We start from the raw sequence: 72,089 nt of genomic DNA, 5'->3' as shown, positions 1-72,089 counted from the left end.
AAATCTCAAGTTCCAATTCTTAATAACGAATTAGAATTTACGAGTCAAAGTTATTTTGTCAAAAGTCAACTAATTTGTTCATTGAGAAATTAGAGCTTGTTTTGATGTTTCTGTTGAAATTGATGATTCACAAAGTTTTTAGGAATGATTTGAAACATATTTTATGTTGTAAAGATTGTCCAAAACGAACTCAAAATTGAAAACATTAATTTTTTTTTGAAGTGTTACGAGCTTCAGCAGTATTTTTTTTTTCAACTTTTTCTGAATTTTTCTAATCACAAGAACACTTTTTTTTTTTTCATGTTGTTTACAAGTCATAAATGAAAAAATGTTCGATTGTTGTTAAGTTTTTGCCCCCGTTTGATGTTAGACATGGTGAAGAAGATGATGAACATGGCATTAAGAAGTACTAGATAAGTAAGTTAGGTTGTAATATAAATCAGAAAAACTTGAATGGAAGAATGGTTAAGTGTGTTTGCGGGTGAGCGAGAGGTCTCAAGTTCAAATCCGGTTTGGGGCATATTTTTTAGAAAAGCTTTTTGAAGGTAGTTTTCATTTCTAAAATTATTATTATTATTGTTATTGTTATTATCATTAGTAATATAATTATTACTATTATTATTATTACTAAAATAAAGAATTTATGATCAATTATTATTATTATTGTTATTATGATTATGATTATTATTGTTATTAAAATAAGTATAAGTATTGATAATATCATTATTATTATTAAAATAACTATTAGATATATAAAACTATATTTAAAACAGATAACCTAATTATATTTTTAATAAGTATTAATTAATTATTCAAGATATATAAAATAAATATATTTAAGATATGAAATATGAATCATTAAATATAACAAGTATATAAATATTATTAATATATGAACTTGTTATATGTTTTAATATATATATGAATGATATAGGTTCGTGAATCCAAGGTCAACCCTACATTGTTCAGTTCCGTCGTATGCATATTTTTACTACAAAATATCGTATTGTGAGTTTCATTTGCTCCCTTTTTAATTGCATTTGCAAAATATATTTTTGGGCTGAGAATACATGCGCTGCTTTTATGTTTGACGAAATAGATACAAGTACTTAAAATATATTCTACGTTGAGTTGTACCACCTTGCATATCTTCCCTAATAGCTTGGTAACTGATATTTACATGTTGTAAGAACATGTAAGCGCGAATCCTATTGATAGATCTATCGGGTTTGACAACCTCAACCGGGCTAGTCGCTCTAGTATTGTAAACGGTTGCATATTACTTCGTTTTACACTTGGTACAGTGTAGGTAGATTTCATAATAAAGGGAATATGCCACATTAATTGTTAAGTATGGTTACCGAAGCGCTCAACAACTTATAGAATACTTTTATACACTTGCGAGTTTACGGATATTTATGGAAACTGAAATCTTGTGGTCTATTAAAATGATGAAAATGAATGATTATGATAAACTAATGAACTCACCAACCTTTTGGTTGACACTTGAAAGCATGTTTATTCTCAGGTATGAAAGATATCTTCCGCTGTGCATTTGCTCATATTAGAGATATTACTTGGAGTCATTCATGACATATTTGTAACGACCCGCACGTTTTCGATCGTTCAATACTTATAAGATTAATATTTACATAAATTAAACCTTACCAACATGATAAGCAATCCAAATTGTTGAGACTTATGTTTTCGAAAAGAGTTTTACACAACGTTTGACCGTCTAGTTTGACCGATGATATCACGAACTATACAATATATGATAATTATACGTTTGTGTATATATATGTATATATACATATTTAACATGATCTAAGAATGTTTTAATATCTCATTTTGTATTAATAACAATAAGTTATAAGTATATTTTGAAACTACTAACTTAAGTTTTCAAAACGATAACCATACGTAACGTTATTTGACTTAAATACTTATAACCTATAATGTTTATACATATATCGTATAAGTAATGTATTTAATCACTTTTAAAGGGCTTACATACATAAAACAATATAAGTATATTTACAAAAGATAGCTATATTTGAATCCTCGTTCCGTTTTCTCAAAGATTTCTATACGTATACCTAGGGTATATGTACCCGTATCATACGCAGCTTCTAGATGTATTTACTATTGGTATATACCAATAAAAATCTGCTCCTTAGCAGCCTTAAATGATTAAGAAACATGTGGAACCAACCATTTGTCATGTAGCATGAATTATTTAGCAAGAAAACAAAGTTAGGTATCTTTTTTTTCCTTTATAACCTAAAAACGTTTTTATGCATGCACACCATTTCTTCACCCCATTTTCTCATACTTACACTTCCATTTCTCTCTCAAAATTCTCTTAACTTCATACTTGATCATCTTCAAGCATTTTCCCCATCATTTAGCTTCAAAAACAACACTTAAACCTCATAAGAAAACCTTACAAAAACACTTCAAGAAATCCTTCCAAGAACACCAACTTACTTCCAATCTTTCATCCACTTCCATCACCCTTTTGGTTCTAGGTTCTTACTCCTCTTTTACAGCAACCTTGTCCAAGGAACTTGAGGTAGAATCTATGTTCATAACCTTATTCGATTCATATATATATAGCTATCTTATTTTGTGGTATAAAAGTTTAACAACAAGAACATAGTTTGAAAGTTTTCAAACTTGTTTGCAAACTAAATAGATCCTTCTAACTTAACTTTTAAAATACTTCAAGACCTGTAATATATCTTAAATATATGCTAATTTAACAAGGTATAACTTGGTTTTTCAAAGAACACCTTAAAAACTGAATTTACGACATCGGAGTGCAACCGGGGGCTGTTTTGGGTTGGATAATTAAAAACCATCTTAAACTTTGAATTGGAGGTTTATTTTCTGGAAAAATGATTTTTACTATAAATATGATAACACATAAAAATTTCATGATTTAACTCAAAGTATAAGTATTTTTAGAAAAATAATCATTTAAGGTTGTTTACATGATGGAAAATGATTAACTTCATAAGTTTCACTAAAGTTTGACCTATGACCTGTGATTTCGAATACAAACTAAGGTATTTACAGTTCATAGTCTTAAAGAGGGACTCGATCCAAGGAAGTGGCAAGTTGAATCAACGAAAACGGAGTTGTAACGAAGAAACTATGACCAAAACGAGATCGGATATCTAAGACTAGTTTAGCTACGAAAATAATTGGAGAAAATTAAATAAATCACATCTTTTTAAAATAACATGATATTTTATATATATGTACTCATAATTTAATTTTATATGGTTCAGGATCACCCGTAAACAATACGAGAAGATTAATCATAAGATCTCATGATTGTACGCAACATGTCATTTGACAACACCGGTACTTTATGTACGCAACACGTCATTTGACAACACCGGTACCATGGGTCAAGATTAATCTCGACCAATACATATACGATGGGGTTTTATTTATTTCGTTGGGGGTTTTATTTATTTCATTGCGGGTATATTAAACATCTAAAAATGAACCATTAAAATTGAATTACTAACAACGAACTGCTAACTACGGACTAAGGAATTATTAAAAGTATTAAAAGTATAACAAGTATATATATGTGACGTTTGTTTAAAAAGAAAAGGTATTGATATATTATATATGGATAGGTTCGTGATATCAACCGGAGACCAAGTCAAATTATATATATCTTCAAGACGAAAGTGAGTATATAGTCCCACTTTTAAACTCTAAATATTTCGGGATGAGAATACATGTATTTTATGTTTTACGTTATGGACACAAGTAACTGAAAATATATTCTACGTTGAGTTGTACCACTGGCATACTTCCCTGTAGCTTGGTAACTAATATTTACAGCGGTATTGTAAACGCGAATCCTGTTGATAGATCTATCGGGCCTGACAACCCCAACCGGACTGGACGACCAGTATTCAACAGTTGCACAGTACTTCGTTTTGTGACTACACTTGGTACGGTGTAGTAAGATTTCATATTAAAGGGAATATGCGACGTGATTAAATGTTAAGTATGGTTACCAAGTGCTCAACCACTTAGAATATTTTTATGAAAATGTTTATATATGAAATCTTGTGGTCTATATATATATATATTGCTGCCGGCGCTAAACCTATATCTCACCAACTTTATGTTGACGTTTTAAACATGTTTATTCTCAGGTGATAATTAGAAGCTTCCGCTGCATTATGTTGAATTTGAGCAGGATCTTGCGTACGCATATTTGTGTCAAAAATAAAACTGCATATCCAAGAACTTGTGTTGTAAAATGTGCTAGAAATCGTGTTGTTATCATCATTTGTAAAGTTTGTAAGTCGAAGATTATCGCTAAACGATAATCATCTTTATTTCGTCCAAAGCTTGTATCAAAAATAAGAATCATGGTTTGTAATGTATAATATATGCAGTTTTTCTTTTAAAAATGTCGCATATAGAGGTCAATACCTCGCAATGAAATCATACGTTATCTAACACGTTCTTACGGTTAAGGACGGGTTATGACATGTGGTATCAGAGCGGTGGTCTTAGCGAACCAGGTTTGCATTAGTGTGTCTAACTGATAAGTCGTTAGGATACATTAGTAAGTCTGGACTTTGACCGGGTCTTATTTAAAAACCATTGCTTATCATCGTTGGTTAAAATTTATATGTAAATATTATGTAGTACTAATGGGTTAGTTGTTGTGTGATAGATGTCGGGCTCAAAACTTGTTATCACATTCAGCGACTCCGAACCAGAATCTTCAGATGATGTTCCAGTCATTAACCTATCCGATGACGAAAATAATATCTTTGGGGAAGACTCACAAATTCCGGATGAACCGACTATAGAGAACCCGGAAAGTGAACTCGAGGAGGAAAGTGAACCCGAGGAGGAAAGTGAACCCGAGGAAGAAATACAGGAAATTACAAAAGAAGAGTTCGAACTAGGAAAGAAACGAAAGGCTAATGAATTAGAAAATTCAAATCCTGAGTTTAATAAGGATGATGTGGCACCAACTCCACTAGACACTACCACCCCTATTCCCGCTATTCCTATTCGTTCTATCCCGGCATCCAGTTCTTCAGTCCCACAGCCAAAATATAGGCAGACAGCCAGGATAAGCGTTAAGCGATCCTTTGAACCTAAACGTCCTAGAAAATAGACCAAACGATGCGCTGCCGTATTAAACCATGGGATCATATAATGTTTTGTATAATATTATTAGTGTGGTTTGTTTAATGTTTGATGTAAGATAAGCATATGTAAGATAGTGAAGTGTGAAATGCAATAATTTTCCATGGTTAAGTATTATTTAGATGGTAGTAATTGATTCTGTACTAAGCTATTAAGTATGGACATTAACGGGTAGGTACTACCCTAGATATAATTATAAAACGCTAATAAGAAGAAAAGGCTTTTATAATAATACCTGGTTCATATTATTAATAAGCTATAATGTACTGTAAATATACACTACATCTATAATATTCCATGTGAATAATTATTTTCTTTTCATTCTTATAGAAGAATATGGCGCGATTGAACCGAATGACGGAACAAGAAATCCAGGAACTCATCAATCAGTGAGTGAACGACAGAATGTTATGGGTCGAGGCTGCAAGAGGTGCTGCAGTTAACCCAAATCCTCGTGTGGGGTGCACTTACAAAACTTTTCAAGCTTGCAAGCCCTCATCATTCAGTGGAACAGAAGGACCGATCGGTTTAACCCGGTGGATAGAAAAGATGGAGACTGTGTTTAAAATAAGTGGTTGTGTTGAAAAGGACATGACCAAGTATGCATCGTGCACTTTACAAGATAGTGCACTCACGTGGTGGAAAAATTATGTGAAGGCTGTAGGAGGAGATGTAGCTTATGATACTCCATGGGAAGAATTCAAAACAATGTTAATCAACGAATATTGTCCAAGGAACGAGGTTAGGAAGTTGGAAGATGAATTACGAAGTCTGAAGGTTATTGGTACTGAAATCACCAACTACAATCAGCGATTCATGGAATTAGTTTTGCTATGTCCTGAATTGGTTCCAATAGAAGAACGGAAAATTGAAATGTACAAAGATGGGTTGCCCAAAAAGGTCAAGGCAAATGTTACAGCATCGAAACCTAAGACAATTCATGAAGCTATAACCATGGCAAACGAGCTAATGGATCAGGTCATCATGGATAAGAAAGTATCCAATACTGATGTGAAGGTATCAGGTAACAAAAGAAAGTGGAATGGAAATTATGATCGAGGTAACCAACAACAATATTTTAAGAAACAAGAAAACACGCAAGGTGCGGGTAGTGGTTTAAGCTTTGGTTATAAAGGACAAAATCCTTTATGCAACCGATGCCACAAACATCACTCTGGTTACTGTAATGTGGTATGCAACAAATGTAATCGAAAGGGTCATCTTGCTGAAGATTGTAGGGCTCTCGTTACAAATGGTACCAAGACTCCTGCCACCAATGCAAATAGAACTGCTTTGGCTACCATTACTTGTTTTGGGTGTGGAAAACAAGGTCACTATAAGAGCCAGTGCCCGAATCCAGAGAAGAATATCGGACCTGCACGTGGGAGAGCATTTGTTATTAATGCTAGAGAGGCATGTGAAGACCCGGAGCTTGTTACGGGTACGTTTACCATTAATAACTTATCCGCATCTATTATATTTGATACTGGTGCTGATAGAAGTTACGTGTGTAGAGACTTTCACGCTAAATTGAATTGTTCATCATTACCTCTAGATGCTAAGTACATGATTGAGTTAGCTAATGGTAAACTAATTAAAGCCGATAAAATTTGCCGTGATTGTAAAATAAATTTAGCCGGAGAAACATTTAAAATTGACTTAATACCCGTAGAATTAGGAAGTTTTGATGTAATAGTCGGCATGGACTGGATGTCCAAAATAGGAGCTGAAGTTGTGTGCGCCAAGAAGGCAATTCGCATTCCTCGTAAGAATAAAACGCCAGTAATGATTTATGGAGAGAAGGGTAACTCAAAGCTAAAACTCATTAGTTATTTGAAAGCTCAAAAGTGCTTGAAGAAAGGGTGTTATGCTATCTTAGCACATGTTAATAAAGTCGAAAAGAAAGAAAAAGAGAAGTGCATCAATGACGTGCCTGTGGCAAGAGATTTTCCTGAAGTATTTCCGGAAGAGTTGCCGGGATTACCTCCATTTAGATCTGTAGAATTTCAAATAGATTTAGTATCAGGAGCTGCACCAGTGGCTCGTGCTCCATATAGACTTGCACCGTCTGAGTTAAAAGAACTTCAAAGTCAGTTAAAAGAATTACTAGACCGTGGATTCATACGACCAAGCACTTCACCGTGGGGAGCTCCAATTTTATTCGTCAAGAAGAAAGACGGATCTTTCCGAATGTGTATAGATTATCGTGAATTAAATAAGTTAACTATCAAGAATCGGTATCCACTACCGAGAATTGACGACTTATTTGATCAACTCCAAGGATCATGTGTGTACTCGAAAATTGACCTAAGATTGGGTTATCATCAATTACGTGTCAAAGAAGAAGATATACCGAAAACTGCTTTTCGGACACGCTACGGTCATTACGAATTTTTGGTCATGCCGTTTGGATTGACGAATGCGCCAGCTGTATTCATGGACCTCATGAATCGAGTTTGTAGTCCATATTTAGATAAGTTTGTTATCGTTTTCATTGATGATATTCTTATCTATTCCAAGAGTGAGCAAGAGCATGAACAGCATTTAAGGTTGATATTAGAGTTATTGAGAAAAGAACAGCTATATGCTAAATTTTCTAAATGTGCTTTCTGGTTGAAAGAAGTGCAATTTCTTGGCCACGTTGTTGGTAGCAAAGGAATTCAGGTTGATCCAGCAAAAATTGAAGCCATTGAAAAATGGGAGACTCCTAAGACACCAATGCAGATACGCCAATTTTTGGGTTTAGCCGGTTATTATAGAAGGTTTATTCAAGATTTTTCCCGAATAGCTAAGCCGTTGACAGCGTTAACGCAAAAAGGGAAGAAATATGAATGGACTTCCGAGCAGGAGAGTGCATTTCAATTACTGAAAAAGAAGTTGACTACGGCGCCTATTTTATCATTACCAGAAGGGAACGATGATTTTGAAATATATTGTGACGCTTCGCGACAAGGTTTTGGTTGCGTTCTTATGCAACGGAAGAAAGTTATTGCATACGCATCCCGACAATTAAAGATTCACGAGCGGAATTATACGACGCATGATCTAGAACTGGGAGCAGTCGTGTTTGCATTGAAGATATGGAGACACTACTTGTATGGGGTTAAATGCACTGTGTTTACTGATCATAAAAGCCTTCAACATATTTTCGATCAAAAACAGCTGAACATGAGGCAACGTAGGTGGGTCGAGTTAATAAACGACTATGATTGTGAAATTCGTTATCATCCCGGGAAAGCGAATGTGGTGGCTGACGCTTTAAGCAGAAAGGAACGAGAACCAATTCGAGTACGAGCAATGAACATAAAAATTCGCATGAATCTCAACTCACAAATCAAAGAGGCTCAACGAGAAGCTCTTACTAAAGAAAACATAGGAAATGAAATAATGAAGAAGTATGGGAAACAACTCATTATGCGGGAAGATGGAATTCGATATTTTGCAAACCGTATTTGGGTACCAAAGTTGGGTGGATTAAGGAAGTTAATATTGAATGAGGCACATAAGACAAGATACTCGATACATCCTGGAGTTGGAAAGATGTATCAAGATCTTAAGACGCATTATTGGTGGCCTAATTTGAAGACAGACGTTGCAACATATGTTGGGGAATGTTTAACTTGTTCCAAAGTCAAAGCAGAACACCAGAAGCCGTCAGGATTACTTCAACAACCAGAAATCCCAGAATGGAAATGGGACGGTATTACCATGGATTTCATCACGAAGTTACCAAAGACTGCCTGGGGATACGACACCATTTGGGTGATTGTTGATCGTCTCACCAAGTCTGCACATTTCCTGCCTATAAAGGAAACGGATAGAATGGAGAAACTATTACGATTGTATATAAAGGAAATTGTTTCAAGACATGGAATACCTATTTCCATTATATCCGATCGTGATAGTAGATTTACCTCAAAGTTCTGGCAATCACTACAGGAGGCACTAGGAACTCGTTTGGATATGAGTACCGCATATCATCCGCAAACCGACGGGCAGAGTGAAAGAACGATTCAGACTCTTGAAGACATGCTCAGGGCATGTGTGATCGATTTTGGAAACGGATGGGATAAATATCTACCATTAGCAGAATTCTCGTATAATAATAGTTATCATGCGAGCATTAAAGCTGCACCATTTGAAGCATTGTATGGAAGGAAGTGTAGATCTCCTATCTGTTGCAATGAAGTAGGAGATCGAGAATTAACTGGTCCCGAGATCATACACGAAACGACTGAGAAGATAGTACAAATCAAGGAGAGATTGAAAACAGCCCGTAGTCGCCAAAAGAGCTACGCCGATGTCCGAAGGAAACCATTAGAGTTTCAGATTGGGGACATGGTTATGCTAAAGGTGTCACCTTGGAAAGGTGTAATACGCTTCGGAAAAAGGGGTAAACTGAACCCAAGATATGTAGGCCCGTTCAAGATCATCGAACGCATTGGACCGGTAGCTTATCGACTCGAGTTACCGCAACAACTCGCCGGAGTACATAATACCTTTCACGTCTCAAACCTTAAGAAGTGTCTTGCAAAGGAAGATCTCACCATTCCTCTTGAAGAAATCCATGTCGCCGAGAAACTACAATTCATCGAAGAACCAATCGAAATCATGGATCGTGAAGTTAAACAGCTCAAGCAGAGCAACATACCGATAGTTAAGGTTCGTTGGAATGCTAGAAGAGGTCCCGAGTTTACATGGGAATGAGAGGATCAGATGAAACAAAAGTATCCACACTTGTTTCTCGATGACGCAAAATAGGTACAATTTTAAAATTTCGGGACGAAATTTATTTAACGGGGAGGTAATTTAACGACCCGCACTTTTTCGATCGTTCTATACTTATAAGATTAATATTTACATAAATTAAACCTTACCAACATGATAATCAATCCAAATTGTTGAGACTTATGTTTTCGAAAAGAGTTTTACACAACGTTTGACCGTCTAGTTTGACCGATGATATCACGAACTATACAATATATGATAATTATACGTTTGTGTATATATATGTATATATACATATTTAACATGATCTAAGAATGTTTTAATATCTCATTTTGTATTAATAACAATAAGTTATAAGTATATTTTGAAACTACTAACTTAAGTTTTCAAAACGATAACCATACGTAACGTTATTTGACTTAAATACTTATAACCTATAATGTTTATACATATATCGTATAATTAATGTATTTAATCACTTTTAAAGGGCTTACATACATAAAACAATATAAGTATATTTACAAAAGATAGCTATATTTGAATCCTCGTTCCGTTTTCTCAAAGATTTCTATACGTATACCTAGGGTATATGTACCCGTATCATACGCAGCTTCTAGATGTATTTACTATTGGTATATACCAATAAAAATCTGCTCCTTAGCAGCCTTAAATGATTAAGAAACATGTGGAACCAACCATTTGTCAAGTAGCATGAATTATTTAGCAAGAAAACAAAGTTAGGTATCTTTTTTTTCCTTTATAACCTAAAAACGTTTTTATGCATGCACACCATTTCTTCACCCCATTTTCTCATACTTACACTTCCATTTCTCTCTCAAAATACTCTTAACTTCATACTTGATCATCTCCAAGCATTTTCCCCATCATTTAGCTTCAAAAACAACACTTAAACCTCATAAGAAAACCTTACAAAAACACTTCAAGAAATCCTTCCAAGAACACCAACTTACTTCCAATCTTTCATCCACTTCCATCACCCTTTTGGTTCTAGGTCCTTACTCCTCTTTTACAGCAACCTTGTCCAAGGAACTTGAGGTAGAATCTATGTTCATAACCTTATTCGATTCATATATATATAGCTATCTTATTTTGTGGTATAAAAGTTTAACAACAAGAACATAGTTTGAAAGTTTTCAAACTTGTTTGCAAACTAAATAGATCCTTCTAACTTAACTTTTAAAATACTTCAAGACCTGTAATATATCTTAAATATATGCTAATTTAACAAGGTATAACTTGGTTTTTCAAAGAACACCTTAAAAACTGAATTTACGACATCGGAGTGCAACCGGGGGCTGTTTTGGGTTGGATAATTAAAAACCATCTTAAACTTTGAATTGGAGGTTTATTTTCTGGAAAAATGATTTTTACTATAAATATGATAACACATAAAAATTTCATGATTTAACTCAAAGTATAAGTATTTTTAGAAAAATAATCATTTAAGGTTGTTTACATGATGGAAAATGATTAACTTCATAAGTTTCACTAAAGTTTGACCTATGACCTGTGATTTCGAATACAAACTAAGGTATTTACAGTTCATAGTCTTAAAGAGGGACTCGATCCAAGGAAGTGGCAAGTTGAATCAACGAAAACGGAGTTGTAACGAAGAAACTATGACCAAAACGAGATCGGATATCTAAGACTAGTTTAGCTACGAAAATAATTGGAGAAAATTAAATAAATCACATCTTTTTAAAATAACATGATATTTTATATATATGTACTCATAATTTAATTTTATATGGTTCAGGATCACCCGTAAACAATACGAGAAGATTAATCATAAGATCCCATGATTGTACGCAACATGTCATTTGACAACACCGGTACTTTATGTACGCAACACGTCATTTGACAACACCGGTACCATGGGTCAAGATTAATCTCGACCAATACATATACGATGGAGTTTTATTTATTTCGTTGGGGGTTTTATTTATTTCATTGCGGGTATATTAAACATCTAAAAATGAACCATTAAAATTGAATTACTAACAACGAACTGCTAACTACGGACTAAGGAATTATTAAAAGTATTAAAAGTATAACAAGTATATATATGTGACGTTTGTTTAAAAAGAAAAGGTATTGATATATTATATATGGATAGGTTCGTGATATCAACCGGAGACCAAGTCAAATTATATATATCTTCAAGACGAAAGTGAGTATATAGTCCCACTTTTAAACTCTAAATATTTCGGGATGAGAATACATGTATTTTATGTTTTACGTTATGGACACAAGTAACTGAAAATATATTCTACGTTGAGTTGTACCACTGGCATACTTCCCTGTAGCTTGGTAACTAATATTTACAGCGGTATTGTAAACTCGAATCCTGTTGATAGATCTATCGGGCCTGACAACCCCAACCGGACTGGACGACCAGTATTCAACGGTTGCACAGTACTTCGTTTTGTGACTACACTTGGTACGGTGTAGTAAGATTTCATATTAAAGGGAATATGCGACGTGATTAAATGTTAAGTATGGTTACCAAGTGCTCAACCACTTAGAATATTTTTATGAAAATGTTTATATATGAAATCTTGTGGTCTATATATATATATATATTGCTGCCGGCGCTAAACCTATATCTCACCAACTTTATGTTGACGTTTTAAACATGTTTATTCTCAGGTGATAATTAGAAGCTTCCGCTGCATTATGTTGAATTTGAGCAGGATCTTGCGTACGCATATTTGTGTCAAAAATAAAACTGCATATCCAAGAACTTGTGTTGTAAAATATGCTAGAAATCGTGTTGTTATCATCATTTGTAAAGTTTGTAAGTCGAAGATTATCGCTAAACGATAATCATCTTTATTTCGTCCAAAGCTTGTATCAAAAATAAGAATCATGGTTTGTAATGTATAATATATGCAGTTTTTCTTTTAAAAATGTCGCATATAGAGGTCAATACCTCGCAATGAAATCATACGTTATCTAACACGTTCTTACGGTTAAGGACGGGTTATGACAATATTTCAAAAGACGTTGCATTCGAGTCGTCGAGTTCATCAAGATTATTACTAAGTCAAGTATAGTTGAATATATTATGAAATGGTATGCATACCATCAACTTTTGATGTAATGAAAGTTTGTCGTTTAAAAATGAATGCAAGGTTTGTAAGATGTATCATATAGAGGTCAAATACCTCGCGATGTAACCAAATGTAATGTATTCATCCAGATGGATTAGGACGGGTCATGAAAGTTGGTTTCAGAGCGGTGTTCTTAGCGAACCAGGTCTTGAATTAGTGTGTCTAACTGATAGTTGTTAGGATGCATTAGTGGGTCTGGACTTCGACCGTGTCTGCATGTCAAAAGTTTTGCTTATCATTCCGTGTCGAAAATCATCTACTTATCATCCTTAGGAAATTACCTGCTTATCATTCCTAAGTCTAGACACGTCTTACTGCCTTTATTAAATAGATAGTGTATAGACAAATTCATATCTTAGCGTATCTATTATGGTAGACTTTGCCTGATATCTTCTGTAAATTTCTCCATAATTTAAGGGAACCTGGTATTATATATATCTATGCATATTATGCATTGAGAATACCATCCAACTATCAATTGCTGTCACTAAACTCTTCATACCAAAAATCTTTTCTGAGATCGCGTAAGATGGCCTCTACGAATCGACCAAGTTCTTCTGACTCCGAAGACAGCGTGACAGGAGCACACCAACCAATCAACTACCGTGATTACTAGAGAAAATGGGGGTGGGTTCACGACATACTCACCCTATGGAGAAGGGAAGAAGGTACTCCATATCATGAACCAAATCTACCACCTAATCTTGGAGTACTTGACCCGCTCACCGGCGAACCCGTTCGCAACACCGTTTATACCCTTTTTGCAAGAATTTTACATCTTGAGGCTACCATTAACAGAAATAGAGGAGATATCTGACCTCTACCTCACCCTGATAACCAACCAGGGTTATTAGAAGAAGTTAGAGAACTCCGAGCTCGAGTATTAACTTTAGAGAGCACGGTACACAATTTGCAAGCACCTGCAGTATCACCAACACCAGTAACATCACCAGCCTCAGCACCAACGGCACCAGTACCACCAACAACCCAAGTTTCAACAATCCATGCCTCAACATCTCATTCTGTACCTCGAGTATAATCATCGTTCTACGAATCGTTCTACATCAATTACCTTCGTTCGACATGGCGATTATGTAATCTTTAATGTTTTAGAGATTATATATTCTCGTTCTAACGGTAAATCAAATGAGTTTAATATTATATTGACTCATTAAATCCATGATTACATTTGAAGAATATATATATATATATATATATATATATATATATATATATATATATATATATATTCATAAAGATTGTAATTGAAAATTCTTTCGTACAAACTGTTAATGATGAAAATATTTTAACGGGTAGGTAATACCCGAGGAATATTTAGATTTTACATTAATAAGTTACACTGTACATTCTTCGAATCTGATTCAACGATCATTTACTATCCTACTTACATCCATAGATATACGAATCCGTTCACCACAGAATAACCATTTTTCATTCAATTTCATATTTGGATTTTGACCTATCAGAATCCAACAAGTGGCATAATGAAGAAAAATATTGGACAAAATAAAACTTGTTAGAAACAAACAAATTAATTATGAGAAATTTTGTTAAGAATACACGCTAACTGTTCCTAGCTAACTGATTACATTTTTATTTATCGCAATTTATTTATTGCAATTTATTTATCACAATTTATTTATCGCATTTTATTTATCGCAATTTTAATTCTCGCAATTTTATTTATCGTCATTTAATTTCTGTTATTTATTTTACGCACTTTAAATATCGGGACACGTATACAAGGTTTTGAAATATCATATCGACGCATCTATATATATTATTTGGAATAACCATAGACACTCTATATGCTGTAATGATTGAGTTCGCTATACAGGGTTGAGGTTGATTCTACAATAATATATATAGTTTGAGTTGTGATCGAGTCTGAGACATGTACACGGGCCACAATACGTATTAATTAATTCGAATATTATATATTAAACTATATATGAATTATTGGACTGTTAACTGTGGACTACCGACTGTGGACTAATAACATTGGACAATTAAAATGAATTAAAATATTGATTATAACATATGAAACTAAACAATTCTTCAAGTTTGCCACTTGATTTCATCTTAAACCTCATTTGTATCTTGACGATTACAATCTGCGTTCAAATTTTTCATGATTCTTAAAAACACCCCAATCGAAAGGATGAACCAATCGCACTTCATCTACGAAAGAAAATATTGATGCATATAGTTATGCACCTAAAACCACCTAAAATCTGAGTAAACGTTTAACACATAGCTGTGCTAATTCCTTCATTACCCAAAATAACTTGGTAATCCCTTTCAAAATAGCAGATTGTGTCACAGCTTCAGCAAATCACCATCAACTTTTCGTTCGAAACAATCTTATTATAACTTTGATATATATGCGTGTTGTTTATTGTTACCGGGGAACCTTTCATATTCCACCATATTACCATCAGCATTTAATCATCTAAAAACACAATTCACCTGAAACCACCTCGGATTAATGACCGATGATTCAGATATCGTAGCATTAAATGCAGAGGAAACAGAAAATTGGTAGATGGTCTAAACGGCCAAAAGTTTGATGATAAAAAAGGAGTTTTAGGAACGCTCGATAGAAAATTTGGTAATGAAAAACAGATTGAGCTACCCATGAAGGAGACCAAGGACAAATACAAGGACCAAACCCTATATTCAAAGGATCCAGGTAATTCTGGATCCGATGAAATCTTTAGAGAATATCTTGCTCCGAGGTCATGTTAAAATCTTGCGAAAAATCTTTCTTCATCATCCATCGAACTTAGAAATTCCAAAATATCATCATAAATATCTTCGATATTTCTGAAGATATTTTCATAAATATTTTCGTTCGAAATTATATACCTCTTCATGCTATCTGTAATACATTATATTGAAAATTTCTGTAAAAGCTATGAATGAATTCTGAAGTAGTGTTGGGAACTGGAGCATGAGTTAGTATAATATAATGACACTTGATCAACGTGATTATATTACAGTAAGTCATGCTGAGTTTCTAATGGGACGTGATGATTCACAGAATCATAACGTCATCACGTGCCATGTTACATAACTCTTTCATTCTACTTAACTTCTGAACATATCAAGAAAATATATTCTTGATAGTTCTATCCTCAGTAATTCTGGTAATTTGACAAATCAAACCGTGCTACTACCTTTCCTTTCTACCTTGTATATTTATGATAATTCAAAACTCCATACTTATGAACTCTGGACCATTACTTGCGAAAAGAAAACAAAAGCATGAAGTTCCGAAAGAGAAAGAGGTATAAATCGCAGTAAATAGGAGAGATCATTAACTATGGATGACAATGATTATAGGAGACAGAAGCAGGGACATCGAAATATAAGGGAAAATATAAAACCCAACAACAACGTAGAAATTACAAACCGTGTATATCAATGTTTATCGCAACATAAAGACACGGGAGAATTAAAAATACTATAACCCCAAGGGCGAAGTAAGAGAAAGCAGATTCCTCCGATGGAAGTTGGAAAAGGAGAATGATTGTTGCAATAGTCAGGATAAGGACAAAGATCAGAACTGGATTAAGCATTTTCACGATCTTTGGATGTATGAACTAAGAAGGAAAGTATAGGAATGGTGAGAATAACGGAATGGAAGAAGTTTAATTTATAATAAAAATATCAGACAGAGTAATCGAGGCAGATCATCGTATTCAATTATAGAGATCCTAATTTCCTTATTCACCGAAGAACCGAATCTTATATAGATTTTGAAGATTATCTTTAAATCCCTTGAATTCTGGAATTCAACCATGACTACGTCAAAAGTTATGACGAAACTTTATTTACTCATTTCATTCTTTTGTGATAGCTCCATTCGTACTCTTCGAATAATTGAATTATTTTATTCTCATTACTCTATGATGATAAAACTCTATTTATCAACTCATATTCGTCATGAAAACATTTTTATTGTTAGCCATGACGATCTCACTCAAATTTCGGGACGAAATTTCTTTAACGGGTAGGTACTGTGATGACCCGGAAATTTTCGACCAAATTTAAACTTTATCTTTAAATGATATCGACACGATAAGCAAAGTCTGTAATGTTGAGTCTCAAAAATTTTAAACTATTTACATGGATTCATTTAACCTGTGACTATTCCTGACGATTCACGAACAATTGTGTGTGAATAAATATGTAAATATATATATATATATATATATATATATATATATATATATATATATATATATATATATATATATATATACATATATAAATATAAGAGTGCATATTAAGTTGAATTAATAAAATAAAAAATAATCATTTGAATTGAAAATGTAAAATAATGTACAAAATAATTAAGATTAAAATTTATTTATGATTTAAATGAATTCTTATATTTTTATTTTATTTTATTATCATTTTTATGATATTATTACTATTATTTAGTTATTTTTAGAATTATTAATATAATTATTATTAATAATATTAGTATAATTACTATTAATATGTATTAAATTAAAATTTAACACATGTAAAAACAAATTCAGTTTCACATTCACATCCATACTGTATTTGATTTTAAATCAGTCGGAGTTTGTTATGAGTCTGCTTCAATCACAATTCAAAACAGAAATCCTTTGCTATATATTGGTTAATGCATTCAGTGATAGAATTAACCCAAAAATTTCAGAAAATAAACTCGTACTCTCTGTTCTTCATCTTTTTAGCCAAATTTTGATTTAGTATTAATTTTCAAAATCCTTAAATGCGGAAGTGTTAGAATTCATCTAACTAAACTATCTGTAAGTTTTCAATCCTCAATTCTTTCTATTAATTTCTAATTTGGGAGTCAAAGTTTTGGTTTTCAAAGTCAACTAAGTGTTCTTGAATCAAATTTGAGTTTGTTTTGATATCTCCAGTTAATTTGATGATCCATAAAGATTATAGGAATGATTTGCAACACAATTCATGTTGTAATCATAACCTATAACACTCTTAATCTAAAAATCAATTTTTGAGTTCTTGAGTTCTTCACAGTGATATACACTAACGTGAATTCGAAATAAATTTCAAAAACTAAAAATACAGAGTTGTTAGGAATCATTTACTTAAACTTCCTGCAAAATCTCAAGTTCCAATTCTTAATAACGAATTCGAATTTGCGAGTCAAAGTTATTTTGTCAAAAGTCAACTAATTTGTTCATCGAGAAATTAGAGCTTGTTTTGATGTATCTGTTGAAATTGACGATTCACAAAGTTTTTAGGAATGATTTGAAACATATTTCATGTTGTAAAGATTGTCTAAAACGAACTCAAAATTGAAAACATTAATTTTTTTTTGATGTGTTACGAGCTTTAGCAGTATTTTTTTTCAACCTTTTCTGAATTTTTATAATCACAAGAACACTTTTTTTTTTTTATGTTTCATGTTGTTTAAAAGTCATAAATGAAAAACCGTTCGATTGTTGTTAAGTTTTTGCCCCCGTTTGATGTTAGACATGGTGAAGAAGATGATGATCATGGCATTAAGAAGTAATAGATAAGTAAGTTAGGTTGTAATATAAATCAGAAAAACTTGAATGGAAGAATGGTTAAGTGTGTTTGCGGGTGAGCGAGAGGTCTCGAGTTCAAATCCGGTTTGGGGCATATTTTTTAGAAAAGCTTTTTGTAGGTAGTTTTCATTTCTAAAATTATTATTATTATTGTTATTGTTATTATCATTAGTAATATAATTATTACTATTATTATTATTACTAAAATAAAGAATTTATGATTAATTATTATTATTGTTATTAAAATAAGTATAAGTATTGATAATATCATTATTATTATTAAAATAACTATTAGATATATAAAACCATATTTAAAACAGATAACCTAATTATATTTTTAATAAGTATTAATTAATTATTCAAGATATATAAAATAAATATATTTAAGATATGAAATATGAATCATTAAATATAACAAGTATATAAATATTATTAATATATGAACTTGTTATATGTTTTAATATATATATGAATGATATAGGTTCGTGAATCCAAGATCAACCTTGCATTGTTCAGTTCCGTCGTATGCATATTTTTACAACAAAATATCGTATTGTGAGTTTCATTTGCTCCCTTTTTAATTGCATTTGCAAAATATATTTTTGGGCTGAGAATACATGCGCTGCTTTTATGTTTGACGAAATAGACACAAGTACTTAAAATATATTCTACGTTGAGTTGTACCACCTTGCATATCTTCCCTAATAGCTTGGTAACTGATATTTACATGTTGTAAGAACATGTAAGCGCGAATCCTATTGATAGATCTATCGGGTTTGACAACCCCAACCGGGCTAGTCGCTCTAGTATCGTAAACGATTGCATATTACTTCGTTTTTACTACACTTGGTACAGTGTAGGGAGATTTCATAATAAAGGGAATATGCCACATTAATTGTTAAGTATGGTTACCGAAGCGCTCAACAACTTATAGAATACTTTTATACACTTGCGAGTGTACGGATATTTATGGAAACTGAAATCTTGTGGTCTATTAAAATGATGAAAATGAATGATTATGATAAACTAATGAACTCACCAACCTTTTGGTTGACACTTGAAAGCATGTTTATTCTCAGGTATGAAAAAAATCTTCCGCTGTGCATTTGCTCATATTAGAGATATTACTTGGAGTCATTCATGACATATTTCAAAAGACGTTGCATTCGAGTCGTCGAGTTCATCAAGATTATTACTAAGTCAAGTATAGTTGAATATATTATGAAATGGTATGCATACCGTCAACTTTTGATGTAATGAAAGTTTGTCTTTTAAAAATGAATGCAAGGTTTGTAAGATGTATCATATAGAGGTCAAGTACCTCGCGATGTAACCAAATGTAATGTATTCGTCCAGATGGATTAGGACGGGTCATGAAAGAAGAAGAAGATGATTTTAGAGTTATCAAAGGAACAAAGGAAAATGACTAAAATACCCTCATGTGCGTCACATGTGACTTGATTTAACAGAATTTTTTAACGATCGTTAGCGTGAGGGACGAAATCAGCAGCATTTTCATACCACGAGGACGAAATCCATCAAAAAAAACCACAGGGACTAAATCAGCATTTTAATACAAACCACGGGGACCATTTCAGCAATTTTGTCCAAAAACAAACCCATCATTTAATACCTCGTGGCATTCTTTTTCAAAAATCAGAAACAATGGGAACCTGATTATCATTTAATTATGATGTATTATGTATTATGTATGTGTAAGCATAAGAAGAAAAAAAAGGATGGGACCTTTTGTTTACACGATTCTAGTGATGAGGGAAGAAAAAAAGGATGGGACCTTTTGTTTACACGATTCTAGTGATGAGGAGGAAACCGGGGTGGCTATTCAAAGGACTTTAAAAGTTAATCAAACATTTGAGAATTGCAAGTCAAAGCGTGTGGGGGGGGGGGGGGGGGCGGGAGAGGCTTTTGTTAGTAATGGTTTTTTTGACGTGTAGAAATGGTGGTTTAAATTCGGATGAGTCGACCTTCGCTTTTAAAGCTAATGGGGAAGATGACCTCAATATAAAGAACAAAGGTGCTTGATTTAGGTACATGTAATTGATATACCCATCGTCACATGCCACTGTACTTGTACTAATCGTGATACCAATTATTGGAAACTCAATTTTGTAGCCATATCTCATGTTGTTTGATTTGATTTATGATTTTGATATGATCTTGTGATTTGAATTTTAGTAATGACCAACTATAAAGATGAATGAAAATGGAGGAGATACAACAAATGGTCAAGTTAAAAAAGGGGGAAAACAAAAGGACAACATGGGTTGTGCATGTGATTAAATTTAATGTCTAAAATTTAACTTTCGTTATCACTAAAGTCATCCGTCAGATATCATGAAAGTTCAAGGTCAACGAAGTTAAAAAATAGTTTAAGGTCATTCACATCGTGTGATACAAAATTGAAGGACCGACCGTGAAATTTTGTCCTTGATTTTTCAACTGTATTTTTTTTTTCTTTCAATAATAACTATTTGAAGGGAGTATTATTCAATGAAATAAGCAGAAGTTGCATTATTTGTTTTAGTGTCTAGAATATTATCCATCCATCTACATGCTTTAAAACAAAGTCAAAATTACTTAAGACTTTTAAAATTTTCAATTAGGTGCCAACACGACCTTTAGATCAAAATTAGAAAAAATTCCCCGTGCATTAATGCGGGTATATTTGAATATACGTGGTTAGTGCCTAGTATAGCTAATGGCCTGCACGTTTCTAACGTTTTATGAAAGTAATGTTGAGCGACAACAGAGTGAAAAAATCGTGTAGAAAAAAGTTTGAGTTGTTTATTATATGTGTATGTATATGCATGAAAGATAACCCGAAATGGTTAGTGCTTTTTAGAAAACGCCCGTTTCGCGTATAGTTAGGTGCGTTGTGTTCATAAAATTATTTCGAGTTTAATGGTGATAGCAGTGACAAATAACTTGCGGCGAATAAAAAGATAAGCCCCGTCTAAGATGTCGGTGCATTTAGCGCTTTTTAAGAAGTCCGTTTTGAGCGTAGTTAGTTGCGTTTTGTTCATAAAATTATTTCGATTTTAATGGTGATGGCGGTGGAAAATAACTCGAGACGAATAGAAAGATAAATTCCGTGTAAGTTTTTGGTGGGGTCTAATTATTTTCTTTTTGATTAAATAATGAAGTTATACTTTAGGCCCTTGAAAGTTGTGTTTTATTACGGATTACAACCTGAAAGAGGGGGTGAAAATAAAAATTTGGTTTTGTTTTTGCTCTTGTCGTTTGGGAAGCCGGAGGAGGGCAAAACGGCCAAAGTTTGCCCTCCGTTTAGTATATAAGATTACTAATTTCCATCAAAATCTGTCCATCCAAAATGCTTAACTAAGAATTTTCTCTTTCCTACTAACACTTTTATGAACTCACTAATTTACCCCTCTTATTCGACAAAATTACGCTGGTCGTCTCTCAACTTGTGCTCAAATTTTGCATGTCGTCCTTAAACTTTTTTTTTTTGCTTGGCTCGTCTATGATATTGTATATATTAATGTTGGTTGTCCCTCCGTCTATTTGGCATCCAAGTTTCCTCTTAAACTAAAGCATATGCATTTCACATGGGGTGAAATGGTCTTTTCATGGTTTCCTATTCCTATTCCTATAAAATACATTTCTCCCGCACCTAAACAATTCAAACCAGGGGGACCCTTCAAAAACTATTATCAAAATCAAATCTTCATGAAAACAAGCATAAAAACATGAAGCAGAAATCAATCAATCAATCAATCGTTTATATTAAACAAGCAGTAAAAATTAAGCAAAAATTGAATAAGGAACTTCAGTCATGTTTGAATATTTTAAACCTCAGATCCACAAAACAAGCAGCAAAAATTAATTAAGCCATGTGTCACCACTCACCATCAAGCTTTTCGCTACAATTCCAATTTAATACCATCATCACTTCCAAATTGAACGGAAAAAAACCCCGAAGCATGCGACGGATTACAAATCGCAAATCAATATTCTTATTTCTAATTAATGGAGGAGCGCAATCGTTGATCAAATCGGCTTCATGAATTCCTGCGCACAACAGATTTAAAATATACGAATTTAAATCAATTTCAGAAGATTTGTTTTCTCCAAAACAATTGAGGTTTAACTTATCTTGTTAAGAAGTTTACTTGATGACCATATTCATTCGACTGTCCACACCACCTCCGTCGTATTCTCCAACGGTTATAGTTCGAACGAACAAGATCTGAACAAGTGACCTCCATTGCAATTAAACTCAGCAGATGACCTCCATCTGAAGCAAAGCCAACGAATTTTGGTATGATGTGAACAAATCTAAAGAAAAACCTTCGATTTGTTTTTATTTCTGGATCTGATTACGTCAATGATCTGATTTTATTTTCTGAAAATTTATTTGATTTGATTCTTTGGATCTGGTTTTGTACAATGGATTTGATTTGTGTAAAGTTAGTGTTGAATTTGGATTTAGGGTTCCAAATAATGAAGGGGTTTTAATGAAATGAATGAAGCATGAATGAATGATTAAAAGAAGAAATAAAAAGGAAGAGCAAGATTAAAATTACAAAAATACCCTCATATGTTTGGCACATGTTTTAGTATAACAGAGTATTTTTACGACATATAGATGGAGGGATGACCATCATTAAATTGTACAATAATAGGGACGAGCTAAGCATTAAAAGAAGTTTAAAGACGACGTGCGAAATTTGAGTACAAGTTAGGAACAACCAACATAATTTTTTTCTCTTATTTGCTAATTGAAGATATCTTTTCAAAACACACATTTTTAACAGTAGTTTGAGATCACCCAGGGTGATTAAACCACCTACTCAATCATCTACCACAGTTGCATAACCCGCTCCTAACTGCTGCCCTGAAGGAAATTCGGACCAATCCGAAGATATGACCGGTAAAACCCCCTCCTTGCTGTCCCCGCAAAGCAATGTACGAAAGGCCACTTTAGGTGGATTTCAAGGTTAACCGTTTAATCCATATTCAACCGTTTACAGTTTTACCAATACTTAACCGTTCAAATACTCTCAACCAAGTACCTGTTAAAATACAATGCAAATTTAGAATAATATGGAATTAGTAAATGTATATGGGTAAAATATCTACATATTAATATGTATATGAAAAATATCTAGATATTAAAATGTATAGAAAAATCTAGATATTTATATGTGTAAGAAATATCTAGATATTTATATGTATAAAAATATCTAGATATTTATATATCCATGGAAATATCTAGTTTCTAGAAACTTCCATGGAGTAGTATAAATATAGGTGGTGGGTTCATTTGTGTAAGGTGTGAGTAAGTTGTGAGAGTGAAACAAGAAGTGAGTAGTGAAGAAGAGAAGAAGAGTGTGCGTTAGCGAAAGTAGAGAAGAGAAAGCTTGTAAGTAATATTGTAATTGTAATTTAATATAAGTGTTTTTGTTAAGTTTCCCGATCATGCCTTAGTTTGTGTTTAAGTTCTTAGTGCACTTTTGTTGTTCTTATTATATGGTCGGCTCTGCCGCCTAAGTGATACATGGTCGGTTATACCGCCTAAATGATATATGGTCGACACTGTCGCCTAAATATTATTGTGCACTAAGGATTTATAAAATTAAAGGCTAACCAACGTCAAAGTGTTGGTCTAGTGAGTGAGTATAACCTAGGTCCTCTATATTGGGTGTGTTGGGCTCGTCAAAGCTTCCAACAATTGGTATCAGAGCGGGTCGTTCGGGACCATTGCTAGCGGAGGTACTCATCGGTAAACATTGGACGTTTACATCATCTTGTTAACACCAAAGCCCTAAGGGAAATTCTGTCAGAGCACAGTTAGGAACTGTGAAAGCTCATTGGTCTGGGACCAAGCTTATTGGACGTTGGACGTCATGATGGTAGATCTTGCAAGTACGAGCAGTGGAATCAAGAGTCTCAATAACCACAACTATGGTTATTGGAGGACCTGTATAGAATCCTACCTACAAGGACATGATTTATGGGAAATAGTTGCCGGCAGTGACACAACGCCTCCACCGAAAGAAAATGCCGAAGCCTTGAGAAAATGGAACATCAAGGCCGGGAAGGCTTTATTTATATTGAAGACTACAATCGAGGAGGATCTATTGGAGCACATCCGTGACGAGAAAACACCAAAGGCAGCTTGGGAAACTTTTGAAAAATTATTTTCAAAGAAGAATGAAGCACGCCTCCAGCTCTTGGAAAATGAGCTCGCGGGTATCTCACAAGGAAGTCTGTCTATTTCTCAGTATTTCACCAAGGTGAAATCAATTTGCTGTGAGATATCTCAACTTGCTCCTGAAGAGAAAGTGAGTGATGCAAGGATGAAGAGAATTATCATCCACAGCTTAAGATCCGAGTATAATGGATTTATAGCCGCTGTGAGAGGATGGCCTACTCAACCATCATTAATAGAGCTGGAGAATCTATTGGCAAATCAAGAGGCATTAGCTAAGCAGATGAATGAAGTAACCATAAAAGACGAAGAAGATGCACTCTTCACCAATAAGAAGAAAGCAACATCTCGAAGACAAGATGCGATGAAAGAAAGTAAGACATATGGGTGGAAGGTTCACCCAAAATCAAAAGGCAACGCTTCAGGGGGAGCTCAACAAGGAAGAAGAGATCATCGCCAACAATACGGGGAAAATGATAAGAGAAAGAATGATGAATGCTTCAATTGTGGCAAGAAGGGTCATTTTGCTCGAGATTGTAGATTCCCTAGAAGGCGAACTTTCGAAGGAAATGTGACCGCCGCAAGAGATGAGAAGAAAGAGGTCACATTCGAAGCAACCATTAATGAGGAAACATGGGATGCAGAAGCTGGACTCTCTGTTGAAGCTGACATAGATGATCAAGCTCTTACAATAAGTTTAAAGTCAAAAATAAACTACAAAGATGATTGGATCATCGATTTTGGGTGCTCAAATTATATGGCCAACGATGGGACGAAGCTGCAAGAAATGGAGGATTACAAAGGAAAGAGAGTCGTGTTGACAGCCAACAACTCAAGGTTGTCTATTTCTCACATTGGAAAGACAATAATTCCAAGTGAAGGTGACTCTCATAAGCTCCGACTCGAGAAGGTGTATCTTGTCCCTGTCCTAAAGAAGAATTTACTGTCAGTACCACAATTAACAGCAGAAGGGAACTACGTGCTCTTTGGACCAGAAGATGTGTCCGTATTCAAGAGAGTAAAGGTGGTTGGAAATCCAGTTATGCATGGAAGAAGAATAGAATCGGTCTATGTATTATCTGCTGAAATAGCTTATGTGGATAAGACTCGAAAGAATGAGACGGCTGATCTGTGGCATGAACGTCTTGGGCATGTGGGCTACAACAAGTTAAAGGAGATGATGGTAAAACACATAGTAAATGGGCTTCCTCAAATTGATATCCAAACAGATACAATATGTGCTGGATGTCAATTTGGCAAAGCTCACCAATTGCCATTCAAGGAGTCAGCGCATCAGTCCAAGACACCACTAGAGCTCATACACTCAGACGTCTTTGGTCCAGTGAAACAAACATCACTTGGAGGAATGAAGTATATGGTGACATTCATTGATGACTTCTCAAGGTATGTGTGGGTTTACTTCATGAAGGAGAAGTCGGAGACTTTTCAGAAGTTTAAAGAGTTCAAGAAGAAGATAGAAAGTGAGCTCAATAATAAGATTAGGTGCTTACGCACAGATAATGGAGGAGAATATTTATCGACCGAGTTCAATATCTATCTTGAGAAGCACAAGATTAGAAGACAATTAACTTGCCCCAATACTCCACAGCAGAATGGAGTGGCGGAACGCAAGAATCGCCACCTTGCCGAAACTTGTCGAAGTATGCTTCATGGTAAGAATGTACCAGGTAGATTTTGGACCGAATGTATGAGGACGGCGTCGTACGTGATTAACAGACTCCCACAAACAAAGTTGGGATATATTTCACCATATGAAAGATTATGGAAGATCAAGCCAACCGTCAATCATCTCAAGGTTTTTGGATGTGTATGCTACGTCTTCGTGCCAGATCATCTCCGAAGCAAATTTGATAAGAAGGCAATTCGATGCATTTTTGTCGGTTATGATGAATCAAGAAAAGGATGGAGATGTTGTGATCCAAATACTGGAAAGTGTCATACTTCAAGAAATGTGGTATTTGATGAAGCTTCTTCATGGTGGTCACCACAAAAAATAGAGCTTCCAGAATCTCATGAATTAGAAGAAGTCCCAGAAGAAAGAAAAGAACGTGAAGAGCACGTATTGGATCCAACTAAAGAAGGAGATGGGTCGTACTCTAAGGAAACGAGTCCATGGAAAACTGGTGTGCATCAATCTGTATCCAAGGAGGTTCGTCCAAGCCAAATGGATGTCGAGGAGCATGTGCAAGAATTACAGAGATCAACAAGGCCGAGGCAACCTAATCCGAGGTATGCCAATGCTGCTCATGTGGATGAATCAATACCTATTGAGCCTTCCACTTATGAAGAAGCAGCACAAAGTCAAGAATGGCAGAAAGCGATGGAAGAAGAAATTAATGCACTAAAAGAAAACCGGACATGGAGTTTAGTTCCAAAGCCAAAAGATGTAAAACCAATATCTTGTAAATGGGTTTACAAGGTGAAGACTCGATCAGATGGCTCCATTGAAAGGTATAAAGCTCGACTTGTTGCTAGAGGTTTTTCTCAACAATATGGGCTGGATTATGAAGAAACGTTTAGTCCAGTGGCGAAGATCACAAAAATTCGAGCTCTACTAGCTTTAGCCGCTAGCAAATCTTGGAAGCTGTGGCAGATGGATGTGAAGAACGCTTTCTTACATGGAGAACTTGACAAAGAAATTTATATGGAGCAACCAAGAGGCTTTGAGAACAAGTCCCATCCTGACCATGTCTGCAAATTAAAGAAAGCACTATACGGCTTGAAGCAGGCTCCAAGAGCTTGGTACGGGAAGATTGACGAGATCTTAGTACAAAGTGGTTTCATAGTTGCTCCTTCAGATTCTAGTTTATTTGTGAAACAAGATCAAGGAAAACTAGCCATAGTGCTAGTATATGTGGATGACTTAATCATCACGGGAGATCACTATGAGGAGATCCAAAGAACAAGAGAGAATCTGTCTATCAGATTTCATATGAAGGAGCTTGGAGAACTCAAATATTTTCTTGGACTCGAAATAGAGCAGAAAAGAGAAGGATTATTTCTGGGACAACAGAAATATGCGCGAGATCTTTTACAAAAGTACGGAATGCTTAATTGCAAACCTATCTCAACTCCGATGGATCCGAATACAAAACTACGAGCAGATGAAGGAAAAAGTCTTCAAGATGTTACCATGTATCGAAAGATGGTCGGAAGTCTTATTTATCTCACACTAAGCCGGCCAGACATATCTTATGCAGTTGGAGTGGTTAGTCGATACATGAGCAATCCGAAGAAGCCTCACCTTGATGTTGTACGACGCATCTTAAGGTATGTTAAAGGCACTATTAACTTTGGCATTTTGTACAAGAAAACAAAAGAATGTCACGTGACTGGATATTGTGACGCTGATTACGCTGGAGACTATGATACACGACGATCAACAACTGGATACATGTTTAGTCTTGGATCGGGAGTAATATCATGGTGCAGCAAGAGACAACCAACTGTATCCTTATCAAGCACCGAAGCAGAATATCAATCAGCAGCATCAGCAACACAAGAAATTACTTGGTTGAAGCAGCTAATGAAAGATCTTCATCAATCAACAGATTATCAAGTAAAACTTTTCTGTGATAATCTATCAGCTATTCGATTAGCAGAGAATCCAGTCTTCCATGCAAGAACAAAACACATAGAAGTGCACTATCACTATGTACGCGAGAAGGTCCTTGAAGAGGAGATCAAGATGGTGCCAACAAAGACAGATGAACAAGTTGCAGATATATTCACCAAGAGCCTAAGTAAACCAAAGTTTGAAAAATTCAGAGAAGCACTTGGAATGGTCTGCAAGACATCGTTGGAAGAAAATTTGCATTGAGGGGGAGTGTTAAAATACAATGCAAATTTAGAATAATATGGAATTAGTAAATGTATATGGGTAAAATATCTAGATATTAATATGTATATGAAAAATATCTAGATATTAAAATGTATAGAAAAATCTAGATATTTATATGTGTAAGAAATATCTAGATATTTATATGTATAAAAATATCTAGATATTTATATATCCATGGAAATATCTAGTTTCTAGAAACTTCCATGGAGTAGTATAAATATAGGTGGTAGGTTCATTTGTGTAAGGTGTGAGTAAGTTGTGAGAGTGAAATAAGAAGTGAGTAGTGAAGAAGAGAAGAAGAGTGTGCGTTAGCGAAAGTAGAGAAGAGAAAGCTTGTAAGTAATATTGTAATTGTAATTTAATATAAGTGTTTTTGTTAAGTTTCCCGATCAAGCCTTAGTTTGTGTTTAAGTTCTTAGTGCACTTTTGTTGTTCTTATTATATGGTCGGCTCTGCCGCCTAAGTGATACATGGTCGGTTATACCGCCTAAATGATATATGGTCGACACTGTCGCCTAAATATTATTGTGCACTAAGGATTTATAAAATTAAAGGCTAACCAACGTCAAAGTGTTGGTCTAGTGAGTGAGTATAACCTAGGTCCTCTATATTGGGTGTGTTGAGCTCGTCAAAGCTTCCAACAGTACCGGTTACTATTTCTTCGTTAAATCGGTCTTTCATTCTTATAAATCAAATTAGGATACAAACGCATCTATCCTCGCCAATAAACAAGAGGTTACCATTTTAATTTACGCATTTGTAACGTGATGTTTCAATATATATGAAAGATGTATTTTATTTATTAATATATATTCAATAGAAACTATAAATTCACTATTCCTAACATTATTATATTATCAAAATTAAATTTTTTGAAATAACTTCCAACTTTAATCAAAATACAAATCGGTCCCCAAAACTCTAGATTCACTATTCTTAACATTATTATATTACTAAAATCTACTTTTTCAAAATAACCCTCCAACTTTGGTCAAAATACAAATCGGCCCCCAACCAGAATTTTCACAAATGACCCCCAACTTTGGTCAAATTACAAATCTGCCTCCTAACCAGAATTTCCATAAAAAATCTTAAATAAACTTCACCCAAATTTACAACGGGCCATATATTCTCGCTCACCGCGAGTTAAATTTTCCCAACAATACCGTTGAACTCAAAATAATTTTACGAACACAACGCAACTAACTAATCACAAAACGGATGTTATTTAAAAAAAGCTAAATGGTTTGGGCCACCTTTCATACATATTGTTTTTTTTTTCTAAACACTTGGTTTTTCATTAGGGCTTGCTTTGGAGTTCTGCTGCAAAGCGCAGGCTTCTTAACTTGTTTAAATCAGTTAATGTTCTCAGCTGATTGATTTCTTTATTTATCTTAAATTTTATATTAGTATGATGTTTATTCGGTGATCTATTAGGGCTTTTTGAATCAGACCTAATTTATATTTTTCTTGCTAACATATTCCAAACTAAAAAATCATTGTTGTCGTCTAGCTTCGTTATGTTTTATGGTTATATTCATTTTTGTAGATCTTTATTCGACGAGAAAACAGGTCGGCTGCATAAACTATGCATTTGTAAGGTTATGTTTTCATTTATATATGAAGATGTTCTCAACTGGTGTTTATTCCGTGATCTTTTAGGGCGTTTTTGAATTAGATTCACGTGACTGAAGGGAATAACTGACTACAGTAAAACCTCTATAATTTAATACACGATAAATTAATAACTTCGATAAAATTAATAATTTTCCGGCCCCAACTTAGGACCAGTACAAATTTGGAACCCAATCGATAAAATAATAAGATAATAATTTTTTTGAAACCCCAATGTAAATATATTGGTCCCAACGAAGCTATAAATTAATAATTACTATTTTTTTTTCTTATTTGAAATCCCAATATACATTGAACTTGACAAGTTCATTAATGTGTGAATGTACATATATGAGAATTTTGAAGGTCCTTGTTTATGTTTTATTCAAATAGACAAAGTGAACGGACAAGATTATTTCTAATGATGATGCATTAATTTAAAACTTGCTCACAAATATAAGTCAATTTTTTAAATTGATAATTTATTAATTTATCGATATAATTATATCTCGGTAAATTAATAAAATATTCCAGTCACAATATTATTAATTTATAGAGGTTTTACTGTATTTGTTACTTGATTTCTTGCTCTCTTGAATGTGGGGTAAGCTAATGTTCGTTTCAGAAATAAATTTTTATGTGTAACTGCATACTGATGTTCATATTCAAATTTTTTTTAACCAGCTTTTCAACAATTTTTTTTTTTTTTTTTTTTTTTTTTTGGCGAAAAGAAACATTAAATTAATATACAATCAACAAAGAGCTGATTGTTAGATAACAATTACAATGCATAAAAAGGGAAAATTGACATCCTATTACATTGAAGTACATTGATAACCATACTTGAGAAAGCAAACTAAATCACATGCTCGACTACTAAGCGTCCTTGATCAAAATTTTTGGATTAACATCTCATACGTAAGCTTGGTGCCCGTAACATAATTTGGAATGCGAAGCCCAAAGGAAGACTTTCATCTTGATAACACGAACCAAATTAACCAACATGTAAACCGTGAAATGAAAATTGCATTGTTACGAGCCCTCCATATTGGCTGGATCGTTCACCTCCCTAAATCTTTCTTCCGAAGAACAAGTGGAGTTGAAGTCACCCATGATGCAAATAGGACCCGACCAAACGGATACGACTTGTCTTAAATGGTTCCATAAAACGAGTTTAACTTGTTCGAGATGTGGAGCATATACGTTGACTATAAGAATAAAAAATAGGGAGGGATGGAATTCTAATAATGTTCAGCTTCAAATTAATCTCTTAATTGACCTCTAAAATTGATGTCGTTGTTCAACTGACTATTACATATACAACAAATTGTTGTTTATCTGATTACATTGTTCTTATGTACAGTTTGTTGTTTATATGATTCTTTTAAATATTCTGAACCTTAAATGGAAATCTAAGATGCTTATATGGAGTATCTATTTCTTACGAATTTGGTTAATGTTGGAATGTATAAAATTCATTGGATACTTAGTTGTGTTTATTCAAAGTTATCAATTTTACAGTTTATTTTTTATTTTTTGAGTAATTAATTGTGTTTGAAGATTGATTTATTTATTTATTTATTTATTTATTTATTTATTTATTTATTTTTTATTTTATTATTATAGTAGTTTTGTATGGAATAGTCACGAGTCTTTTTCTCATGCTTATAAACTGTTTGATGAAATGCTTGCATAAACTCTAATTAGGTTGATATTGTGTTCTGATATTATAACTACACTTCTATTATAGTTGGTTATGGTTATATCAATTCAAATAACATCTGAAATGCAAATCCAGACACCCTTTTTGTATCAAATGGTATTAAAACCTGAATCATGCAAGTGGCTAAATATCATTCAGATTAATTCATGAAGATAACCTGGTTTTTACCATCGTTGAAGCTCCTTCAAGAAACAACTTTGACTAACGATCTGTCTTGTATGCCCTTTGCATAAGCTACAATGGCCTAAGTCATTTTTAGGCTGTTGCAAGTGGATATCTTCCCCGTGACGCTCTCTTAAACACTAACTTGCAGGCTTGTCTGCAAGTATACCAATAATAGCCGTATCTTTTGTTTATCAAGTAATGGTTCTAACTTCAAACTTCGGTATATCACTATAAACTCAAGTTTTATTTCCAAAATTATGTATCTAAACACTAATAGCTTATTCATTTCAGAATGTAGTGCCCGTTCCTTGTATCAAGTTTTGTTTCTTCGCATTTTTCGGTATAATTGTAAATTTTCCATCATTGTTTTTTTTTAATTCAAGGTATTTCTTAATACAAAAGATCAAACTTTAATATTCTATCTTAAATGTTTAAGTTGCTATATTACCTCGGGTTATGTTAATTGCCAACCTTTGGATAGCTTAATTTAAAAATAACTTTTGGATAGCTTAATTTGAAAATATTCGATAGTCAAGATTTGATCAAGTTAAGAATTGCCTCTTTCATACTAAGATTTTGAGACTATTACCATTTTACCCCTTTAATATCATATACGACGTTGTAGAATAAAAAACATATCCAATTTTAAAGACTTTTTTGTGCCGTTGGTCCCTCGATTATACTCCAAAAAGTGAACAGCGTCCCTTTGTTTTTTTTTCTGCTTACAACATCCCTCTATTTCTAAAATTTGTGTTTCAGTGTCCCTCCGTCACCAACCGTCAACTTGGCACGTTAAGTCCCATCACGTGCATGAAACGTGATGGGTAATTTCGTCTTTTTCGTCATCTGGCTATATTATACCTAAATTGAAAACCCTAATTCCTCATTTCACACAGCATCCTCTCGTTTGTCTCAAAAAATTTAAAAATTGAAGATCATAACCGCCATGTCGTGGCAGATTCGTGCACCAGAGTTGGATCCAAAGTCAATCGATGACATATACGGTATGTATTTATATACGTATATACTTTAAAATGTGCAATTGCAGATATAAGAACCCTAGACCCGATTGAACCCTAAATTTTTAAATTTTTTTTTTTTATTTTTTCTGCAGATTGTTACCCTGATTTGTTCACAATTATCTTACATCATGGTTGTTATCTTATGAAAAAAGGGACTGGATTGGTTTATAATGGTCACATCACCTACATTGACTGTATTGATGTAGAAAGATTTAGGATAATGCACTTGAATGCAGTTCTTAGGGAATTAGGTTATGATTATGAAAAAGTGGTTACATTTAGGTATCTTGAACCGAATAAACCGTTGGATGTTGGACTACAACTTTTAGTTGACCATGAAGATATTACCAGGATGCTTATGCACATGGAAATTGACTCTTCAATTAGGCAATTTAATGTGTATGTTGAGCATGAGAATATAACTGGAAAGAGGTTACTAATTGAAGAAAATGTTGATATTCCAGACAATGTAGAAAATGATGATATCCCAACTAATGATGAAAATGAAGCTGAAGATAGTGATTATTTAGATGATGATGATCATTACATTGAAGATGCTGATTTAGACATGAAAGAATTCAGGTTTAACATTGATAAAGACATTGAGTTTATGGGCAATGGTTCTAAGGTGTTCAACAATGATGAGGTGGAAACTGAAGTGGATTGTGAGGTAGATGAATTGAATCTTGATGGGTTTGAGAGTTATGATGATGAAAGTGATGAGGAAGCAATTTGGAAAAAGAAAATTAGTTGCATAAAACAACAAGTTGAAGGCAATGCAGAAATAGGAAAGACCTTCTTTTATCTAGGACAGAAGTTTGAATCTAAAGAAGAGGTAAGGGATGCAGTTGTACACCATGCTATTGAAACTAGGAGGAAACTTGTTTTTGTTAAGAATGATAAAAAAAGGATTAGGGTTAGATGTGAAGGACTTGTAACTAAACCTAGTGTTGATAATTCAAAGTCAAACACTGAGGATGGTAGTCAAAAGAGTGATGTGGGACCTAGTGAGGTGGGAAGAAAGAAATGTGTGAGGAAAAAAAGCATTAAAGTCAGTTTAGGTAGAATGAAAAAGGACAAAACAGTGAAGGGTAAATCCAAGAAAGTTGATAAGGGGGAATCTTCTTGCTCCAAAAAAAAAAAGAGTGGGTAAAAAGAAAATTGAATATTAAATGTGATTGGGTATTGTTGGTGTCAAAAGCTAATGGAGACAATGAATGGGTGGTATCAACCTACAAACCCCATCACACCTGTAAAAAAACTAGACACCTACCTTTTTGCAATTACAAGTTCTTAGCAACCAAACTCTTGCCTCAATTATCAACCAATCCCAAAATACCAATTAAAGCAGTGAGAGCTAATTTGGAAATAGATCTTGAACTTCAGATCTCTGAATACAAAGCATATCAAGCTTTCAGAACTGCAACCAGGATTATGCAAGGTGATTATCATTCACAATATGAGGAACTTAGAGATTATATCTTGGAACTGAAGAGGTCTAATCCTGATACAACTGTGAAACTTGAAGTTGAGCCTGGAAACCTTAAATCTGACACTAGGGTTTTCAAAAGAATTTACATATGTCTTGGTGCATTGAAGAAAGGGTTTAAAGGGATAGGCAGAGATTTGTTGGGGTTAGATGGTTGTTTCATGAAGGAACCTGCTGTTGGTTGTATTTTAATTGCTGTAGGTATAGATTCTAATAATGGCATTTATCCTCTTGCTTATACCATAATTAATTTGTACATTCATATTATTAGTTTTAACTTTGCTAAATTTGTATTGTTAGGGTTTGATACAAGCTGTTGATAAATTGTTTCCATGTGCTGAGCACAGACATTGCCTTAGACATATTCATGGCAATATGAAAGGTCAGTTTAAGGGTGTTGCATATAAAAACCATTTATGGAGGTGTGCTACTTGACAACAATCCCTGAGTTTGAAAAAGCAATGAGAGATTTAACAGAATTTGATACTGCTGCTTATGAATGGTTAATTAAGATTCCACCTCATCAATGGGCTAGAAGTCATTTCACTGGAAGAGCACTATCTGATGTCTTGCTTAGCAACATGTGTGAGGTTTTTAATAGGTGGTTGGTTGATGCCAGGGATAAACCCATTGTGACTGCTTTGGAGTACATTAGGGAATATTGTATGAAAAGGATAGTCAATGTAATCAAGAAAAAAGACAAGTGGGATGGACCTTTAACTATTGCAGCTACCAAGTTGTTTCAGAAAATCAAATCTGATGCTAACAAATGCTCTATTTTATGGGGAGGTAACCAAAAATATCAAGTTAGTGGACAATCAGTGAATGGACAACCACAAGAACAATGTGTTGTTGACATGGAGACTAGGAGTTGTGCATGCAGAAAGTGGGAGTTAACTGGCATGCCTTGCAAACATGCAGTGGCAGTGAACTGGAATATGGTGGAAAATGGTATGGAAGTGGGTGACCCAGAATCATGGTATCATGATGTTTATAAGTTAACCACCTGGAATAACACCTACCAGTTTACAGTTGAGCCCTTGAATGGAAGGCATTTATGGCCATCTGCTGGGAATTTGTACAAACTAGTTGTAACGACCCGACAAAATTGTCATTGATGGCGCCGTTAACTTAGGTCCCGCTGCGTGGTCATAGTCCCTAAATGAGACGCGTTTGACCAAAATTATGTCGCATTCATTTCAAACGTACAAGACTTACAAGGTTTTAAGTTACCAAACGGTTCGACAACATATTTAAGTTTACAAAAGTTATAAAGTATAAATGAAATAACTTGCGACATAATTAATTTAAAATCACAGTTGCTATAAATAGCGTATGCATGTAAACATTAAGTTTGAATCCAAAGGTGCTATCACTAGCGTATGCATGTATGCTTGACCCCAAGCAAGTAATCAAAGTGTGCGGAAGCATGTATCAAGTAGCCAAGTATGAACCTGAGGAACATACAGAAAACTGTCAACGAAAAACGTTGGTGAAATCATAGGTGTTTGTAAATGTTGTTTTTGAACCACAAGATTTTGTATAGTTGATTATCCAAATCGTTTGCATTCCAAAAGTATGTTCGCAAGCACCCAATTATCAAGACTTAATGTTTCACGAACCCCATCACAATAGTGTTAGAACATACACTGTTTCTCAAAAATATATTTCATCCGCATAACGGTAGCGAACCGTCCGAATGAGGGTTTGTCAAACCCGTATGGCCACACAATATAAGTTCTCGCTTACACCCTGCAAGTGTAACTAATGATAATCGAATTGAGGATTTTTGTTCTAACTCGCTGTTGAATGTTTGTTTCCGTACTTGTGTTCAAAGTATAAAAGTATGTAGTATAAAACTGTATATGTTTCTCATCCCATGATTTAAAAGTATAAAAGTTGTTGAAAGATGGGACTATGATCTCACCTCGAGTGCACGAGTATAAAGGTACTTCACAAAGTAAACGTGTGCATGAAAGTTGCTTAGCCTTGACCTAAACAAGTAAGTTGTATCAATTAACCGGTTACGACACAAGGTCGGGCGAAATGTGTTCAACTAGTCCTATGGCTCGTTACGACTCGATTAATATAACATGTGAATCACGTTGTCAAGTTTCATGCAAGAAACAAGTATAAAAGACGATTTGAACGATTGCCTAAGTATTCGGTTAAGTTTGACTAAATGTCAAACTTTGGTTAAGTCAAAGTCAACGAAAAATTCAACACGTTCGGGTCGGGTTCCGAACTATTTTTCTGAGGTTTTTAATCATATATGAGCATGTTAGAACAAGTTACATGTCAATCGGGGGTGCGTAGCATAGTTAGAATTTAACGGTAAACGACCAACCAAAATCAGAACCTGGTAGTTCATCTGGACGGAGTCCAGAATGGCTGGACGGCATCCATATGTGAAGGCCTGGACGGCGTCCAAGAATCTGGACGGCATTCAGATTAGTGCCCAGGTCCTGTTTTGCTGAGACACACAAGTGAACCCAACTTCAAACAAACACAAATTGTGAACCAAAAACACTTAAAACATGTATCTTAAATCGTTGGAAAGGTATTTTGACGAGGAATATAACTAATCACATATCATCAAATAATTACATCATTTAAATGAACAAATCTTCGTCGAATGATCGTCAAAAGTTCATCATTGAAGTTTCAAGTTTGTAAAACGCATTTTATGATTCGGGAAACCAATTTACACATACGATATGCCGTTTTAAAGGTAATTAAACATACATTGTAACTAAACACTTACTTACAACATTAACAAGCATTCAATGTATCAAAAATTCATGTTAAAAGCTATCAAACCCTAACCAAGAATCACAAAATCAATAATTATGTTAGTGAAGTTTTCCAAGTCAACCTACACATCAAAATGAAGCTAATGATGCTAGTAACACATTTAATACATGAACTTTAACATTAAAACAACATTTAATCATCCAAAATTCAAGATTAAGCACACTCATTTCAAGTTCATGCTAGTTCATGCAAAACAACAAGATCGAGCAAAAAAATCATATATTCATGCTAGACACGAGCCATAGACACTAATTAACATCATTTCAAGTCAAAAACATCAAGAACAAGAAATCTAGTGATTTTAGAAAGTTACCCAAAATGGATGAAATTGGTATCGAGTTGTAGAGGATGAAGAGAGGATTCCAAATATGTAGTCGGATTTGTTGTGAGCTTCCTAGATGTGAAATGGATGATGAATTCTTGTTTGAGTGTTTGAGAGAAAAAGAGGAAGTAAGAAAGAAAGAAAGAGATGAATGAATGAGTGGAGGTGGTGAGGTGGTTGACTAGTCAACTACTAGCCACGTCTTTGGTCAAGTGGCAAAACTAGTCCCTCGATTTTGGATGCGGGTGCGTGAATTAACCAAACGAATATTTTAAATCGCTAGAGTAACCGAGAGATGTTATAATCAAATAACGGAAATATTAAGAGCGTTAGTTAACGAAAGACACGAATTTAGATAATAAAAGATATTATCTAAAAAAAAAGACGGTGTTAAAAATAAATTTAACGGAAAAACGCGGGATGTTACATTACCTACACCTTAAAAGAAATTTCGTCCCGAAATTTAGTTGGAAGTAGTAGTTGTTGTTTCTTCTTTGAAACTTTTGTGTTGTAAATTCTACGAATAAGTGAAGGTACTCCCTTGGAAATTTCAACGAACTTTGACAGTTGGGGTTTTACGTTGTTTCAGAGTTTGGTTTCATGATTCACATTTTCAACCGGTTCTCCTAGGAAGTGGAGTTTGTCATCGATAGTAAGTTCATCAAAAGAAATAACAAGTTGTTGTTCGGCAAGATACTTCTTTAAGTTTGATTCATAGAATGCAGGATGAACAAAGACTCAAATGGGTCGGAAAATCTAAACGGCTAGCAACAAGTCCAAAACGCCCCAAGATTTTAAAAGGATTAATGTATCGCGGATTTAGCTTTCTACGTTTCTCGAAACGGATCACACCTTTTCAAGGTGCGACTTTTTGTGACAACCCGGAAATTTCCAACCAAATTTAAACTTTAATCTTTATATGTTTCCGACACGATAAGCAATATTTGTTAAGTTAAATTTCAAGAATTTTAAACTATGTTCATACATTCATTCAACCTCGACCAAGTTCCAACGATTCACGAACCATTAAACGAATATGATTATATTTGTATATGTGTATATATATTATAACTTGAAACGTAAACAAAATATTAGATTAAATACTTTATATGATTGTATCTGTTTCAAAATGTTTATCAATGGAATTAGAAGATAAGATCAAATGATTGAATTATCAGATATATTGAATTATGATTACAAGTCTCTGTTGAAAGGCCCACGTTGATTTGAGAAATCTTTCCATTTTAACAATATTCGAAAAATGGTAAAGTGATTTATAAATAAGAACAAATTATCAATCATTGAGAACTAGACAAAGGATAGTGGAAGATTGAATCTCATAAAGACTCGATTAATCTATTTAGTTTCAAACGTACAAAAACGTTTTCAGTTTAAAAATAACTTTATTATTAAAACGTATATAACTTTTATAAATATCTAGAACCACTTTTGACAACTCATTACTTAACTAGTATGATAAAGATAACGATATTTATATTTTATTTTATTAAATATATATAACGATTTAAATTAATATTATATATATTTATACGCGTATTATACGTACATAGTTTTATACTTTTACTATACTTAAACTTTACCTTTACTTTATTTTTACTTTACTTTAACTTTAATAATTCACTTTAATAATTCATACTTTAATAATTCACTTTAATAATTCATACTTTAATAATTCACTTTAATAATTCATACTTTAATAATTCACTTTAATAATTCATACTTTAATAATTCATACTTTAATAATTCACTTTAATAATTCAAAAAATCTATTATAAATATAATTCAATAGGTTTCATTATTTCATAGAAACTTGAAAATATTTTTCTCTAAACTCTCTCAATCGATTTACATATATATATTTACTCCATATTATTTCAAGATATTATTAGTATACATAAAATATTACGACGGAGTGCTGTCCGAGTGATTTCGAAATTGTTTTTCGAGTAGGATAGGATTAAAGAAATTATGGGTTATAGCTATGGAGGTGATTGAGTATGGTTCATGGGTATGCTCGTGAGGTCAATATAGTGTTTATCATTTTCGTTGCGTCTACGTACCTTTCCTGCAATATTGAATCTCAATATTGATACGTGAGTACTCATAATTTAACTTTTACATAGTAATAGTGTATCCCTGACTAGTGCTCGAGTATTTAGGATTATGCATGCTTGTACTTTTGATATTGCCCTTAGACAGGTTAGGTTGAATCTTGAATTAGTTACACTTGCGGTTGAAATAAGGTATAAGATATGCATGTCCTTGGAAAGCTAGCGAAAAATTAAGAACTTTTCCTTTAGATATCGAATGGTTTCGATGAACGGATTAGAAGTTATAATCAATTGAATTTTCGATATTTTTATTAAAAATGATTATTATTATCGTCATTCTAGTTTTATCTTATTATTATCATTATTATTATCTTTATCAATAAAAGGGATTTATCATTAAAAATTGTTTTTTTTTATTATTACTATCGTTATTATCGTTAAAGTTATAATTAGTATTATTATTATTATCCAATTATTATTATTATTATTATTATTATTATTATTATTATTATTATTATTATTATTATTATTATTATTATTATTATTAGTATTATTATTATTATTATTATCATTATTAATATATATATCATTATTTAAAAATGGTTATTGTTATTGTTATTATTATTATTACTATATTATCATTAAGATAATTATTAGTATTATCATTAATAATGTTATAGTAACTATCATTATTAATATTAGTGTAATTAAAACAAATATTTGTAACACCTAATTATTTTGATTACTATTATTATCATTATTATGAACACGATATAAAAGACGATTAAAAGCTATTAAACGAAACGATTAGGAAATAATGAGTAAGAGTATCATGATGAAATTAAAATATTATAAGATATTGATTTAGATAAAATTATCGTTCTTATTATTTTTATCATTACTATTATTATTAGAAGTATCGTTAGTATTAAAACTATCATTTTAACAAAAATTATCATTTTAATAGAAATGTTATTGTTACTATAAAATATCATTATTATTATTATTTTAAATAGAATTATTATTTTAAAGATAATATTAAAAATTATCGTAAATATTAAAGTTATCATAATTAGAATTATCGTTTTATCATAATGTCATCTTAGTAATTATAAATATTGATATTTTTATAATAATAATTATTATTATAAAATAATACAACTTTTACTTACTATCATTATAGATATTATTTTATCAAATAAATATGTGATACAAATATATTTTACTACGTGTAATAACTTACTTTAATAATACCTATCATATTATCTTTATGATATTAAATGAACCCTATAAATTTTATTACTTAATATATATAAAAGTATATTTTATTATATAAATTTAATATAAAATTTTATTTATTAATAAATAAATTATATTATTTACTCTAATAAATCTTTTAAAAATATTTAAAAATATAAAACGACGATATTTAAACTATATATTAATCATGTATATATTTTTGGAAATTATTTTGAGTCAAATTTACTTTTGTTGACTTTTGCATATTAGTCTCGAGCATTAGGATTGTGGTACACTATGACTTGACCTAATTTGTTAGACAAATATTGACCAACACATAAATATATATAATTAATTTAGGTTCGTGAATCCGAGGCCAACCTTGCACTTGTTCAATGACGTTATATGTATTTTTACTACAAAATACAGTATGGTGAGTTTCATTTGCCTTTTTACCCTTTATATTTTTGGGACTGAGAATACATGCGCTTTTATAAATGTTTGACGAAATAGACACAAGTAATTGAAACTACATTCTATGGTTGAATTATCAAAATCGAATATGCCCCTTTTTATTAAAGTCTGGTAATCTAAGAATTAGGGAACAGACACCCTAATTGACGCGAATCCTAAAGATAGATCTATTGGGCCTAACAAACCCCATCCAAAGTACCGGATGCTTTAGTACTTCGAAATTTATATAATGTCCGAAGGAGGATCCCGGAATGATAGGGGATATTCATATATGTATCTAGTTAATGTCGGTTACCAGGTGTTCACCATATGAATGATTATTTTTGTCTCTATGCATGGGACGTATATTTATGAGAACTGGAAATGAAATTCTTGTGGTCTATTAAAACGATGGAAATAAATGATTATGATAAACTAATGAACTCACCAACCTTTTGGTTGACACTTTAAAGCATGTTTATTCTCAGGTGTTAAAGAAATCTTCCGCTGTGCATTTGCTCATTTTAAAGATATTACTTGGAGTCTTTCATAGCATATTTCGAAGAACATTGCATTCGAGTCATTGAGTTCATCAAAGATTATTATTAAATCAATTTATAGTTGGATAGTGGATATTATGAAATGGTATGCATGCCTGTCAATTTTCGATGTAAAGAAAGTTTGTCTTTTAAAAACGAATGCAATGTTTGTAAAATGTATCATATAGAGGTCAAATACCTCGCAATGTAATCAACTATTATGAATCGTTTATAATGTATATGAACGGGTCCTTTCAGTTGGTATCAGAGCGGTGGTCTTAGCGAACCAGGTCTGCATTAGTGTGTCTAACTGATAAGTCGATAGGATGCATTAGTGAGTCTGGACTTCGACCATGTCTGCATGTCAAAAGTTTTGCTTATCATTTTGTGTCGAAAATTAACTACTTATCATCCTCAGGAAATTACCTGCTTATCATTTTTAGTCTAAGACACGTCTTGCTGCATTGATTGCATGAATAGTGTATAGACAAAAATTCATATCTTAGCATATCTGCTAAATCATATCTTATCGTATCTGTTACTTTAAACTTTGTCTGACATATCCCGCAAAGTCCTTCGTAATCTACGAAATCTTTTGATCTATATATATATATATATATATATATATATATATATATATATATATATATATATATATATATATATATATATATATATATATATATATATATATATATATATATATATATATTCTATGTAATTAGAATACCATCCGTTAGCCAAAATCATTTCATATCGAAAAAAAATCCTTTATCCAATCGTACGAAATGGAATTCGTCATCAGTTCAAGTCACTCAGATTCTGAAATGAAATCCCATTCAAGCTCCGAAAGCAGTTTGACCGGAATAGATCAACCAATCAGTCATCACCTATTCTGGATGAATTGGGGATGGGTTCGTAGCCTCCTCAATCATTGGAGACATGAAGAAGGTGATCCCTTCCATCCACCACATTGCCCTCTTGACGAAGAACCTGAAGCACTTACCGGCGAACCTGTCCGAAACACCATTTTCTCGCTCATTTCCAGAGTATCTTGTCACGATTATATATTACATCAAATTTTAGATTTTATTTATCCGCTCGTCCGAACCGACAATCACCCCGGTGTAATAGAAGAAGTCAACGAGCTTCGCGCTCGGGTAGTGGCTTTGGAGAATATGGTGCAGAGATTACAAACACCAGCAGCAGCATCAGCAGCATAACCAGTACCACCATCATCAACGCCAACATTACCATTACCACCTCCAACCACAACCGCGTCGTAAACCTCAACTTCACAATCTGTCCCACGAGCATCAACGTCATACGTACCATAGATACCAAGGAGTACCAACAACAATAATTGACGAAGTATTAATTCACAACTTCATTGGAGAAACATTCCGCAGCGATTATGTAATCTCTAAAGTCTTAGAGATTATCTAATCTAGCCCTAACCATAAATCAGTTAAGCGAACCAAAATGATAGAAGGAAGAGTAGAAACCCTGGCAAAAATGGTGTGTGATTAACAAGCTAAACTTGCTTTACCAACAGCATCAACAGTACCGTCAGCGTTACCAGCATTGTCAGTACAGTCAACATCCGAATCAATAACACCGATAACATCACAAACTCCGTCAGTTCAAGAATCACTGTGGACATCATTACTAATCAATAACGTGTATATTGTATCAACGAGTTATGAAGAATTAACTCATTCCCTCTGAAGAAATTATATGTATATTATATATATATATATATATATATATATATATATATATATATATATATATATATATATATATATATATATATATATATATTGAAATAAATCTTTCCGTGCTAAGCTATTGTGTGTGAATCTTAACTACTCGATTAATTCATATTACAAATATGCAATAATGTACGTCCTTCGGCCGCAACTTAACCAGCGTTAACTACAATCTCTGTCGCAATTCAACAAATTCCAATTCATAATAAATCAAGTATATATTTGATTTTACACTTTCATCATCGATGTACCCGAAACTTTTCAGATAACATCATTCGACTTTGCGAAATTCACAAGAATTCCACGAACTGAACATCATACATCAATAAATAACGAAGTATTGATTCATAATTTCAATGTCATTAAACAAATACTGCGTAAAAGTTATGTACTTTTTAAAGCCTTTAGGGATTATTCAATTCTAGTTTCAACTGTAAATCAAATGAGTTTAATTTAACATTAACTCATTAAATCTATGTTACATCTAAAGAAAATATATATATATATATATATATAAATATATATATATATTTTCATAAAGACTGTAATAAAATTTTTTTGTACAAAATATTAATTGTGAATTTTTTTTAACGGGTAGGTAATACCCGAGAGATATATAAATTCACAATTAATATGTTACATTCTTCGAATCTGATTCAGCAAATCATCCATTATACTCCATACTTTCACAACAATATACATTCTTTTATAGAAATCAAAACAACCATACTCATTCAAAATTTAATTATATATTCTGATTTTGAAATCTCAAAATTCAACTTGAGATATGACCAAATAATCACTCTTAGATCCTTACATCTTTCAAAAGCTATATTTTGACTTCAAAACTGTGTTAGAACATCAAATGTATGTTAACGATTACAATCTGTGTTTAAACCCTTCGAAAATTTCTGAAGACACTTCGAATGATGAGCAATCGAGATGATGATCCAACCACATGTTACCCACAGTTATGTACCCGAAAAACTCTTGAAACCAAAGTAAAAGTTTAAACAACGTATCCGCGTCAGATTCTTTGGCATTTATTAGTAAAAATAACTTTGCGACTCCTATTCAAAGTAGCCAGTTTTGTCACAGCTCCAGCAAGTCAACTTCGAATTTTCAGTCAGACTAACCTTATTATAACCTTGAGATATACACCATCATTACCAGGGAACCTTTTACATTCCACCACATTATTAGCAGATGTACCAACAACTTCATTACCCTTTGATTTTAGCCTCTCCAAAAAGTCATTATAATTATTCATTGAAACCCCATCATTTACTCATTCGCATCTTGTAATGAGAATTGCCATACGAATAATTGGGAATTAGCAATCAGTATTTTGAAATCTCGCAGCATGTCTACACCAACAGTTATATGTGTATATATAACGTCTATCTTCTGGACTTAATTTGAATGTGAAGTTTCTGAAAAACGCTCTGAACTATGAATTGGTTCTCCGAAAATGGAAAAAATGCTGATGAAGCAGCAAAAACTATAAATGACTTTAAACGATAAAAGCTGGATGACAATGATGAAGTGTGCTGGAAAAGCGCAGAAAAAGAGAAGTTTTGGAACTGGAAAACGGATTGAGCAAAGTAGGAAGGAGGCTGTGGACAAATTACAAAGACTGAACCTGACTTCAAAGGATCCAAATGATTCAGTACCTGCTGAAGTCATTAACGAATACCTTGCTCCTGACTCTAAACCCCTGCGGACAATATTCTTCATCATCCTCTGATATTAGAAATTCTAAAATATCATCATATCTTTCATTATAAATATCCTCCATATTTCTGAAGATATTTTCTTAATTTTTCTTATTTGAAATCATTTACCTCTTCGCGCTATCTGTATTACATCATAAAAGAAACTATTTTAGTTTCTAAATTCTGAAACATTCAAGTTTAAAATAGGAATATTTTGAAGTAGTGTTGGAAACTGAAGCATGAATTAGTATAATATAATGACACTTGATCAATGTGATTATATTACAGTAAGTCATGCTGAGTTTCTAAATGGAACGTGATTTTTTTACAGATCATAACATCATCATGTGCCATGTTATACGACTCTTGTATTCTATTTAACCTCTAAAATATCAAGAAAATATTTCTTGATGATTCGGCCTTTTCCAAGGTATTCTAGTAATTTGACAAGTCAAGATCGTGCCATCACAATTTCCTTCCTAGAACATTAACAATGTTCATTCCGAAATTCATATCTGTGAATTCTGGACCATTACAAGCGGTGATTAATCACAAGAAGAAACGAAAGGACAAAACTCTGAAATGGAAATTGGGGTATAAATTGCAGCAAATAAAAGAGAGCATTAACTGTGAATGATAATGATTATAGAAGACAGAAGCAGAGACTTTGAAATATAAGGGAACATATAAAGCCCAACGACAAACCAGAAATTATAAACCATATATATCGATGCATATAGCAATATAAAGACACGGGAGAACTAGAAACACTATAAACCCAAGAGTATAGTAGAAGTAATTAGATTCTTCCAGCGGTAGATGAAAAAGAAGAATGAACGATATGAAAGTTAGAAGTATATCGAGAATCAGAACTAGATGGAGCATATTGATGAATACTTTAAAATATGAGTTGAGGGGGAAAGAATAGAAGGTGATGAAACATGACTAGGAACTTAGAAATCAACAGATTTAACTCACACAATGGCAGAATAAGTGAATCAAACCCTCTAGTGAATAGGTTAAGTTTTTTTTTTTTGATTAATTTAGTCAAGCCACAACTAAATCAAGTGTGATTAGATCAACACCTAGAGCTATTATTCACCACCTGGGTAATTTGGACTGAGAGAGAATCGGAGTAGCTCACTAGATCTGAGTGTGTGTAACAAATGAGAGTGTTAACCTAAAATAAAGAACATAAGACTTTATATACCCCTGCTGTTGACTCACCCATACGATTCATTCATCACACGTACGAGTTGGCTTCATCAGCTGTACGGATGATCACTCACTCGTGTCTTCTCATTTAGGTTGTAATTGTGACTTAGCTCAGCATCAACCGTGCATATGAGCCTGTCAGCCGTACTAGTGAGGCTTCACTCGTACGTCTGACTAAGTCTAACATAGTCAAACATCTAAATCTCATTCCTGCAGTTCCTGTAACCACATACAAACACGGATAGGATAATAACGAGCAATCATGTCGGCCTGTAAACTGTTGTACCTGCAATGGACGTGGGTAGATGTCTAGGGACTTGCATAAAATGCATCAACAGAAGGTGTGAGTTGTAAGGAAATGAAGGAGATGAATTTATAAGAAAATCTCCGACAGTACAATTAAAATGGACGATCGCATTTAAAGCGGATCCTAATTCCCTTGATTACCGGAGAGTCAAATCTTATTAAGAAGATTTTCTTCAAATCCCTTGAAATCTGGGAATCAATCATATCTGCGTCAAATGATAAGATGAATCTACAGTTACTCATTTCACTCTTCTATGTTAGCTTCATTCGTACTCTTCATATAAATGGATTGTTTATCCAAATTATTCGCTGATGATAAAACTCTAATTTTCAGCCCGTATGCATCATGAAAACATACTTATTATTATTCACGACCTTTCCACTCAAATTTCGGGATGAAATTTCTTTAACAGGCAGGTACTGTGACAACCCGGAAATTTCTAACCAAATTTAAACTTTAATCTTTATATGTTTCCGACACGATAAGCAATATTTGTTAAGTTAAATTTCAAGAATTTTAAACTATGTTCATACATTCATTCAACCTCGACCAAGTTCCAACGATTCACGAACCATTAAACGAATATGATTATATATGTATATGTGTGTATATATATATATATATTATAACTTAAAACGTAAACAAAATATTAGATTAAATACTTTATATGATTGTATCTATTTCAAAATGTTTATCAATGGAATTAGAAGATAAGATCAAATGATTGAATTATCAGATATATTGAATTATGATTACAAGTCTCTGTTGAAAGGCCCACGTTGATTTGAGAAATCTTTCCATTTTAACAATATTTGAAAAATGGTAAAGTGATTTATAAATAAGAACAAATTATCAATCATTGAGAACTAGACAAAGGATAGTGGAAGATTGAATCTCATAAAGACTCGATTAATCTATTTAGTTTCAAACGTACAAAAATGTTTTCAGTTTAAAAAGAACCTTATTATTAAAACGTATATAACTTTTATAAATATCTAGAACCACTTTTGACAACTCATTACTTAACTAGTATGATAAAGATAACGATATTTATATTTTATTTTATTAAATATATATAACGATTTAAATTAATATTATATATATTTATACGCGTATTATACGTACATAGTTTTATACTTTTACTATACTTAAACTTTACCTTTACTTTATTTTTACTTTACTTTAACTTTAATAATTCACTTTAATAATTCATACTTTAATAATTCACTTTAATAATTCATACTTTAATAATTCACTTTAATAATTCATACTTTAATAATTCACTTTAATAATTTATACTTTAATAATTCATACTTTAATAATTCACTTTAATAATTCAAAAAATCTATTATAAATATAATTCAATAGGTTTCATTATTTCATAGAAACTCAAGGTGCGACTTTTTGTGACAACCCGGAAATTTCCAACCAAATTTAAACTTTAATCTTTATATGTTTCCGACACGATAAGCAATATTTGTTAAGTTAAATTTCAAGAATTTTAAACTATGTTCATACATTCATTCAACCTCGACCAAGTTCCAACGATTCACGAACCATTAAACGAATATGATTATATATGTATATGTGTATATATATTATAACTTGAAACGTAAACAAAATATTAGATTAAATACTTTATATGATTGTATCTGTTTCAAAATGTTTATCAATGGAATTAGAAGATAAGATCAAATGATTGAATTATCAGATATATTGAATTATGATTACAAGTCTCTGTTGAAAGGCCCACGTTGATTTGAGAAATTTTTCCATTTTAACAATATTCGAAAAATGGTAAAGTGATTTATAAATAAGAACAAATTATCAATCATTGAGAACTAGACAAAGGATAGTGGAAGATTGAATCTCATAAAGACTCGATTAATCTATTTAGTTTCAAACGTACAAAAACGTTTTCAGTTTAAAAAGAACTTTATTATTAAAACGTATATAACTTTTATAAATATCTAGAACCACTTTTGACAACTCATTACTTAACTAGTATGATAAAGATAACGATATTTATATTTTATTTTATTAAATATATATAACGATTTAAATTAATATTATATATATTTATACGCGTATTATACGTACATAGTTTTATACTTTTACTATACTTAAACTTTACCTTTACTTTATTTTTACTTTACTTTAACTTTAATAATTCACTTTAATAATTCATACTTTAATAATTCACTTTAATAATTCATACTATAATAATTCACTTTAATAATTCATACTTTAATAATTCACTTTAATAATTCATACTTTAATAATTCACTTTAATAATTCATACTTTAATAATTCACTTTAATAATTCAAAAAATTTATTATAAATAAAATTCAATAGGTTTTATTATTTCATAGAAACTTGAAAATATTTTTCTCTAAAGTCTCTCAATCGATTTACATATATATATTTACTCCATATTATTTCAAGATATTATTAGTATACATAAAATATTACGACGGAGTGCTGTCCGAGTGATTTCGAAATTGTTTTTCGAGTAGGAGAGGATTAAAGAAATTATGGGTTATAGCTATGGAGGTGATTGAGTATGGTTCATGGGTATGCTCGTGAGGTCAATATAGTGTTTATCATTTCCGTTGCGTCTACGTACCTTTCCTGCAATATTGAATCTCAATATTGATACGTGAGTACTCATAATTTAACTTTTACATAGTAATAGTGTATCCCTGACTAGTGCTCGAGTATTTAGGATTATGCATGCTTGTACTTTTGATATTGCCCTTAGACAGGTTAGGTTGAATCTTGAATTAGTTACACTTGCGGTTGAGATACGGTATAAGATATGCATGTCCTTGGAAAGCTAGCGAAAAATTAAGAACTTTTCCTTTAGATATCGAATGGTTTCGATGAACGGATTAGAAGTTATAATCAATTGAATTTTCGATATTTTTATTAAAAATGATTATTATTATCGTCATTCTAGTTTTATCTTATTATTATCATTATTATTATCTTTATCAATAAAAGGGATTTATCATTAAAAATTATTATTTTTTTATTATTACTATCGTTATTATCGTTAATCTTATAATTAGTATTATTATTATTATTATCCAATTATTATTATTATTATTATTATTATTATTATTATTATTATTATTATTATTATTATTATTATTATTATTATTATTATTATTATTATTATTATTATTATTATTATTATTATTATTATTATTATTATTATTATTATTATTATTATTATTATTAGTATTATTATTATTATTATCATTATTAATATATATATCATTATTTAAAAATGGTTATTGTTATTGTTATTATTATTACTATATTATCATTAAGATAATTATTAGTATTATCGTTAATAATGTTATAGTAACTATCATTATTAATATTAGTGTAATTAAAACAAATATTTGTAACACCTAATTATTTTGATTACTATTATTATCATTATTATGAACACGATATAAAAGATGATTAAAAGCTATTAAATGAAACGATTAGGAAATAATGAGTAAGAGTATCATGATGAAATTAAAATATTATAAGATATTGATTTAGATAAAATTATCGTTCTTATTATTTTTATCATTACTATTATTATTAGAAGTATCGTTAGTATTAAAACTATCATTTTAACAAAAATTATCATTTTAATAGAAATGTCATTGTTACTATAAAATATCATTATTATTATTATTTTAAATAGAATTATTAGTTTAAAGATAATATTAAAAATTATCGTAAATATTAAAGTTATCATAATTAGAATTATCGTTTTATCATAATGTCATCTTAGTAATTATAAATATTGATATTTTTATAATAATAATTATTATTACAAAATAATACAACTTTTACTTACTATCATTATAGATATTATTTTATCAAATAAATATGTGATACAAATATATTTTACTACGTGTAATAACTTACTTTAATAATACCTATCATATTATCTTTATGATATTAAATGAACCCTATAAATTTTATTACTTAATATATATAAAAGTATATTTTATTATATAAATTTAATATAAAATTTTATTTATTAATAAATAAATTATATTATTTACTCTAATAAATCTTTTAAAAATATTTAAAAATATAAAACGACGATATTTAAACTATATATTAATCATGTATAGATTTTTGGAAATTATTTTGAGTCAAATTTACTTTTGTTGACTTTTGCATATTAGTCTCGAGCATTAGGATTGTGGTACACTATGACTTGACCTAATTTGTTAGACAAATATTGACCAACACATAAATATATATAATTAATTTAGGTTCGTGAATCCGAGGCCAACCTTGCACTTGTTCAATGACGTTATATGTATTTTTACTACAAAATACAGTATGGTGAGTTTCATTTGCCTTTTTACCCTTTATATTTTTGGGACTGAGAATACATGCGCTTTTATAAATGTTTGACAAAATAGACACAAGTAATTGAAACTACATTCTATGGTTGAATTATCAAAATCGAATATGCCCCTTTTTATTAAAGTCTGGTAATCTAAGAATTAGGGAACAGACACCCTAATTGACGCGAATCATAAAGATAGATCTATTGGGCCTAACAAACCCCATCCAAAGTACCAGATGCTTTAGTACTTCGAAATTTATATCATGTCCGAAGGAGGATCCCGGAATGATAGGGGATATTCATATATGTATCTAGTTAATGTCGGTTACCAGGTGTTCACCATATGAATGATTATTTTTGTCTCTATGCATGGGACGTATATTTATGAGAACTGTAAATGAAATTCTTGTGGTCTATTAAAACGATGGAAATAAATGATTATGATAAACTAATGAACTCACCAACCTTTTGGTTGACACTTTAAAGCATGTTTATTCTCAGGTGTTAAAGAAATCTTCCGCTGTGCATTTGCTCATTTTAAAGATATTACTTGGAGTCTTTCATAGCATATTTCGAAGAACATTGCATTCGAGTCATTGAGTTCATCAAAGATTATTATTAAATCAATTTATAGTTGGATAGTGGATATTATGAAATGGTATGCATGCCTGTCAATTTTCGATGTAAAGAAAGTTTGTCTTTTAAAAACGAATGCAATGTTTGTAAAATGTATCATATAGAGGTCAAATACCTCGCAATGTAATCAACTATTATTAATCGTTTATAATGTATATGAATGGGTCCTTTCACTTTTAACATTACGCGGTTACCCACTTGGAATTCGAAAGGTTTACGTCTAACATCGGCATAGCTCTTTTGGCGACTACGGGCCGTCTTGAGCCTTTCTTGGATTTTAACGATCATAACGGTTATTTCATGAATGAGTCCGGGTCCGGTGGTTTGCATGTCACCTACTTCGGTTCAACAATTTAGAAAATGACAATTGTGGCTATATGAGTTCTCGAAAGGTGTGGCGTTAATACTCGAATGAAAATTATTGTAGTACTAGAATTCGGCTAAAGGCAAATACTTTTCTCAAGTAAATTTGAAGTTGATAACACAAATTCGTATTACGGTTTTCAAGGTTTGAATCATATGTTTGTGCGGTACTCATGTCTAAACGTGGTCCCGAGGTTTTTTGTAAGTCTAGAAGTGAAACGAGGATCTCGATCAAAATCGAAGTATATCTCCTTAAGATATATTTTGAACAATTTCGTTAGGACTTGAAAACGTTAGTTAGAACAAGTTTCTCAAGAAATTCGCACCGCGAAAGATTTATCGGTTTTCGAAGACTTTATTAGAGCAAGTTTCGTATCGGGTTCTGAAAAACGTTCATTAGGACTATTCGCCCTCATGGTGAATACTAGTATAACGTGAAGAGTCTATCCCTCCATTGAGAATTTAGATAAAAGATTTCCTTATACGGAAATACCAGTTTAATACGAGAGAAATTTCCGCCTCGATGTGAGCATAATCAAGCATATCGTGGTTCGTCGATAAAACTGCACGAAGACGAGATAGTATACACGTGTATCATATGTTTGAAGTTGCAAGAACTTGTCATTCATTCGGAAGCATAAATATGGTTCGACAATAATCGACGATGTGTCGCGGGTATGGTTGTTATCAGTATTCTCGGAGTTTTTGGATGTTGAAACAAGAAAAATGAAGTCATGTACATGGCACATGGTGGTGATTAGGTTGATCGAGTCCAACCACCATCATGTGTCATTAGAACTTTGGTATGACTTACCGTAATATAACTACGTTGATCAAGTGACGTTATATTACGCTAACTCATACATCCATCCCCACATCACTCCATAAAATCAAGTTCGTGTAATCGTGAAGATCTAAAATGAACAACGTGTAACAACGTCTCTAACGTGACTCGTATTGAATCGAAAGAATTAGTGCAACTCTAAAGAAGCGTTCCCCGAGGGAAATGTTTAAATGATTGTTCACGTCAATGCGGTTCAAGTTAAACAATAATGTATTCCGGTACTAGAAGTGTAACGAATCATGATAACGAATAGTACGCAACCGTAGTGATAAATAGTGATGACGATACTCACCTAGAGTAGTGATGGTAGTAACAAGAAGTGGTAGATAGTAAGAAACACCGGTGTGACACTGATAGTAAGTTGAAACGGTGGCGAATAACAATCTGGGAGACAGAGTTCCCGAACAAGTGTGACTAATGAAGTCGTTGTCATCCTTTCGTGTATGAATCTTGAAATTAACGTGGTTTACCAGAAAGTGGCAGAATACCGATTCTTATGATGAAAGTTTGGTACCATCAAAAATTTTGCCTAAGAATGATTTAAGTATAATGCACAAGTAGTCAAGTAAGTGCTATCTATAGCAAATGTATGTCAGAATGCAATGGTTAACTATCCGGTTGTAGTCTAGATTCACTAATGCGTCCTAACGACTCTGTCAGACACACTAATGCATATCCTTGTTCCCTACAACCAATGCTCTGATACCATCTGTAACGACCCAACAAAATCGTCATTGATGGCACCGTTAACTTAGGTCCCGTTGCGTGGTCATAGTCCCTAAATGAGACGCATTTGACCAAAATTATGTCGCATTCATTTCAAACGTACAAGACTTACAAAGTTTTAAGTTACCAAATGATTCGACAACATATTTAAGTTTACAAAAGTTATAAAGTATAAATGAAATAACTTGCGACACAATTAGTTTAAAATCATGGTTGCTATAAATAGCGTATGCATGTAAACATTAAGTTTGAATCCAAAGGTGGTATCACTAGCGTATGCATGTATGCTTGCCCCCAAGAAAGTAATCAAAGTGTGCGGAAGCATGTATCAAGTAGCCAAGTATGACCCTGAGAAATATACAAAAAATTGTCAACGAAAAATGTTGGTGAAATCATAGGTGTTTGTAAACGTTGTTTTTGAACCACAAGATTTTGTATAGTTGATTATCCAAATCGTTTGCATTCCAAAAGTATGCTCACGAGCACCCAATTATCAAGACTTAACGTTTCACGAACCCCATCACAATAGTGTTAGAACATACACTGTTTCTCAAAAATATATTTCATCCGCATAACAGTAGCGAACCGTCCGAATGAGGGTTTGTCAAACCCGTATGGCCACACAATATAAGTTCTCGCTTACACCCTGCAAGTGTAACTAATGATAATCGAATTGAGGATTTTGTTCTAACTCACTGTGGAATGTTTGTTTCCGTACTTTTGTTCAAAGTATAAAAGTATGTAGTATAAAACTGTATATGTTTCTCATCCCATGATTTAAAAGTATAAAAGTTGTTGAAAGATGGGACTATGATCTCACCTCAAGTGCACGAGTATAAAGGTACTTCACAAAGTAAACGTGTGCATGAAAGTTGCTTAGCCTTGACCTAAACAAGTAAGTTGTATAAATTAACCGGTTACGACACAAGGTCGAGCGAAATGTGTTCAACTAGTCCTATGGCTCGTTGCGACTCGATTAATATAACATGTGAATCATGTTGTCAAGTTTCATGCAAGAAACAAGTATAAAAGACGATTTGAGCGATTGCCTAAGTATTCAGTTAAGTTTGACTAAATGTGAAACTTTGGTCAAGTCAAAGTCAACGAAAAAGTCAACACATTCGGGTCGGGTCCCGAACTATTTTATGGGGTTTTTAATCATATATGAGCATGTTAGAACAAGTTACTTGTCAATCGGGGTTGCGTAGCATAGTTAGAATTTAACGGTAAACGACCAACCAAAATCAGAACCTAGTAGTTCATCTGGACGGCGTCTAGAATGGCTGGACGGCGTCCAGATGTGAAGGCCTGGACGGCGTCCAAGAATCTGGACGGCGTCCAGATTAGTGCCCAGGTCCTGTTTTGCTGAGACACACAAGTGCACGAACCCAACTTCAAACAAACACAAATTGTGAACCAAAAACACTTAAAACATGTATCTTATATCGTTGAAAAGGTATTTTGATGAGGAATACAACTAATCACATATCATCAAATAATTACATCATTTAAATGACCAAATCTTCATCGAATGATCGTCAAAAGTTCATCATTGAAGTTTCAAGTTCGTAAAACGCATTTTATGATTCGAGAAACCAATTTACACATACGATATGCCGTTTTGAAGGTAATTAAACATACATTGCAACTAAACACTTACTAACAACATTAACAAGCATTCAATGTATCAAAAATTCATTTTAAAAGCTATCAAACCCTAACCAAGAATCACAAAATCAATAATCATGTTAGTGAAGTTTTCCAAGTCAACCTACACATCAAAATGAAGCTAATGATGCTAGTAACACATTTAATACATGAACTTTAACATTAAAATAACATTTAATCATCCAAAATTCAAGACTAAGCACACCCATTTCAAGTTCATGCTAGTTCATGCAAAACAACAAGATCGAGCAAAAAAATCATATATTCATGCTAGACACGAGCCATAGACACTAATTAACATCATTTCAAGTCAAAAATATCAAGAACAAGAAATCTAGAGATTTTATAAAGTTACCCAAAATGGATGAAATATGTAGTCGGATTTGTTGTGAGCTTCCTAGATGTGAAATGGATGATGAATTCTTATTTGAGTGTTTGAGAGAAAAAGAGGAAGTAAGAAAGAAAGAAAGAGATGAATGAATGAGTGGAGGTGGTGAGGTGTTTGACTAGTCAACTACTAGCCACCTCTTTGGTCAAGTGGCAAAACTAGTCCCTCGATTTCGGATGCGGGTGCGTGAATTAACCAAACGAATATTTTAAATCGCTAGAGTAACCGAGAGATGTTATAATCAAATAACGAAAATATTAAGAAAGTTAGTTAACGAAAGACACGAATTTAGATAACAAAAGATATTATCTATAAAAAAAGACGGTGTTAAAAATAAATTTAACAGAAAAACGCGGGATGTTACACTAGTAGCCCCAAAAAAGGTTTCCACTCCTGGGAGACCTAAGAAAAAAAGAAGGTTATCTGTTAATGAGAATGATGACATTGGTGAAGGAGGTAAAATTTCAACACAAGGTATGTGTAAACTTTCATTCATGTTACTTATTAAACTAATCTACTTATTATTAAGTGTAAACTGTCACAGTTAAATAAACTTGGGTAACTATTTTACAGGTAAGTTAAAGAAATGTGGTAAGTGTGGGCAATTTGGGCATAATAGGAGAGGTTGTGATGGAAGTGGGAGTGGGAAGAAGGTCAAGGCTGCTGGAGATGGGAATGGGAAGAAGGTAAAGACTGCTGGAGATGGGAATGGGAAGAAAGTCAAGGCTGCTGGAAAAGGGAATGGGAAAAAGAAGTGAATTTCAAGTTAATTGCTTTTGGGATGTTTTTTTGGAACTATGTAATGTTATGAATGGCAGTTTATGCATTAGGTTTGGAACATGTCTTTTCTTGAACTTGTATTAGGTTTGGAACTATGTAATATCTTTTGGGATGTCTTTTGTGAAACTTGTTACTTTAATGGTACTTGTTATGGTTTATGTAATGGTTTTAATTTGTTACTTTCATGTCTTTTTGTGCAACATGTCTTTTGAACATGTCTGAGATTTTTAATGGTACTATGAATGCAAGATTTATTGTCAAAACAAAGACAAAATGTTAACAATGTGACCAAAACATTCATTCTTTATTAATGATACAGCCAAAACAACAGATATGAACATAAGTGACCAAAAGATACTTAATTTCAACCCAAACACATTACATAATTGTTACATTGTTCATCCATTGTTAATGAAATAAACTGCAAACAAAAACAAGCTAACAAAGAACATTAACTTCCATTTCCTAGCTCTTTCTTCTTGATTTCTAAGCCTTTCATAAACTGCAGCTAACACAAGATTCGGAGGATCGTACTAAACAAAGAAAGAGCAACCTGACTGTAACATCCCGCATTTTTTCGTTAAATTATTTTAACGCCCGTCTTTTTATTTTAATAATATCCTTCGTATCTAGATTCGTATCTTCCATCAGCTAACATTCTTAATATTTTTGTTATCGGATTATAACGTCTCCCGTACTCTCGTGTAATTCAAAATAATTCGTTCGGTTAATTTCCGCACCCGACTACAAATTTGAGGGACCAATGTTACCAAAAGACCAAACTTTTGACTAGGTCAAAGTGGTCAACACCCACTTCCTCCATCCATTATCCATTTCATTTCCAATTTTTCTTAATACTTTCACATATTCTCTCAAACTTCATTTCAAAGAATCATCATCCATTTCAAATCGAGCAAGCATCAATCCAAACAAATTACATATTTGGAATCCTTGCATCTTCCTCTTCGAATCCATACCGATTACATCTCATTTGGGTAACTTTCTAAAATCACTAGATTTCTTGTTCTTGATGTTTTTGACTTATAAAGTTGTTAATTAGTATATATGGCTTAAGTCTAACATGAATATATGATTAATTTGTTCGATTTTGTTGTTTTGAGTAACTAGCATGAACTCATTAAATGGGTGTGTTTAATCTTGAGTTTTGGATGATTAAATGTTGTTTAAATGTTAAAGTTCATATATTAAATGTGTTACTACCATCATTAGCTTCAATTTGATGTGTAGGTTGATTGAGAAAACTTCATTAACATGATTATTGATTTTGTGAATTTTGAGTTAGGGTTTGATGAACTTGAAATGAACTTTTGACACTTTGAATGCCAGGAAATGTTGTTAGTAAGTGTTTAGATGTATTGTATGTTTAATTATCTTCGAAATGACGTATCGTATGTGTAAAGTGGATTCCCGAATCATGAAATGCATTTTGTGAACTTACAACCTTGAGAATAAGCCTTTAATGATCACTTGATGAGTTTTCGGTTATTGCAAATGATGTTTTTGGTTGGTGAAATGTGTTTAGTTGTGTTCTTTGTCAAATTACCTTTCCAACGATATAAGATACGCGTTTTAAGTGTTTACGGTTCGTAAATTATGGTTGTTTGAAGTTTGGCTCATTTGGAACACTTGAAAACTGCCAGACTTGCTGAACAGACAAAATGGAGCGGCGCGCCATAAATGGAGCGGCGCGCCATTTTGGACCGTCCCAATTTCTTTTTGATTTTCACGTTTTCATCCCCGTTTACTCGTAACTCCGATTAACATGAAACTTGGCAAACATGTTTATATATACTTTCTCATCATGGAAAAATTATCGGATACCCGACCCGACCTCGTTGACTTTGACTTTGACTTTGACCAAGTTTGACTTTTAGTCAAACTTAACCAAATGTTTATGCGATCGTTCTAACATGCTTTTATACTTGTATCTTGCATGAAACTTGACAATTTGACTCACATGCTATATAATCGAGTCGTAACGAGCCATAGGACTAATTGAACACTTTGACCGACTTTATACTTTACCGATATTGATACAACCTATTGTTTAGGTCAAGACTAGCATTCGTTCTTACACACGTTAACTTTGTGAAGTATATTTATTCTCGTGCACTCAAGGTGAGATCATAGTCCCACTTTTACTCTTTTGAACTTACTTTTGGGATGAGAAAACATAAACGTTTCTTTTTACTAAGTGAACACAAGTACAGGAAAACAAACATTTTACATACGAGTTTAGAACAAAATCCTCAATTCGATTATCATTAGTTACACTTGCCGGGTGTAAGCGAGAACTTATGTTGTATGGATCCATATGGGTTTGACAAACCCTCATTCAGACGGTTCGCTACCGTCTACGAATGAAATATATTCTTGAGAAACAGTGTATGTTCTAACACTATTGTGATGAGGTTCTATGGAAGGAATGTTAAGCATTGATAATTGGGTGCTAGTGAAACAAATTTTGGAATGGTTAACTATTATTTCGACGTTGCAAATCTTGTGGTTCAAATTACTTATTTACTCACTTACTTACTTAAACCTATGATTTCACCAACGTTTTCGTTGACAGATTTCTATGTTTTTCTCAGGTCTTTGAACGATATGTGATACATGCTTCCGCTCATTATTTTGATACTTGCTTTGGATGTCGAGTATATGTGCATACATGGAGCGTCTTTTGACTTTATTTAAAACTGTGTCGCATAGGTTTCATTTGTACTTATAACTTTGTAACGTAACTTTTGGTTGAACAATTCTTGTAAACTTGGAAACAATCTTTATTTTTGAAATGAAGGCGACATATTTTGGTCAAATGTTATTCAAAAGACTTATGACCACGTAACGGGACCTAAGTAGTCGGCGCCGTCAATGACGATTTTGTCGGGTCGCTACACTGACCTCTGCAACATATAAAAACGAATTTAAGATTAACAATTTGAATTTTTAACGAATTAGGGTTTTAATCCTTGCAATTACCTGTGAGGAACAACAATAAAAACGACGATCAGGGTTAGCATCTGTTCTTGATAAACGAATAATAGCAGGACGACCACACCAACATTCCATTTTTTACGAATTTTGAAATTAATTGAGGTGAAATCGAATTGGGTTTTTTTTTTTTAGGGTTTGAGATTGAACGGGTTTAAGGGATGAGATCATTTGGGGGTTTTTATATAGAGCATCCATCTCAGCTAATAACAAAAAAGACGAAATTGCCCATCACGTTTCATGCACGTGATGGGACTTAACGTTCCAAGTTGACGGTTGGTTGACGGAGGGACACTGAAACACAAATTTTAGAAATAGAGGGATGCTGTAAGCAAAAAAATAAAATAAAGGGACGCTGTCCACTTTTTGGAGTATAATCGAGGGACCAACGGCACAAAAAAGTCAATTTTAAATCTTTCAAAGATGTTATTATCTATTGATGTAACAATTGAAGAACCTGTTTTGAATGATCAGTAGATGGCGGTTTTCATCGTCAAAAAGACTTATTTTTATATTTTTAATTGATTCTTCTTGAAGAATAAATAGAGCTGAGATTCAACAAGGTTGTATGTACTCATATTCCCTCAAATATTATTTAGCTCTTATTATACATATTGCATGATATTTCTTCATTGACACATTACAATTTTCGTATTGTTCTTGTATAAATTGATGAATTCTTATTTGGTCTTATAAGAAATTTAGAGGAAAGAAGTAACGTATTTGCATAATTTATTGTCTGCTGCAATATGAAATTAATGCTGATAGGTGCCTTAAAAGCTATGTTTTTTTTTATGACTTGGACAAAAAGTATCCAACTTTACCACTGCAATCAAATTAGTGTAGAAATAACATTAGTGCTACTAAGTTCTCTACATCCGTAGTCCTGTTTAATTTGGAGATCATGTGCTTGATTATACGATGCTGAAAAACATGTTAACTAATTCAGTTTCATTATTTATACGTAAAAATATAGCAATTGCCTACTATTTACCTTTTTAGGTTTAAATTTTAATTTTATTATTAGGTATAGACATGGCATACCTATAATATTTTCTAAGTTACGGAGTAGTAGTTTTAAAGATACAAGCTAATGGTTACTTGGCCATATACATGTTAACTTACCAATATGCCACTTATAAAGAATCATGAGGTTGGGAATCCAACTTCTGTGTTAAGACAAATGAACATATTTTGAGCTAATAAAAATATTTGTGGTAGAGTATTTTTGCATTTAAAAGACAAATATATGCAGACTAATTAGTTCATGTATTTGATACATGTATTTTGGTGACAAATCTAATGATATCTGTTGCTTGAGTGTTGCCCTTGTTGTTTTGATCTTTGTATACACAAACTCATACATAGTGACTAAATTACGTTCGTTAATATTATATTTTCTTAATGTTCAATTATCTTAATAATTAGTGGTTTTGAAATTGGTTTATTGTTATAGTTGTTTTAGTAGGCTTTTGCATTTCAATTTATTATGTATAGTTGTAATGGGTCAATGTTAAAATTGGTCAATGTTGAAACGGGTCTATGTTGAAATAGGTCAATGATGAAACATGTCAGACATTTTTGCGGTGCGTGATGTTGTTGTGTTTTATCTAGCTCCTGGCTAGTTATTTTTTCGTGTATTGTTTCTTTTTTAATAAAATTTCCTTGCCGTTCAAAAAAAAATTAATAAAGGGATCTAAGGGTTTAATTTTTTGTTGTGGTATAATTGTAACCTTATATTTGAAAAATGATAAATTTGGTTTTGATGTTGGTTAATTAGTTGATACATCTTGGTTTTCTTTTTTGATTTCTTTATGCAAAAAGTCAGCAAATTCTGAGGCTGAAAGTCAACAGGAATGAATATATGAAATAGATATAATGGTTATTCACATTTTAAGCTTTATATTTTTTTCATTCATTTATGTTTGCTTTTCTTTATTTATAGATTCTACTTTAAGCATCTTGTAACCACTTAGCAGAGTCCTGCGTTTTTTAAAACTATAGTCTCGCTTTCGCTATTCATGGAACCAACTCGACAGAGTTTTGCCAGATAGATTTTCTTAAGGCTCCACCTTCTCAATAGAGAATCAGAATTCACTTCAAGGTTTGTTCATCTTTATAAAAATTTGACGTAAAATTTTGATTCAAAATTGACACGTGTACTTTTATTAGTTGTTGGAAAACCGTGTGTACTTTTACCATTTTCAGATTAACACAGCGGATAGTTAAAATAATAATCTTTTATTATTTCATAAAAACATTTACAAGATTATATATTCATATATTTAAATTTAATGAAACATGCACACGATTAATTTATCCCAATGATCCAATTACACCATTAATAATTGTCAAAATATGTAATTCACAAAGTGAGTAAACGATATACCGTTCTTGAAGAAACTGATTGAAGGAGAGAAACCTACGATCAAAAATATGACCGTCTCTTAGGATAGTCCACACTACACTTCAAACAACCGTCAATAGATGCTAGTCCAAACTCAAGTAACTTATTAATATAATCCAATTATATTAATAAACCAATAATAATTAATCCTCCGTAAATTGTTTCAATATGAACCAAAACTTAACCATGAGTTAGTTTGATTTTTGTGATACAATAACAACGAAAAAGATTTTGATTATTCTTTGTTTTTGTACTCTAAACAAGCATGTGTGTGTTTTCATTATATCTACCTTTTATAGAAATATTCCATATCCATATATGTAATATATGAAAACTAATAAGTTAAACGACTTTTGTAAAACGAGTCCAAAATTCGGTGGAATAAAATATTGCAGTATCTTTCAAAATCTTGCAAATATTTGATTCCCTTTTACGTTTATAAAGTCGTATTTCTCAAATACTTTAGGGGTATGTTATGTAACTTATAATTAATAATTTCTATCATGTCGCTTTTATGTGAATAGTAAATTAATTAATTTCGTTTCATTTACTATTCATATGAATAGTAAATGAATTAATTTCGATTTACTATTTTGTTACTTGAGTAATATATATACATCATATATATATTTTATTTGACGTCTCGGTGTATATGTGTGTGACCCCGAAGGCTCAAATGAATTTGGCCATATAGTTATATGTTGTACCTTGCACATTAATCCTTCAGACTCCCACTTGTGCATGGCACAACACTAAGTAACTATACAAACAATGGTAAGCGTCTAGCAACACGTCATTGTCCCCAAATTCACGTGAGGGTAGTTTCTCGAAACTGTTTATGGTAAGTGTTAAATGTTATTCGTCCTTTTGTTTCAGATACTTTAGTTAAACTTGAGATATGGATCATCGGTAATTCTCATTTGTTTAACAATTTTATTTCTCGATTTTAGAACTGAATTAGATCACCAAATTAATTAAGTATCATCTTAATTACATCTTGGTGCAGCCACACAAATATCTTATTCATTCATCGAGGAGCTCATAAAATATCTAACTCCAAACATTTTAGAGGAATAAATCTTATATTGCATACACGTGTCAATCACGAGCTTCACATTATACCCAATAATGGCCTTTATAACAGCCTTATTCAGGACAACGTTTAACCATATCAAACTATAATGCTACACTCATCAAGACGGGCGTGCATCTCAAGTCTAAGGACACAAAGACATAATCACTAAAAGATTTACTACTGACTACGATCTATGAAGTGACATCTCATGGTTGGGTCATTCCAATATTCATCATCAATGAATACATATGAATTTTGGTCTCAACAAGTTAACTATTCATCATCAATAAATATAACCAAAATTTCACATTAATCTTAATTCATGTTATTCCCATAACATGACCGATTATGGAGATTTTGAATAATCAACAATTATTCATGGATTAAACATGCTAATATAGAACAAAGTGATATAAAGGAAAACGATCATACTAAATTTATATCAATTCATTAATATAAAACTGCTTAATGTTTCAAAAATATCCAAATACTAAATTACAAATGAAAAAGATCAGCAGCATAACGAAGTCCAGTATTACTAGAATGATCATCATGCTTGTTGTGCATCATGGGCTTCATGAACGGGTCAGCCACATTATCATTTGTATGAACTTTTAAGAATACTAATATCATTCCTCTTAATGACTTAATGAATGTAGTCAAACTTTTGAAGAATGTGCCAGATACTTTTATGTACATGTGATTCTTTCAAAAACTCGAACTATCACAGTACATATTATAGAAGATTAAATGGTGTGTACTACTCTGAGTATAACAACAAACTTCCTTATCCAGACAGCTTTCTGAGAAGCTTCTCAGTCAACAATGTATTCTGCTTTTGTTGTAGATTGTTCAATAGTGCTCTGCCTAGAGCTCTTCCAATCAACCGTCTTGCCCATCATGACAAAGAAACAACGTGACTGGATCGAGAATCATCTTGATCATTAGAATCAGTATAAAACTTAATACTTAACTCTTCTTACAAACCACCGTAAACCAAGAACATATCATTAGTACTCTGCAAATACTAAAGAATATTTTTAACAACAATCCAATATACTTTACCTGGATTATGTTGACAATGACTCGTCAAACTCAAAACTAATGAAACATCGAGTATAGTACATATCATGGCATACATAATGGATCATATAGCCGAAGCATATGTGATACATTTCTTTTATCTCATCTCATCTGCTATGATAGGACTTTTGAGACTTTCTCACAGTTATGCCCTTTTACATTGGCAAAGCTCCATGCTTGGAGTTTTGCATGCTAAATCTCTGCAAGATAATGTATGTACTTTGATTCAAACCAATAAGTCAATTGGATCTATTGTATAGATCCTCATTCCAATAATATAAGTAGCTTCATCAAGATCCTTTATGGAAATACATTTTCCAAGCCAAGACTTGACATCTTGCAAGTTGGAATGTTATTTCTAATAAGTAATATGTCATCAACATATAAGATCAAGAAGACTACTGAAATGTCCCATTCATATTGATTATAAATGTTCCATATTAATTGATTTCTTCGCGAGGTTTTGACCTCTATATGAGACGTTTTTCAAAGACTGTATTCATTTTAAAACAACCATAACCTTTATTTTATCGATAAAGATTTAAAAAGCATTACCCAGATTATCAAATAATGATAATCTAAAATATACCGTTTACACACGACCATTACATAATGGTTTACAATAAGAATATATTACATCAAAAATAAGTTTCTTGAATGCAGTTTTTACATAATATCATACAAGCATGGACTCCAAATCTTGTCCTTATTTTAGTATGCAACAGCGGAAGCTCTTAATAATCACCTGAGAATAAACATGCTTAAAACGTCAACAAAAATGTTGTTGAGTTATAGGTTTAACCTATATATTATCAAATCATAATAATAGACTACAAGATTTCATATTTCAATACATCCCATACATAGAGATAAAAATCATTCATACGGTGAACACCTGGTAACCGACATTAACAAGATGCATATAGAATATCCCCATCATTCCGGAACACCCATCGGACATGATAAAATCGAAGTACTAAAGCATTCCAAATTCCGGAATGGGGCTTGTTGGGCCAGATAGATCTATCTTTTGGATTCACGCCAATTTGGGGGTCTGTTCCCAAATTCTTAGGCTACCAAGCTAAAAAGGGGCATATTCGGCTTCGATCATTCACCCATATAAAGTAGTTTCATTTACTTCTGTCTATTTTGTAAAATATTTATAAAATTGCATGTATTCTCATCCCAAAATATTAGATTTTAAAAGTGGGACTACAACTCATTTTCACAGATTTTTTACTTCGTCGGGAAGTAAGACTTGGCCACTAGTCGATTCACGAACCTATAACAAATATGTACATATATATCAAAGTATGTTCAAAATATATTTACAACATTTTTAATACGTTTTAATGTTTTAAGTTTATTAAGTCAGCTGTCCTCGTTAGTAACCTACAAATAGTTATCCATAGTTAGATGTACAGAAAATAAATTGATATATATATATTATCTTGACCCAATCCACGACCCAGTGTATACACGTTTCAGGCTAGATCACAACTCAAAGTATATATATTTTTGGAATCAACCTCAACCCTGTATAGCTAACTCCAATATTACTGCATATAGAGTGTCTATGGTTGTTCCAAATAATATATATAGATGGGTTAATATGATATGTCAAAACATTTGCATACGTGTCTATGGTATTCCAAGATTACATAATATATTAGAATATATGTATTATACAATATAAGTTAGATAGGATATGATTAATATAGATTTGTTACAAATTTTCACGTAGCTACAACAAGTAAAAATATCCAATCTTGTTTTACCCATAACTTCTTCGTTTTAAATCCGTTTTGAGTGTTTCAAGTTGCTATGGTTTCATATTGAACTCAATTTTATGAATCTAAACAGAAAACATATAGGTTTATAGTCAGAAATATAAGTTACAAGTCATTTTTGTAAAGGTAGTCATTTCAGTCGAAAGAACGACGTCTTGATGACCATTTTGAAAAACATAATTCCACTTTGAGTTTAACTATGATTTTTGGATATAGTTTCATGTTCATAAGAAAAATCATTTTATCAGAAGAACAACTTTTAAATCAAAGTTTATCATAGTTTTTAATTATCAAACCCAAAACAGCCCGCGGTGTTACTACGACGGCATATGTCCGGTTTTACGGTGTTTTTCGTGTTTCCAGGTTTTAAATCATTAAGTTAGCATATCATATAGATATATAAAACATGTATTTAGTTAATTTTAAAAGTCAAGTTAGAAGGATTAACTTTTTTTTGCTAACAAGTTTAGAATTAACTAAACTATGTTGTAGTGATTTCAAGTTTAAACCTTCGAATAAGGTAGTTTTATATATATGAATCGAATGATGTTATGAACATCATTACTATCTCAGGTTTTGTGGATAAACCTACTGGAAATGAGAAAAATAGATCTAGCTTCAAAGGATCCTTGGATGGCTTGAAAGTTCTTGAAGCAGAATCATGACACGAAAACAAGTTCAAGTAAGATTTTCACTCGAAATAAGATTGTTATAGTTATAGAAATTGAATCAAAGTTTGAATATGAGTATTATCTTGTATTAGAAAGATATCTTACTGTAAATAAGAAAGATTTCTTGAGGTTGGATGATCACTTTACAAGAATGGAAGTAAGCTAGCAAACTTGGAAGTATTCTTGATTTTATGAAACTAGAACTTATAGATTTTATGAAGAACACTTAGAATTTGAAGATAGAACTTGAGAGAGATTAATTAGATGAAGAAAATTGAAGAATGAAAGTATTTTTAGGTGTTTTTTGTCGTTGGTATATGGATTAGATATAAAGGATATATAATTTTGTTTACATGTAAATAAGTCATGTATGATTACTAATATTTTTGTAATTTTATGAGATATTTCATGCTAGTTGCAAATTATGGTTCCCACATGTATTAGGTGACTTACATGGGCTGTTAAGAGCTGATCATTGGAGTGTATATACCAATAGTACATACATCTAAAAGCTGTGTATTGTACGAGTACGAATACGGGTGCATACGAGTAGAATTGTTGATGAAACTGAACGTGGATGTAATTGTAAGCATTTTTGTTAAGTAGAAGTACTTTGATAAGTGTCTTGAAGTCTTTAAAAAGTGTATGAATACGTATTAAAACACTACATGTAAATACATTTTAACTGAGTCGTTAAGTCATCGTTAGTCGTTACATGTAAATGTTGTTTTGAAACCTTTAGGTTAACGATCTTGTTAAATGTTGTTAACCCATTGTTTATTATATCTAAAGAGATGTTAAATTATTACATTATCTTGATATTATGATATATTAATATATCTTAGTATGATATATATACAGTTAAATGTTGTTACAACGATAATTGTTACATATATGTCTCGTTTCGAAACCCTTAAGTTAGTAGTCTTGTTTTTACATATGAAGTTCATTGTTAATATACTTAATGATATGTTTACTTATCATAATATCATGTTAACTATATATATATATATATATATATATATATATATATATATATATATATATATATATATATATATATATATATATATATATATATATATATATATATATATATATATATATATATATATATATATATATATATATATATATATATATATATATATATATATATATATATATATATATATGTCATTATATAATTTTTACAAGTTTTAACGTTCGTGAATCACCGGTCAACTTGGGTGGTCAATTGTCTATATGAAATCTATTTCACTTAATCAAGTCTTAACAAGTTTGATTACTTAACATGTTGGAAACACTTAATCATGTAAACATCAATTTCATTTAATATAAAATAAACATGGAAAAGTTCGGGTCACTACAGTACCTACCCGTTAAATAAATTTCGTCCTAAAATTTTAAGCAGTTGGAGGTGTTGACGTATCTTCTGGAAATAAGTGTGGGTATTTCTTCTTCATCTGATCTTCTCTTTCCCAGGTGAACTCGGGTCCTCTACGAGCATTCCATCGAACCTTAACAATTGGTATTTTTTTTTGCTTAAGTCTTTTAACCTCACGATCCATTATTTCGACGGGTTCTTCGATGAATTGAAGTTTTTCGTTGATTTGGATTTCGTCTAACGGAATGGTGAGATCTTCTTTAGAAAAACATTTCTTCAAATTCGAGACGTGGAAAGTGTTATGTACATCCGCGAGTTGTTGAGGTAACTCAAGTCGGTAAGCTACTGGTCTGACACGATCAATAATCTTGAATGGTCCAATATACCTTGGATTTAATTTCCCTCGTTTACCAAATCGAACAACGCCTTTCCAAGGTGCAACTTTAAGCATGACCATCTCTCCAATTTCAAATTTTATATCTTTTCCTTTAATGTCAGCGTAGCTCTTTTGTCGACTTTGGGCAGTTTTCAACCGTTGTTGAATTTGGATGATCTTCTCGGTAGTTTCTTGTATTATCTCCGGTCCCGTAATTTGTCTATCCCCCTTCATTCCAACAAATCGGAGACCTGCACTTTCTACCATAAAGTGCTTCAAACGGTGCCATCTCAATGCTTGAATGGTAGTTGTTGTTGTAAGAAAATTCTGCTAACGGTAGGTGTCGATCCTAACTGTTTCCGAAATCAATAACACATGCTCGTAGCATGTCTTCAAGCGTTTGTATCGTCCTTTCGCTATGCCCATTAGTTTGTGGATGATAGGCAGTACTCATGTCTAGACGAATTCCTAATGCTTGCTGTAATGTCTGCCAGAATCTTGAAATAAATCTGTCATCCCTATCAGAGATAATAGAGATTGGTATTCCATGTCTGGAGACGACTTCCTTCAAATACATTCGTTCTAACTTCTCCATCTTGTCATCTTCTCTTATTGGCAAGAAGTGTGCTGATTTGGTGAGACGATCAACTATTACCCAAATAGTATCAAAACCACTTGCAGTGTTTGGCAATTTAGTAATAAAATCCATGGTAATGTTTTCCCATTTCCATTTCGGGATTTCGGGTTGTTGAAGTAGACCTGATGGTTTCTGATGCTCAGCTTTGACCTTAGAACACGTCAAACATTCCCCTACGTATTTAGCAACATCGGCTTTCATACCTGGCCACCAAAAATGTTTCTTGAGATCTTTGTACATCTTTTCCGTTCCAGGATGTATTGAGTATCTTGTTTTATGAGCTTCTCTAAGTACCATTTCTCTCATATCTCCAAATTTTGGTACCCAAATTCTTTCAGCCCTATACCGGGTTCCGTCTTCCCGAATATTAAGATGCTTCTCCGATCCTTTGGGTATTTCATCCCTTAAGTTTCCTTCTTTTAAAAATCCTTATTGCGCCTCCTTTATTTGAGTAGTAAGGTTAGTGTGAATTATTATATTCATAGCTTTTACTCGAATAGGTTCTCTGTCCTTTCTGCTCAAGGCATCGGCTACCACATTTGCCTTCCCCGGGTGGTAACGAATCTCAAAGTCGTAGTCATTCAGCAATTCAATCTACCTGCGCTGCCTCATGTTTAGTTGTTTCTAATTAAATATGTGTTGAAGACTTTTGTGGTCGGTATATATAATACTTTTGACCCCATATAAGTAGTGCCTCCAAGTCTTTAATGCAAAAACAACCGCGCCTAATTCCAAATCATGCGTCGTATAATTCTGCTCGTGAATCTTCAATTGTCTAGACGCATAAGCAATTACCTTCATTCGTTGCATTAATACACAACCGAGACCTTGCTTTGATGCGTCACAATATATCACAAAATCATCATTCCCTTCAGGTAATGACAATATAGGTGCCGTAGTTAACTTTTTCTTCAACAATTGAAACGCTTTTTCTTGTTCATCCTTCAATTCAAATTTCTTCCCTTTATGCATTAATGCAGTCAAGGGTTTTGCTATTTTGGAAAAATCTTGGATGAACCTTCTGTATTAACCAGCTAGTCCTAAAAATTTGCGTATGTGTTTTGGAGTTTTCGGGGTTTCTCACCTTTTTAACGGTTTCAATCTTTGCTAAATCCACCTGAATACCTTCTTTATTCACTATATGACCGAGGAATCGAACTTCTTCTAACCAAAATGCACACTTTGAAAACTTAGTGTACAGTTTTTCTTTTCTTAGCAACTCTAGCACTTTTCTCAAATGTTCTTCATGCTCTTGATCATTCTTCGAGTAAATAAGTATGTCATCGATGAAGATAATGACAAACTTGTCAAGATATGGCCCACACACTCGGTTCATGAGGTCCATGAACACAGCTGGTGTGTTAGTCAATCCAAACGGCATAACCATAAACTCGTAATGACCGTAACGCGTCCTAAAAGCAGTCTTCGAAATGTCATCCTCCTTCACCCGCCTTTGGTGATACCCAGAACGTAAATCAATCTTCGAATAAACCGACGAGCCTTGTAGTTGATCAAATAAATCGTCAATTCTCGGTAATGGGTAACGGTTCTTGATGGTAAGTTTTTTCAACTCTCGGTAGTCGATACACAACCTGAATGTACCATCTTTCTTCTTGACAAACAGAACAGGAGCTCCCCATGGTGATGTACTTGGTCGAATGAAACCACGCTCTAAAAGTTCCTGTAATTGACTTTGTAATTCTTTCATTTTGCTGGGTACGAGTCTGTATGGAGCACGAGCTATTGGTGCAGCTCCTGGTACAAGGTCTATTTGAAATTCAACGGATCGATGTGGGGGTAATCCCGGTAATTCTTTCAAAAATACATCGGGAAATTCTTTTGCGACGGGAACATGTTCTTTTCTTCAGGTTTGACTTCCTTGATGTGTGCTAGAATGACATAACAACCTTTTCTTATTAGTTTCTGCGCCTTCAAACTACTAATAAGACTTAATTTTGCGTTGTTCTTTTCTCCGTACACCATTAAAGGTTTTCCTTTTTCACGCACAATGCGAATCGCATTTTTGTAACAAACGACCTCTGCTCTCATCTTTTTCAACCAGTCCATACCAATTATTACATCAAAACTCCCTAACTCGACTGGTATTAAATCAATTTTAAACGTTTCATCCCCCAGTTTAATTTCTCTATTCTGACATATATTATCTGCTGAAATTAATTTACCGTTTGCTAATTCGAGTAAAAATTTACTATCCCAAGGTGTCAATGGGCAATTTAATTTAGCACAAAAATCTCTACTCATATATCTTCTATCCGCACCCGAATCAAATAAAACATAAGCAGATTTATTATCAATAAGAAACGTACCCGTAACAAGCTCCGGGTCTTCCTGCGCTTCTGTCGTATTAATATTGAAAACTCTTCCGCGGCCCTGCCCATTAGTATTCCCTTGATTCGGGCAATTACTTCTAATGTGGCCCGGTTTTCCACATCCATAACAAACAAAGGCGGCATTACTTGTTTTGCCACTATTTGTTCCTTTAGTTCTGTTAAACTTTGGTCCGTAGACCTCATACTTTTTCGCACCATGGCTAGTTCTTTTACACTTGGTGCAAAATGTCATGCAGAACCCATTCTGGTGGTACTCATCACACCTTTGGTATTTTTGGTTTTTGTTGCCGTTGTTGTTATTGAGGTTGTTGTTGAGATTGTTATTGTTGTTAGAACGGTTGTTGTAGTGGATGTTGTTATTGTGAT

The 72,089-nt window shown here is 32.6% G+C and overlaps 1 protein-coding gene across 1 annotated transcript; it reads left to right on the top strand.

Annotated features, from left to right (window-relative positions):
• Positions 1–35,172: 35,172 nt before the first annotated feature.
• Positions 35,173–56,912, top strand: LOC139888734 (uncharacterized). The gene is made up of 3 exons (XM_071871726.1): positions 35,173–35,789; positions 56,501–56,628; positions 56,728–56,912. The coding sequence occupies exons 1-3, from the start codon at positions 35,173–35,175 to the stop codon at positions 56,910–56,912; spliced, it is 930 nt and encodes a 309-aa protein (XP_071727827.1).
• Positions 56,913–72,089: the final 15,177 nt, after the last annotated feature.

The sequence above is a fragment of the Rutidosis leptorrhynchoides genome, chromosome 2 (assembly GCF_046630445.1).
Source record: "Rutidosis leptorrhynchoides isolate AG116_Rl617_1_P2 chromosome 2, CSIRO_AGI_Rlap_v1, whole genome shotgun sequence".
Classification (NCBI taxonomy): domain Eukaryota; kingdom Viridiplantae; phylum Streptophyta; class Magnoliopsida; order Asterales; family Asteraceae; genus Rutidosis; species Rutidosis leptorrhynchoides.
The sequence above is the reverse complement of the archived record's forward strand: the minus strand, read 5'-3'. Positions and strand labels throughout refer to the sequence as shown.

Coding starts and splice junctions, on each gene's coding strand:
- LOC139888734 (XM_071871726.1), top strand. CDS start 35,173: ATGAGAGATTTAACAGAATTTGATACTGCTGCTTATGAATGGTTAATT. Junction 35,790..56,500: donor TGGCCATCTGCTGGGAATTT/GTACAAACTAGT, acceptor TAAATTTAACAG/AAAAACGCGGGATGTTACAC. Junction 56,629..56,727: donor AGGTAAAATTTCAACACAAG/GTATGTGTAAAC, acceptor ACTATTTTACAG/GTAAGTTAAAGAAATGTGGT.